Source organism: Panulirus ornatus, chromosome 29 (assembly GCF_036320965.1).
Source record: "Panulirus ornatus isolate Po-2019 chromosome 29, ASM3632096v1, whole genome shotgun sequence".
Lineage (NCBI taxonomy): Eukaryota > Metazoa > Arthropoda > Malacostraca > Decapoda > Palinuridae > Panulirus > Panulirus ornatus.
Genome location: NC_092252.1, coordinates 10,399,197 through 10,464,611, shown reverse-complemented (window position 1 = coordinate 10,464,611; position 65,415 = coordinate 10,399,197). Strand labels below are relative to the sequence as shown.

Genomic DNA, 65,415 nt, shown 5'->3' with positions numbered 1-65,415 from the left:
GAGAGATGGTATAAAGGGTATGCACCGAATTCGATTGGGTGGCACAGCTGAGAGTGGTATGAGTGAGAGTGGTCCAAGTGTGAGTGTGAATGGTATGAGTGAGAGCGGTCCAAGCGTGAGAGTGGTGCAAGTGTGAGTAGTGTGAGCGTAAGACCGAGTGCGTAAAGACAATGAGAGGGTAAGAGCGGCGTAAGTGAAAGCGGCTTAATGCAAGGGGGGCGTATGTGTGAAAATGGCATCTGAGTGGTGTGAGAGCGTAAGGAAAGGGGTGCAAGAGCGGTGCTGTGGGGTGCAAGGGTGGAACGCGGCTGATTGTGAGAGAGGTGTGAGAGTGGTGACAGCAGTAAGAGAACAGTGAGAGTGGCAAGAGCGTTCTGAGACAGTGAGAGAGGCCTGATTGTAGGAAGAGTAGTCTGAAAGCAGTTCAAGCAGTCTGTGGGTAGTATGAGTGTTCTGAGAGTGTTCTAAGAGTAGTGAGAGTGTTCTAAGAGTAGTGCGAGTGTTCCCAGAGCAGTGAGAGTGTCCTGAGAGTAGTGAGAGTGTTCTGAGAGTAGTGAGAGTGTTCTGAGAGTAGTGAGAGTGTTCTGAGAGTAGTGAGAGTGTTCTGAGAGTAGTGAGAGTGTTCTGAGAGTAGTGAGAGTGTTCCGAGAGTAGTGAGAGTGTTCTGAGAGTAGTGAGAGTGTTCTGAGAGTAGTGAGAGTGTTCCTGAGAGTAGTGAGAGTGTTCCGAGAGCAGTGAGAGTGTTCTGAGAGTAGTGAGAGTGTTCTGAGAGTAGTGAGAGTGTTCTGAGAGTAGTGAGAGTGTTCCGAGAGTAGTGAGAGTGTTCCGAGAGTAGTGAGAGTGTTCTGAGAGTAGTGAGAGTGTTCCGAGAGTAGTGAGAGTGTTCTGAGAGTAGTGAGAGTGTTCCGAGAGTAGTGAGATTGTTCTGAGAGTAGTGAGAGTGTTCCGAGAGCAGTGAGAGTGTTCTGGGAGTAGTGAGTGTTCCGAGAGGAGTGAGAGTGGTCTGAGAGTAGTGAAAGTGTTGTGAGAGTAGTGAGAGTGGTCCGAGAGTAGTGAGAGTGGTCCGAGAGTAGTGAGAGTGTTCTGAGAGTAGTGAAAGTGTTCTGAGAGTAGTGAAAGTGTTCTGAGAGTAGTGAGAGTGGTCCGAGAGTAGTGAGAGTGGTCTGAGAGTAGTGAGAGTGTTCTGAGAGTAGTGAGAGTGTTCTGAGAGCAGTGAGAGTGTTCTGAGAGTAGTGAGAGTAGTCTGAGAGTAGTGAGAGTGCTCTGAGAGTTGTGAGTGTTATCTGACAGTACTTGGAACAGTCTGGGAGTAGTGAGAGGGTAGTGAGAACAGTATGTGTGTACTGAAAGTGGTCTGGCACCACTGGGCGCGGTCTGAAAGAAATGAAAGCGAATGTGAAAGTGGTCCGAAAGTTGTGGAAGCGAATGTGAAACCGGCCTGAAAGTAGCGGAGGCGCTATGACACTAGCGAGAGTGGTCTGACAGGAGCGAGAACCCTGTCCGTAGTGGTCCGAAAGTAGTGATAGTTGTCTGAATAATAGCTTTTTAGTACGAACATCGAGCTCGGTGTGGAAGCACCACGAAGTATGCGAGGAGTGTGTGAATGGTCCGTGTATCAGAGTGGATGTGAATATGGCAAGAGCAGTAATCTGAAAAGTGTGAGAATAGTTTGAGAGAGCTTAGAGCAGAGGGAGAGAGGTTCGAACGGTCAGGGGAATATAGAGATGTTGGTGCGGTCAAAGAAGTGTGAGGGGGGGGGGGGGCTAGAGCATCAGAAGAGTGTGAGGAGTGTTGGTGAGGTCAGGCAAGTGTGAGGAGTGTTGGCGAGGTCATTGCGAAGAGTTTTGGTGAGGCCAGGGCAGTCTGAAGTGTTGGTGAGGTCAGAGCAGTATGAGAAGAGGTGGAGAGGTCAGAGCAGTATGAGAGGTGTCAGAGTGGTCAGAAAGACGAGTTGGAGAGGTCAGCGTTGTGTAAAAGATGTCAGAGTGGTCAGAATGAACTGTTGGAGAGATCGTAGCAGTATGACAGATATTAGAGTGGTCAGAAAGAATTGTTGGCGAGGTCACTGCTGTATGAGAGATGACAAGAGTAGTCAGCGTTGTGTAAGAGGTGTCAGGGTGGCCAGAAAGAATTATGGGAGATGGCAGAGTGGTCAGAAAGACGAGCTGGAGAGCTCAGTGCATTAGGAGAGGTGTTAGAGCGGTCAAAAGACATTGAGAAGTGCCAGAGCATTAATGATAGTGTTAAGAGGAGTTAAGAACGGGAAAGTAGCGTTAGATGGGTTGACAGCAGTCAAAAGCAGTGTAAGAGCGGATAGCGCAGTGAAGTTAGAGCGGCATGAAACATAATTATTAGAGGAGCTAGAAAGGTTACAACCGTTCTAGGGGGTAATTAGAACAAAAGCTAATCATAGCCCTTTAGAGCAGTGTGAGAGAGGGATTATATGGTTTAAAGCACCGTAAAAGGGATTAGATCTTTTAAAGCCAAGTGAGAGAGGCTAGTGTGATGGCCGTGTTTGAGAGGCTAGAGTAAGTAATCAAAGCAGTGAGGCAGGAGGTATCATTGCTACAGCAGTGTGAGAGGGTTAGCACATATTAGATCTGCACACAAGGAAGTGCACTTAGCGCTAGCGATGTGAAAAGTTAGATTTTTTTTGAAATAGTGTGAGAAGGGATTAGATGCCTAAAATTAATATTAACAATAATAATAATAATAATAATAATAATAATAATAAGAAGAAGAAGAAGAAGAAGAAGAAGAAGAAGAAGAAGAAGAAGAAGAAAAAGAAGAAGAAGAAGAAGATGATAATAATAATAATAATAATAATAAGAAGAAGAAGAAGAAGAAGAAGAAGAAGAAGAAGAAGAAGAAGAAGAAGAATTCCACTCGCAATTCTCCCGCCCTGTTGGTTCTCCTCTCGTCTACAGATATAGTACGTTGGTATCCCCTTCCGAGAGCTGGCTTGCTGTTGCATCCCCACCATTAGCTAAACTACGTCATACTGGGCAAGCCAAACTGCGTCACATAATGTGAGGCCGTTGGCAACTCAAGAGGTGGCGGGCCGTTGGGATATCTGTTTCCCCACCTGGTTAGGCTTTTGGAACTCTTTACCTTTATGACCTGACCCTTTTGAAAAAAGAAGGCTTTCCACTTCCAGCAAAACTCTTACATAATTTTTCTTTTCTTTCTTCGCCTGTTCCTGGTACTACCTCGCTAACACAGAAACGGCGATCAAGTATGAAAAATAAAATACTATAATTCACAGTTGTACGTATAAGGCTCCACGCAAGATCTTTGTAAATCATCTACGTCACACTCTTCATAAATATCACAAATTATGTATATGATAATCAGTCTTATAGCATGATCTGCATTCTCTTCCACCGAAGGTCCAAATATAATTTAGATCATGAACGTAAATCGTTCGTGAAGGTAATCTGGTGATGATAATTAACTAGTTCTCACAAGTTTTCATGGCAGTGAGAGTTTAAGTGACGTGATAACAATATGTGAGTTAGATAGGTACAGGTGACGGGAGCTGTGTGGAAAATTGAATGTAAGAATTGTGAGCACAGTGTGAGAGTGGTGGTGGTGAGTGTGTGTGTGTGTGTGTGTGTGTGTGTGAGAGAGAGAGAGAGAGAGAGAGAGAGAGAGAGAGAGAGAGAGAGAGAGAGAGAGAGAGAGAGAGAGAGAGAGAGAGAGAGAGAGAGTAAAGGGGAGAACGATACGATAGTGACTGGATAAGTGTGTATGATTGTTGTGAGAGATATAGAATGGCGATGAGTGTGAGATCATTGTGAGAGCTGTGTGAGGGTGGTGAGGGGTGTGTGTGACAGCTGTGTGAGAGTGGTAGGGCGTATTGTGACAGAAGTGTGATACATGTGTAAGAGTGGGAGAGGTGAGTGAGAAGAGCGAGACAGCTGTGTGAGAGTGGTAAGGGATGTGTGAGCAGTGTATAAACTGTGTGAGAGTAGTGAGTGTGAGAGAAAGCAGCGAGATAGCTGTGTGAGAGTGGTAAGTGGTGTGTGAGAGCAAGATGACAGCCGTGAGAATGTTAAGAATGTGTGAGGGCAGAGAGAGCGTAATTAAATATACATAGGTGTTTCATGAGAGCAATGTGATATGTATGTCGTAATGTGCATGAGTGTGTGTGAGAGTAGTGAGGAATGTGTGAGTGCTGAGGAAAGTGAGTGTGATGGAGTGTGTCGAAACGTAATAAAGTACGTGAGAGTGTGTGAGGGCTGGTGGATATATGAGGGATGTGCGTGTATGAGCATATGTGTGAGCGCATCAAAGCGTGAGTGTGTCAGTGTGTCAAAGTGCCTGGGAATGTGAGAGTGTGTGGGAGAGTGTGACAGTGCGTCAGAGTGCGTCAATGTGTGGGAGTGGTCATGAAGAGCTGGGAATGGAGTGAGTGTTGAGGGAGTTGTGGGCCAAGGGTAGCCCCTTGCTGATGGAGTGTGTGGTAGTGTGGGAGTGGCCACAGAGAGGTGAGAGTGGAGTGAGAGTGTTGAGGAAGGTGTGGGCCAAGGGTGGCCCCTGCTGATGGAGTGCCGTCACGGAAATACCTTGTTTAACGCCCTGTTTACAACGTCCTCTGGTGCCCGCCTCAATCACCGCCGCCCTCCACACACCCTGCCACCATGCCTGTAAATACCCCCCTTTGTAAACCTCTTCGTTTTACCAGTAAATCGCCCTAAAAAATCCCCATGACTGAAGTTTAAGTGATGCCAAAGGTTATCTTTATACCATCTGAGAGTTGCATCGGGCCTATCAGCTGATCACCATAATTGTGATAGTTAACTGTAAAAATAACCGGATGGCAGCTGTAAATCATCGTAGCTAGGCTGTAAATGGCATTTGAACAGCAGTAAATCACATGAAATCATGGCACACCTGAAAGGTATTCCAAATCAGATCAGCGCTGTAAAAAAACTACGTCATCATAACTAGGGTGTAAATCGCTACAAGAAACACCTGCATTAGCGCCGTAAAACACCATGTAAACAAGAGCAACGTAAACTCAGATAAGATTGCTTAAACTCTCAACCTCTTAAAGACGACCCTCTGTGATAGCCTGGCCTGACCTGATCCTTCACCGTCAGGTCAAAGGTCACACCATCATACACAGTCATGCAGTATGTTCAACACTTCTGTCTGTCGTAATATGTCGTAATCGCATGCCACTAAAGACAAAAAGAATAAGAATAATAAAGATGATGGAACATTTCGTCTTCCAGCCAACTGTAATAACCATTCCTCATATGTGCTTTCTGCACAGTAAGTTTACAATCTTAGTTAAAATACAAAGAAACATCTTAATAGTCCGTCGTGACACCTCGTCCCATTCAGCCTCCCATCCTGGAGACTGCGTCGTTTGTGGGTGAAACCAACAGAATGATACCATTCATCTATTCTCCAGTTATCCGTTGAGCTGTGATCCCACAGATATTCTGGGACTTTATTTTCCGTTCCCCCAGCGAATATATTCAGAGTATCATCTATAAACTTTTAGATTTTATAGACACTGAATAATTCAATTTATTTACCCCATGAACTGAAAAACTACATAGCTTATTTCTGGTTTTATACTTTTAAGTCAAGTGAGCAGTAGGTTCTAAATTATTATATCTTGTGGTTACTAGCATCTCTTTTACCACCGAAGTCATCTTGATGCTATCTGTATTTGCGTCATAACCTCGCCTACCTCACAATTCGCTTTGTCGTGCCATCAGCTCAACCCAAAAACCAACCAACTGTTGACATCACCTATCCTAACCCAAACTTGCTGGAAATCTATGTCATATCTTCACCTCAGCCAACTATCACCTGCATGTTACCTCTCTAAGTCATGTCAATACTCCAACTTACAAATATCTACTTAGTATCATGTTCTCATGTCCTTACGTTATACCTTCAGTGTCTCTCATTCTGCCGTGCCGTGTCACCCCCAACCCAATCATCATGTGTTATCTTGCTGTGATACTGTAACCTTAAATCCATCTATATCATCCTGTATTTTGATATGATCTCCATGACCCAGTAAACGGCTGCTCGCTGGAACATTCCAGTGGAGCTGGTGGGATTAGTGGCAGAAGGTTGGTCAACAAATGGTGGTGAGAACGGTGGCTGAAGGTTGGTTTACAAATGGTGGTGGGAGCGGTGGCTGGAGGTTGTTCATCAAATGACAGTGATTGGTAGCAGAAGGTAGATAAACAAATGGCGTCGGTGGTAGTGGAAGAATCAACAAATGGTATTCAGTGGTAGTGGTGTCAGAGGGTTTGTTAACAAATATTGGTAGCACAAGTCTGTGGGTTAACAAACAGTGTTTGTTGTGACGACGTTAACAAGTGATGTAAATGGTGGTGGTGGTGGTGGTAGGAGGTTCTGGGTCAGCAGTTGGTGATAATGGTGGTGGAAGGAAGACACAGTACAAGTGGTGTTAGTGATGGTGGCAGAAGGTTATGGGTCAAGTGGCTTTAGTGACGGTGGCAGAAGGATGGTCAGCAGCTGGTGTTAGTGTAATGGCAGGAGGGTGTTGTGGGTCAATAAGTGGTATTAGTAGTAATGGCAGAAGGCTGATAGTCAACAACAGACGCCCCAATGACTGTGTCGAGAAGTGTCAATTAAATGATCAGGTTCATGGTAAATCTTATCACGTCAGATTACCGGGATAAGCAACAGGAAAAATTAATGATCAAGGTTTCGACATAAGTACGTTCAAGATCAATCTAATTGAACTTTCTGAACGATCAAAGGAATAGCAACCAAAACCTAAAACTCCAGAATGTAAAGAGTAAAGAATAACCCTGGGACAGCGAGACAAGGACGAGTATCTTTGCATAAGAAGAAACAAAGTAGTGGAGAAACATTTCTCAGGGAAATCAGGTTAAGCCAAGGATCTTGTGAAGAAGGCCAAAGTCAGATCGAAATACTCTTTTCGTATACTCAAGTTCGACAATGAAAGCATGTTGTGGAGATCAGTCAGACGAAACTTCCACATTTTAGACAAAATGTTTCTAATCTTGTACGTCATGTGCTGGACTACTATGAGCGAGCCTGGTCTCTATCCTTTATTGACAACATGAATCACCTAAAAACAAGTTCAGAGGAGATGCCTTTATCAGAAAAACGAAGTCCGGGAAGCTTCTTGATTACCATACAGTCCATCAGCCGAAGCTGTAACAGACTTTATCGAGTTCACTATTCAGAATCAGGCTTCATCCAAGATATGTAGAATCCATAAAATTCACGAATGAAACAATCAGGCCGAGGAGGTCACAATCATATCTCAGTAATACAATAGCAAAACCACTAAAATGTACTCAAAACAAAATAAAACAAGAGTTAAAATCCCTTAAAACTGCAGATTAGGCTATGGACAATATGGAAAGATGATCGAACAATAAATCATAGAAATAAAGTAATGAATTAGATTATGAAATATTACATAGAGTTCATGTACTAATGTGACATACAGTTGCAACTCGAAAATAGTGGAGCATATCTCTTTCTAAAGAACTTGTATTTCATGACAGTAATACAACCCTATGGTAAAAGTAAGAAAGATTGTAATAAGTACCACTTATACATAAACTTCATTAAAAGGCGCAAACCTCATACACAAACAAAATATAAAACAGAAAAAAGAGACTCATTTGAAGAAAGAACCAACATGAGGATAGTAAACAAACCAAGACAAGTTCCGCACAACAACAAGCATCGTACGAGTGGAGCAGAGAAGCTCCACGTAAACTGCTCTCGTAAAAAAGTAAAAAGAAGAAAAGTCATACATACCCTAATAGGGATTTTTAGAAGACAGGAGATCATATAAAAATGGCGGGCTCTTCACAGGTAATGTATAATGTACAGGAATTATTACAAGGAATAATTTAAAGTAAAATTGTGAACACTCCAAGAGCATGTACAGTAGTAGGGTATGTGGACTAAAGGGTATTATGTGAATTTTACTGGAATAGGAGTGAGAAAGAAAAGCTAGGCATAATCAATTAGTAATAATTTCATACTAACAAAGTAATTTATGTTAATAGAGGAAGACTTGACATATTGTAGAAATTACTTGGGTGAAGTACCCGATTAAAGGACCCTCCAGAAATAACTTGTGGACTCGAAGAAATGTATATCAATCGACTCCTTCCTTATACAAGGAAGATGTGGTTTAGATCGAGGGAATGTGATTAGGAGTATTGTGTTTTAAGGAAGTGGCTAAGGGTACGACATTGCACTCTAAATACTGTTTTGCCATCTGTACACTGAGGGTACCCAACCCGTAGGCAGTGCATACTGAATAAATCGATATGGTTTAAGCGTATCAGGGAAAATATGGTATTAATCAGTTTGGAGGAGAGGCAATTGTAAAACATTAACAGAACCTATGAAAACCTCAACTAACCTCATCAAGCAGCAGAAATGAGTCAAAATATAAACCACCATAATGTACGTTTCCTGCTGGGGATTACATGACCACTTGTGTTATCTGTTTACTGATCTTTGGCACCAAGTTTATAGTGCATTTTCCCGAGTGTTTTTAGTATATTAAGACTAGAATACTATATTAAACATGTAGAAAATCTTTATTAGGGAAGTCTGGTGAGATTTACAAGGCTTCTGTTGATTTTTTTTTTTTACAATTGTATTACCTACTTTTGCATTAATAAATCCCTACAATTTCTTTTGTAAACCATCCACTTATTTTATAATTAATATTGAAAATAAGATAGAATGGTTCCTCACAGTATTTCTGTAATCACAATGCCAACATATCTGATATCCTGTTATAATCTTACTATGATTGTGATTCTCTCCTTTTATTTCTACAATTTTCTTCATTTCCATTACTATGTGTCACGTTAGAATATTAGATTAAGCATTCATGAAAGGATATTAGATAAATACTATCATGTTAATGCTCTTTAGAAATGCACTTTGTGTTTGTACGATAGCTTTGGGAAATAACAGCAAAACAATTTCTCAACAGAACCAGTGGAAATTTGACTCAGATTCCTCTTGAAACCTAAATTTCATGTTATACAGAAAACATCAGTGTTATGTGCATTCCATTGCTGGATTGCATGTTCACTTGTGCCTATAGTAGTCTTAGCAACTCAAGGCTATGTTAACCTTGCTATGCAACCCAGTTTCTTATAACAACTTGAATCACTGGTTAGCAAATGCATAAAGCTTTACACAATGCTACTAGTGCCATCTGCCATTGTAAAGGTGAGATTTGTTCAACATGTACAATGGTGGGGAATACAGGTATGCTAATTTGCTTTTGTCTGACTGATACTTTAAAATATGTGTATCCAATACATAAAGTTATCCCCTTCTCTTAAAAGTAGAGTTTTCATAACACTGCAGTCATCTTCATTTGCAACAGGCTTCAGAACTCTATGCACTAATATTGTAGGTTAATCTTATTAATCTTATATTACTTTTTTCCAGGGTTCTGTGACAGAGTATGTTGTACGAGTCCCAAAGTGAGTATGAAAATTTGGTTACATTACTCTGTTTATTCTCACCTCCTGCTAAAATTTGAAATGGGACTGTACATACATCCTTACATCTTGACATTAGTGTCTGATGATTATCACTGCTATATCAAGATGGATTTTCCTTATTTCCATTAAACTTGCCAATGTTACAAATTGAATTAATCATCAGCTAAGTTGAAAGCTGGAAATGAATTGTGCAGCCATAAGTATGTCCATCTGTAAGTCCAGAAGATTAGTTTTCATCACCTGCAGTGCCTAAATATATTTGACCTTGACCAGCATTTTGAGATAATTAAGTGATCAACTCAGATTTGAAAATGGAGCTAAGTGGTGCAGCTGCCTAAACTTCATGTCCATTTGTACATTCCAAGCTGTAGTTTGTGTCATTATCATTGTTATATCCAGTTGGACTTTAATCTAATTTTCTGAGCCTATTCTTTGGTTATAAAACCAGATTGTTGGAGTACAATATTTACGTCTCTTAGGCACAGCTCTAGTTTTTTGCTGTAATTAAAACATTGGTCTCACCCTTCTCCTGTCACTTCTTGCAAATAATTCCTATTAATGTATCTCTTAGCAAGCATTCAATCTCTTTGCTTATTTTAGACTTATGTACACATGGTACGAAAACAATCTTTACGCTTTCTGAGTGACATAATGTAACATAAGGATGAAAATAATCTGAGAGAATATCAGTTTTTTTTATTAGGTGATCACTTTGAGACCTTACATTCACTGGTGTAAAAATCGTTTTTATCATCCACTATCACTTCTATATTACTCAGTCTCATTTCACCATATAATTTGCTTATTCTGTGTGCATATATTAATTCTAGCTACTTTTTCTGAAATAGTTAGCTCAGTTAATCTGTACTCAGTAAATTCTAAAAGTCTTCATCATGGTCAGGCCTTGTACGCAAAACAAGAAAAAGAGACAAAGTGTATAAACAGAAGAGGATAAAAAAAGATGTATGTATAATGTATATAAGGAGAAGTTAAATACCTGTATAACTCAGCTACGACTATTATCCTTTCCTATAATATATCAAACTTTATCCCTGTTTTAAAACCTCATGTCATTACATTGTATGTATTTCTTACACATTGCTCATTTTCATATAAATACTTAGTAACACTGTACAACTTTCTTTAGTCTACATGAAAAACTATTGTTAGAGTATTTAATATAAAGATTTATTTCTTATTGTATCAAACTACCCCCAATTAGCCATTTCATAGTGGTTATATATAAAATATTGATGCATTCTCACATGAATTTAAGTAAGCAGGATCACCTTATATATTCAGATTTGCTTAATATATAAAACAAAATAGGTTTTATTGAAAAACAAATTTTTGCTTAGTTGATAAGATCATCTTGAACAGTAAGTTTGTATTTAAGAAAATAATACATTAAAGCCTTAGAAATCAAAGGAATTTCCCTTTAAAGAATAGAAGTCATTGCTAATGTACGTTAGTGGAAGTAAATGGCATTACCTTTTCCAGTTATATTGGTTACATGACTGAACATGTAGCTAAGATTATTTTAAATTGTTTTGCAGGTCAAAAAAAAAGTTCAACATGATGCGGTTCCATGCAGCACTTGGTGTCGACTTCAAGAACTGGACCCATACCAAAATGGAGCGAGAGAACAACATGAAGGAGTTCAAGAGCTTAGATGAAGAATTGCCAAAGTTAGTGCTGTAGATCATATATAAACGATAAGTGGATGGTTCAAAATGCAAACAAATGACAGATTTTTTAGCAGGTTGCAGAAAAGTCCCAGTTTGTGGACAATCATATCAATCTGTTTGTCTGTCTGCCTATCAAAATGTTTGTTACTAGGCATTTTGTAAACCATACATGTTACACAAGGGACTCGTTAATTAATGTCTTACTTTGGAGTGTGGCCACAATTCCCCATGCATAACTAGTCTGAAATACTGAAGAGTCAAGAGTGCAGATACAGTACAAAATAGTGACTCTAGATTCAAGATATAAAGTGCTGCAAAGAGAGTAGTTGTTTAAGTAGCTGGATATTTAGATTGGTATATAAATATGGAAAAAAAATTTTTGGTAAGAACGTCAATTTGTGAGTAGGTGGAGACAAATTTCATAAATAGAGGGTTTGGGGGAAAGTAGGGATTATATGAGTGATAAGAGTGTGAAGAATATATGGAAACCTGCAAAGACCATGTGTTCAAATGAAGTTCTACTAGAATCACCTTGCTCTAGGGAGGAAAACTTTACAGGTCAGGATTCAGAGATATAGATAAGATATTTTTTCTATTTTCTTTTTTTACTATACTTTGTTGCTGTCTCCCACGTTAGCGAGGAAGCACAAGGAAACAGACGAAAGAATGGCCCAACCCACCCACATACACATGTATATACATAATCGTCCACACATGCACTTATACATACCTATACATTTCAACGTATACTTAGCTGTCATGTATAATGCACCGAAACCACAGCTCCCTTTCCACATCCGTGACCCACAAAACTTTCCATGGTTTACCCCAGACGCTTCACATGCCCTGGTTCAGTCCATTGATGGCACATCGACCACGGTATACAACATCGTTCCAATTCACTCTATTCCTTGCGCGCCTTTCTACCTCCTGCATGTTCAGGCCCCGATCACTCAAAATCTTTTTCACTCCATCCTTCCACCTTCAATTTGGTCTCCCACTTTTCCTCATTCCCTCCACCTCTGACACATATATCCTCTTCATCAATCTTTCCTCACTCATTCTCTCCATGTGACCAGACCATTTCAGTACACCCTCGTCTGCTCTCTCAACCACACTCTTTTTATTACAACATATCTCTCTTACCCTTTCATTACTTACTCAATCAAACTACCTCACACCACATATTGTCCTCAAAAATATTTATAAATATTTTACTGGTGGTGCTGTTTGAGCATGTTATTTTACCAAGTTAAATCAGTTTTATTTGCATACAGATATGGAGCTGGTTCAGAGTTTGGGCGTGAGCAGAGAGAAGAAGCCAGAAGAAAGAAGTATGGAATCAGTGTAAAGAAGTACAGACCAGAGGACCAACCATGGCTTCTTAATGTTGGTGGCAAGAATGGCAAAAAGTGAGGACTGATAAAAAGTACAGTATGATCTTTAGCTGTTTTATTTGATATTCATATTGGGTAATGTCTCTAATGAATCTCTGACAGTATATCTGAAAGCAATCATGCCTGCTACTGCCATTCAGTTTCATACTATGGTATTTTTCCAACATCACAAATAGATGTGGCTGCAGCAGTGCATAAAAATAGCAAAATAATTGCTCTGTATATACCTTTCATGCTGTTACATTGGGAAAACTTCATCAAAGCATTTTCAGTATGAGTTAGGATTTTCTTTATTTTAAGCTTAAAGAGAGATTAACTTTTCACTCAGTGAAAAACCCAGCAAGGGGTTATACAAAGTCTTACAATGAGAAAGTAATATAATTTTCTAATCTGATTTTTTATGTCCCAGTAAAACTGTCTGGTAGGTAGGAGAAAATAGTATTATTGAATCAGAAGTATTTGTACTAATTACATTTTATCATTTAGAAAAAGCTCTAAATGTTGTCTGAAAAGATTGTGACAAAGAAAAGCAACCCACATAACCATTAAAAATTTTCAACCCTTAAACTTTTTCCATCATCATCTGACAATCCTGGAGGGGTTTCCTGTGGTAACATAATTCATATTTTCCTCCCTCTTTAAATGTCCATCTGATTTTTCATACCATTAGCAGCCTAGAGAGTTCTCTTCTGTCCTAAGAAAGTTGTGGAGAAAAGTTCTGCTCTCCTCAGTACCCCTTCACAACCACATTATAGGTACACAACCATCATCCTGCAGGTTGTGCATTCATAGTGACCCTGCTGAAATGATATACACAGATTTTTGAATGACATAAATCAGTGTTTCCAAAAGTAGGCTGTACTATTTCTTGGTGGGCATTTATGAAACTGGGATGGTAAACACTAGGGTGGCAGCTAGGTTGAGAAAGATTGGGAACCACTAACCTAAGTGATGAGGAAGAACACCTGTACTTTGTATCAGTTGGTGAGGAACAGAAACAAGAATAGCATGAAGATTATGAGGAAATAGGTGATTCAGAAAGAAATATTACAAGGATTACTTGGAGAAGAGGGAGGCCATCCCCACCACCCACAATTTGGCTTTTCTGCACCTAAGTTTCTCTTTACATAATCTGAGATTTAAGAAGGGCTTTGGTAACAGAAAATAAGCAAACTGATAAAGTATTTACAAAGAAAATGCACCTCCAGTATCATCTCGAAATGTATCAACCACTCATCCTCATTCTTGATTTTAGTGTGAGTCATGTAATATTTCTAAATATGTTCATGTTATTAACCAGTATGAACAAAGACTCGAACTAGCAACAAGTTCAGAAAAAAAACAAATTCTGCAACATCTGCACCACATATGCCAGCAACTCTACCTCATTACATATATTTTTAGTGTGTGCAGTGTAATATTTCTAAGTATATTCATGTTTTTCTACTTGTGTCTGAAATAAGAGTAGAGTGTGAAACTAAATTAAACATAAAGAATGAAACATCATCATTTTATCTTATCAGGAGTTGTCAGATGTGTTAAATACAGCCCTCCCCTGTCCCTCACTCAGCAGTGGAGTAGGCCAAGGCAAAGGTATTTATGATTTTCAGAATTTTTTTTCACTTTTGAATGTCACTACAGTATATTAGTCAAAATACCTGGCTTTGCCTGGACAGAAATCAATTTTCTAATGATTCTTATGACCCAACCCTCACTTTATGCAGGGGTTATGTTCTGTGAAAACCTCTTACAAAGAAAAACTGCATATACTGAACGAATATAAACACAGAAAAATGAGAGGTGTGCATAATTGTGAGATATAATGTCCCAAATGTATTTCAAACAGATTTTCATCAAATTAATACATAAGGAATTAACACGTATATTAACAGAAATGTCATTTATAAATTTGAGACATCATTTCTGAAAAAAAAAAAAACGTTAGATGTTCTCTTCCGTTTAACTGCTGGTTCTGCATTAGAAGATTTTACGAGGTGTTTGGATGCCATATTAACAAATACAAACACAGTGGGATGCAGGAAAATCACAACAGGCGGTATATGCAAATCACACAAGAAGCACAGATCTACACACAACATTGGTAACTGCAAGATTAACCTGTTGGCAGGAACTTTACACACCCCAACCAGGGCCCATGCTTACTCCATCCGCTAACCTTCTGGGAAATTTTGGCACACTTTTATCACACAAATTTTGACTGCATAATAAGAAGGACTGGTAGAAGTAAGTCCCTCACTGAATAGTGAAATATAGCACTCCCGCATAGGGATGGATTTATCTATCATTTACATTTCTACATTTTTCTTTTTACAAAGGTTCAAAGATATTTCAAAGGGTAGAGCTTCAGCAGATTCTTTTAGATACTTTTTTTTTTTTTTTTTTTTTTTTTATACTTTGTCGCTGTCTCCCGCATTTGCGAGGTAGCGCAAGGAAACAGACGAAAGAAATGGCCCAACCCCCCCCCCATACACATGTACATACACACGTCCACACACGCAAAATATACATACCTACACAGCTTTCCATGGTTTACCCCAGACGCTTCACATGCCCTGATTCAATCCACTGACAGCACGTCAACCCCGGTACACCACATCGATCCAATTCACTCTATTCCTTGCCCTCCTTTCACCCTCCTGCATGTTCAGGCCCCGATCACACAAAATCTTTTTCACTCCATCTTTCCACCTCCAATTTGGTCTCCCACTTCTCCTCGTTCCCTCCACCTCCGACGCATATATCCTCTTAGTCAATCTTTCCTCACTCATTCTCTCCATGTGCCCAAACCATTTCAAAACACTCTCTTCTGCTCTCTCAACCACGCTCTTTTTATTTCCACACATCTCTCTTACCCTTACGTTACTTACTCGATCAAACCACCTCACACCACACATTGTCCTCAAACATCTCATTTCCAGCACATCCAACCTCCTCTGCACAACTCTATCCATAGCCCACGCCTCGCAACCATACAACATTGTTGGAACCTTTATTCCTTCAAACATACCCATTTTTGCTTTCCGGGATAATGTTCTCGACTTCCACACATTCTTCAAGGCTCCCAGGATTTTCACCCCCTCCCCCACCCTATGAACCACTTCCGCTTCCATGGTTCCATCCGCTGCCACATCCACTTCCAGATATCTCAAACACTTTACTTCCTCCAGTTTTTCTCCATTCAAACTTACCTCCCAATTGACTTGACCCTCAACCCTACTGTACCTAATAACCTTGCTCTTATTCACATTTACTCTTAACTTTCTTCTTCCACACACTTTACCAAACTCAGTCACCAGCTTCTGCAGTTTCTCACATGAATCAGCCACCAGCGCTGTATCATCAGCGAACAACAACTGACTCACTTCCCAAGCTCTCTCATCCCCAACAGACTTCATACTTGCCCCTCTTTCCAAAACTCTTGCATTTACCTCCCTAACAACCCCATCCATAAACAAATTAAACAACCATGGAGACATCACACACCCCTGTATACACAAAATAAATACAATATTAACTTGACTTTTCCACAGATTCAAAGGTATTCGTGAGGGAGGAGTGTCGGAAAATTCCTCCTGGTACGTGTACATGCAAGGTAAAGATGGTGCTTTTGAGGCATATCCAGTAGAAGAGTGGTACAACTTTAAGCTTATACAGCGTTACAAGGCACTTAGTGCAGAGGAAGCAGAAAAGGAATTTGAAAGGTTTTTATATTTTTGTTGTTTTATTCAAGTTTATTTTACGTTTTATATCTTGTTCCCAAAGTGAAAATATAAGTCATTGCTAAGAAAAATACTGGACTTACTTTTTTTATAGCCCTAATCCCTTGGAACTATATGGCACACATACTTCACTGACACATGTAATGATTGATTCCCAAATACCTTCTACTCCTCTCCCACTCCCTTTTTTTGCTTATTTTTATCCCCTTCTTTCACACACCTTTTTCCAAAAACCACTACAAACTCGCTCACACCTCCACAAAGAAATGGTCAGACATCATACCTACCATGTTGGCATTCAACAACCTCTCCTTTGCAACCCTTTTGAGTATTACATATTTCAGAATTCCTCATTCACCCCCATACTGTTTTTCTCTCAGCTGTATGAATTCGCAGTTGCAGGCACATGCTTTTATCAAACCAGGGCACCTTTTGTGGCAATTAATTTGGCAGACCCCAGTCCCGACCTTACAGTTTGTTTCCCTACTGCCAGCAAAACAGTTAATTTTTGTATCCTCAGACGTGATAAGATTATGAACTACTTCTCTGTGATGTACCAAAAGAAGCTCAAGAAAGATGGGGAGGAGGTACAAGATGGCGAGGAAGAGATTACGAAGAAGAAGGGTGGATCCAATAAGTGTAAGTTGTATTTAGGTGAAATTCACATAATTATATGCAGGTTGTGTAAGCATGATGTATGTGCAGGCAGATTCTAGATATATCAGGAAGCTTACATGCTGTGCTTGAATTATGCAAGTTATCATATATAGGTTAATCCCTGGGGATAGGGGATTAAGAATACTTCCCACGTTTTCCCTGCGTGTCGTAGAAGGCGACTAAAAGGGGAGGGAGCGGGGGGCTGGAAATCCTCCCCTCTCGTTTTTTTTTAATTTTCCAAAAGAAGGAACAGAGGGGGCCAGGTGAGGATATTCCAAAAAAGGCCCAGTCCTCTGTTCTTAGCGCTACCTCGCTGATGCGGGAAATGGCGAATAGTTTAAAAGAAAAAAAAAAATCATATATAGGTAGTTCAGACATTAAAGACTATTTTGAGGTTTACCCTGACTGCCCCATATGTCTGGGATCAGCCTGCTAATGGCATGTTGCCCCCATTCTGACCCATGCACACCTTTCACCCTCCTGATTATTTATGCCCCAATACCCTGAAGCCTCCTTCAATCCATCTTCCCATCTCTCTCTCTCTCTCTCTCTCTCTCTCTCTCTCTCTCTCTCTCTCTCTCTCTCTCTCTCTCTCTCTCTCTCTCTCTCTCTCTCTCATTGGGAAAAGCACCCCATCATGTAAGTTTCTTTACCCTCTACACATCAATTCTTCCCATATGCAAGTAGTCAGTTCACCTCTACACTGTTTCCCTTGCATGACTCAGCTTCATGTTTCCTACAACCATTCTTTATGACCATTCTCAAATGCCTAGCACAGTTACTATTTATTTTCTTCTTTTTTCCATCATATTCTGCCATGAATTGATTTTGACTAATAAAAAAATCATCCTGAAAGAATATGCATTTCCTTCAAATATTAATCCCCCCACCCACACACACACATGTAACAATGATGACAAAAATTTTCTGTTTTCAGATATGATGCTTTCTGAATTAGATGACTGGATGTCAGATGAAGAATCTGAGGGTGGTGAGGAAGGTGATGATTCTGACAGTTCTTTGAAGAAGAAAAAGAAAAAAGTTCAGGCAAAAGGGAGACATCAGCATGGTAAGTTTGCATTTGCAAAGTTCAGGCAAAAGGGAGACATCAGCATGGTAAGTTTGCATTTGCAATCATATGGTAAAGGATTCATCTTGAAAGGTACTTATATCACAGATATACAATCTGACAACTGCGATTTAGAATTTACAACTTTCCCATTCTGAATTTGGGACTTGTTCTTGGAAAAATGTGTGTACAGTTAGTGCATGCATAGCAAACCTAATAGTTCATGGGAAAAATAGTGGAGAGAGAATACTTCCCAGGTATTCCCTACATGTCATAGAAGGTGACTAAAAGGGTGGGAGTGGGGGGCGGGAAATCTTCCCCTCCAGTTTTCACTTTTCCAAAAAGAAGGAACTGAGAAGGGGGCCAGGGGAGGATTTTCCCTGTAAGGCTCAGTCCTCTTTTCTTGATGCTAACTCACTAATGCAGGAAGTGGCAAATATGTCTGAAAAAAATAATAGAAGGAACTGCAACCAAAAACTGAAAATATACTGAGAAGAAATCTAATGATAAAAGAGGGGGCTTTGTGAAGGGAAGTATAGTCAATATACAAATAAACTGACGGAGGATAACATTCAGTATTCTGATTATTGATGAAGTTCATAGCAGTTGGGATGTGGCTACTTTTGCTGTGATCTGTGCAAGCTTTTAAGACAGTGTGATTGTGGTACTGAAGTGCAGCTTGGAGAAAAAAGATCTTGAAAAGCAGGAAGTGGTAGAGATTAGGATGGTGTGGTCACTTCACTTTAAACTGTTAAATGAGAATCAGATGAAGGTTGGACATTCAAATAGTTCCTCTAAGAGTTTGCACATTATCCTTTTTTGGAATCAGTAATCTTGAAGCTGTGCAGAATATATTCAAATATACTACTAGTCTTAATGCTTTTTTCTTTGAACTTTTTGCAGGTGGAAAGAAGCAGAAAAGATTGGATGGAGATAGTGATGATGACTGCTTGGAGGAGAGTGATGAATTTGATGATGGTGCTGAACATGATTACATATCCAGTGATTCCTCAGAGTAAGTGAGATAACTAAGGAATTCAGAATTTATGCCTGGAAATTGCAAATGTCTGTCAGTATATCTGTATGGTACATTAGTTTTCTCTTTAGAATGATGGGTTATGCAAATTCTTCTGGCACCACATTTACTTGATATTTTTATTCACTGTTGTACTCTAATACTCCTCTTAAACATGTATTCCTTATCATTCTGTCCTATGTCTTCCTTTGTACCCGATCCCCACCTCTCACACAAACATTTTTAAGTCTTTTTTACTTCGCTGCTAGAAGCAGCGAAAAGCTCTTATCGAGGTTGTAAGGTGTGTGTAAGAATAAGAAAAGAGGAAAGTGAGAGGTCTTAAGTGAAGGTTGTTCTGCAGCAGGGACGTGTGATGTCTCCATGGTTGTTTAATTTGTTTATGGATGGCATGGTGAGGGAGGTAAATGCTAGAGTCTTGGAGAGAGGGGTTAGTTTGTAGTCTGTAGGGGATGAAGGGGCCTGGGAAGTGACTCCATTGTTGTTTGCTGGTAACACAGCCCTGGTGTAGATTCAAGTGAAAAACTAAAAAGTTGGTGACTGTGTTTGGGAGAGTGTGTGAGAAGAGAAAGTTGAGAGTAAATTTGAATAAAAGCAGGGTTAGTAGGTTTAGCAGGTAAGAGGATCATGTTTGTTGGGATGTGAATTTTATTGGAGAAAATTTGGAGGAAGTGAAGTATTTTAGATTCCTGGGTGTGGACATACCAGCAAATGGAACTAAGGAAGCAGAAGTGGTTCATAGGGTTGGTAAAGGGCCAAAGGTTCTAGGAACTCTGAAGAATATGTGGAAGGACAGGTCATTATGTGGGAGGATGAAAATGGGTATGTTTGAAGGTATAGTAGTCCCAACAATGCTGTATGGATGCAAGGCGTGGGCTATAGATGAGGATGTGCAGAGGGAGGGAGGGAGGGGGGTTGGAAGTGAAAGAGTGAAATGCTTGAGGACAATTAGTGGTGTGAGGTGGTTTGATTAAGTAACAAAATGGTAAAAGAGAGATGTGGTTATAAAAAGAATGTGGATGATAGAGCTTAAGAGGGTGTGCTGAAATGGTTTGAACATATGGAGAGAATGGGTATGGAGAGCTTGAGAAAGAGGATATATGTGTCAGAAGTGGAGGGTACAAGGGAAAGGGGGAGAGTAAATTAGAGATGGAAGGATGAAGTGAAAAAGAATTTGGATGATTGAGGCCTAAATATCCCACAGGGTGAAAGTCATGCATGGGATAATGAAATGGGACAGCGTGGTATACAGGGGTTGACGTGCTGTCATTTATGCTGAACCAGGGCATTTAAAGCAGCCAGGGGAAACTATGGAAAGGTACGTGAGGCCTAGTTGTGGATAGGGGGATGTTGTTTCAGTGCATTGCATATGACAGCTAGATAAATGTATTAAAGTGATCACAGCCTTTATCTGTTCATGGCACTACCTTGCTAACATGGGAAACAATAATCAAGTATGAAAATGAAGAAGATTCCTTACCTATTCTTTCCACATTTTGGCATCACATCCCCAATTCATTTATCCATCTTTATATTCATTGACCACTCAGTTACCCTTAAACATCAGGAGACTTCGTTCGAGTGCTTTTCATGGGCTTTGTTTAAATCCCCCATCAGTATTTTGACATTTGATGGCTGCTGAATGTTGCCTTGGTCACTATAATTGCTTTTTTCTAAGACTACCACTCCATGATAGCAATTTTGAAATGTAAGTACATATGTAAATGTAACTATGTGTAAATATGTGTAACTGTTTGAATATATATGTAAATATTAACCAGAAATAATGTCATTTAGTGAATTTGCTTCACAAGGCCTACCCCCCTTACTGCCCCCTCTCCTTCCTTCTACCACCTTTGCCAGGGGTACTTATTCTACTAGCAAATGAGTTATGCTGGATTATTATATATATATTTTTTTTTTACATAGCCCTTATTTTACATATATCTTTCCATAAAAAGTGATGTGCCATAATAGAAAATGCATGACCATATAAAATCATCCCCTTAACCTGTCTTTTTAATATGCATTCCATAATGGATGAATTTTGGGTACAAAAATTTTGCTCTTTATCTGTAGTTCAGAAGCAGAGAATGATGAAGTAGTTCGAAAGGAGTTGGCAGGAGTTGATCAGGCAGATGCGCTTAGAAAGCTGCTGGATTCTGATGAAGAAGATGAAGAGGAAAAAGAAAAAGAAAAAGTAGAGGAGGATGAAGAGAAAAAAGAAACTGAAGAAAAAGAAGAGAAGGATAAAAAGAAGAAGAAGAAAAAGAAGAAGAAAGAAAAGAAAGCAGATGCCAATAAAGATGGTGAGATTCTTTTATTTCTTATTCTGAAATGACTTTCTGGTACAAGTGACTATTTTCAGGGTTTTTTTTCTCTCTTTCAGCTGTAGAATAGCTGTAGTATAGTATGTATAAAACATTTAAAGAGAAAATTGAAAATTTTTCAAAAAAAGAAACTCGTCAAATAGGAAGTTTGTGTGGAGATGTCTCACCCTCCCGTCTTCCCTCCAACACTCACCATTACTGTGTTGAATTTCTAGTATGATTAAATAAATACTTTGTACTGCTACTGTCCTATTTCATCTCTACTGTAGCTGTAATTTGATACTGAGAAATTAAAAAAGAAAGATTAAAATTTGTCAGAATGAAAAAGAAATTCATATCAATCAAGGAGTTTTAGACCAAACTTTAGCGTATGTGCCAGCCAAGAAAATAAAAACATGTATGTGTGTGTGTATTTACCTGTGTGTGCAGTGTGAGGCCAAAGTTCTAGGCTTGTGTCGCCTCATCTCTTGAAGTTTCGTTAACTATTACTAGACTAAGACATTAGGTAGCACCCTCTGCTGGAAAATTTAAACTGAAAATAGCCATGAAAGTTACATGTTAAGTGTTATAAGTAAGCTTGAGGAAGTGCTTATTGTTTATGTATTTGAGGAAAAAAGAAAAGATAACAGCCTTGGCCATGGAGGGGAACTAGACAGCCACTTTAGTGCTGGCTCACTACACAGCTGTCATTAACCTTTCTGATACCCATTTGGTAGAATATCTATGGCTGGTCTTTGCCATGCTACCGAATCTGTGTATGTGTGTCATTACCTGTTTGTACAATAAGGGGCAGTACCCTTCAGCAATGTTGTATCATTATTGGATAAAAAGGAATACAGTCTTGCTGAGGAGCCATTAACTCCCAAGGAATCCATCTTTTCTTTGATACTGATTTTAGGGCAGCCTTAAAGCTTCAAGAGTGCCATCAAAGGTCCCTAGGCTTTATAATTCAATTCAATTTCAGTACTTTATTCCTTGACAGAGGAATGAGATCCTAGTACTGTCATTAGGTACCCATTTTATAATTACAGAAATGTTTACATATATGTTGAACGGATGGAGGGAATAAGATTTTGAGTGCTCAGGACCTGAACATGCATGAGGTTGAAAGGTGTGCATGTGACTGAGAGAACTGAATTGATGTATACAGGAAGCTGTCAATGGACAGAACCAGGGAATGTGAAGCAGCTATGCATTTGGCAGTGGCCAGCAGTTACCTTGAGGTCTAGCTTTTTGTCCATGCACCAGAAATTTAAATTGGAAGGCATGCTTTAGTGGTATGAAAAGATGTCACAGGCAACTATAATGTGCAGAGGGGGGGATCCTGGTGTCAGTTACCCTTTAACAGAGGAAGATACAACACTGGGAACCTTGCTCATATGCCATACTTTAATCAGTGGTTAATAATTGGTGAAAGTCTTTGAGGCACTAAACGTAGTGATAATTATTCAGAGGATGTTGAACTGTGATAGCAAAAATAAGGTTATCCGATTTTTTGTAGTTGATATTCCATATTAACTGATGTGTAAAATATATTCCAGAAATAATTTTGAATACCTCAGAATACCATGATCTGGGGAGTCCTGCTATCTTCTATCAGTTTTTAGTTAAACATATTCTCTTTTACATGGTACCAGTAGGGTATGCATTAAGGGGAAGAAATATGGATGTGTGTATATATTAGGGGTGACCTAGGTTTGGAGATTTTCCATGAGCCACTTTGCAGAATTACAGAATTTAAAGTTTGGATTTAGGTTTAGACTTTATCTTGCAACTCATTGCATAACAACAGGTAAGTGAAGACAAAGTCTCTTAGGTGTAGAGGAATAGATTACATCTACATGTGTCTGTCCCTACACAGCAAAGCCTTGGAACTCCATATGGTATGAAAGTAGGTATGTTATCATGGAAATATATAATAGCTGTCAAAATACAGTTCATTTAGTCTGATTAAAAGGATTCATAAGATCAGGGTTGACAAAGAAAGGAACAAGTTAATAAAAAAGAGGATTCAGGATTGAAAGAGTTGGTTTTATACCATCAAGGATGGAGTTTTGACTTGTAAGAATGTAGGGGCAAAGTGATGGGTATTAGGTACAGTGAGTACTTTAAGAGGAAATTATGCTGTACGGAGCCACTAACCATAAAGAAATTTATGATAGAGATATCTAGCTGTCTTATGCAAAAAACTGTGTTGTGACTATATAACTCTCTACAAACATTTAGACATCTTACACACATAGTAACTATATTAGCTGTGACATTTCACCAATTCCCTATGTCAGATTTCGCAAGACCTCTTTGCTTGAGGTGCAAATTATATACCTCTTGTAAACAGAAGGAAAGTCTGCATTTAGAATATTGCCATTATATACATATCTGTTTGTATGAGTACTATCACCTGAGGAATTCTCTCTTAAAAATAAATTTTAATATAACTACAGACTCAGATGCCAAAACTTCAGACACAAGTGATGATGAGGGCATCAGTAAGAAAAAGAAGAAGGACAAGGACTCAGAATTGTAAGTTACATGCAAAAGTATTGCAGTAAATGCTTTAAAACAAATCTAAACTAGTTTTGAAGTTTTTGAACATTTTCTATATGTTGATAAAGGGTATGATTTAGAGGCCAACCATTATCTGCAAGGTCAGCCCAAGGTGCAGTGGCTGTTGGTGACCAACCTTTAAATGTCGAAACACAATTTTGAGTTAAAATATTTTTCATTAATATATATAATCTGAAACAGCAGAGAATTTTTTTTACATAGATATATTTATCTTGTAATACTTTTTATAACATTAGCATGACTTAATGGGTAGATGTAAATGTAATGATTTTTCGCCCAGTCCTCTGTTCTTAACGATACCTCACTAACGCAGGAAATGGCGAATAGTTTAAAAGAAAGAAAAGAAAAATGAACATTTGGTGAATTTTAAAGTGGCTGATGCTATTTGATTCACTGGAACGTTAAAATGTTACAGAAAGTAATGAATAAAAGATATCAGCAAGCTACAGTAAGAAAAGGGGAAAAGTATTGATATTTCATCTTTAGTTCATTTTTTCTAAGCCATATAACTAACTAAACTTATGAAATTTCCAGAGCCAATAAAGAAGGTGCAGAGAAATCTAATGGACCAAGTGAAAAGCGCAAACTAAAAGCCAGTCTTAATGAAAGTATGGCCAAGAAACAGCGCAACGAGGGTGCAGCAGGACCTGCACCTCTTATAGTTGCCCCTGGAAGGTGTGTAATGTCTTTATAATATTTTCTACTACAGTCATTCATCACTTGTGATTCCATAGCCTTAAAACTATTCACTGATAGTAGACTTTTAACCTGTAAGCTTACTCAAACCAAATACTGTCCTCAGGTCTGTCCACTAGTTTTTTTTTCTTTTTCTTTTTCTTTTTCTTTTTTTAGCAGGAACAAGAAAGTAGTTCCAACTTAGATTGTGTTTTGAGTAAGTCCCTCACTCACCCTTCCATTCACGCACACTAAAACTAACTTATCTCTCCCCCTACTAAGCCCCATAATCTTACTTTTATTCATGTTAACTTTCATCTTTTCATACATATTTCCAGACTTGGACACTAGCTTCTGCAGATTCTTACTTTTGTAAGCCACCAGAGCCATCTTCCACAAACAGCAACTAATTCGCCTCCAGGCACCCTTACCCCAGCATATGTATACCTACAACATTTTCCAAGACCTTCTTATTTACCTCCCTCACCACCCTATCCAAAAACAGATTAAACAGCATCACATATCCCTGAAACAGACCCATCTTCCTGTGGAATCACTTACCCTCCTCCCTTCCTGCATGCACACATGCCTTACTCTAGATAAAAACTCATTGTTTCTAGTAGCTTTCCTCCCATTGCATATATTTGTAGAAACTTTCACAGAGCATCTCTTATCAACCTTTTCATACATTTTCTCCTAATCAGTAAATGCCACATACAGATCCCCTTTTTTCCTAGAGTATTTCTCACTCAAAAATTCCTCAAAGTAAACATCTACCTCTCCTAAAGCCACATTGCTCCTCCCTGGTCTGAATTCCTTGCTAATAGATGTATTGCAGCCTTGAAGTTGCAAGATATCTGTAAAAGGGGCCCAGGGGCTATATTATTCGTATTATCTCCGAGATGTATGTGTATTACAGACTAAGATTTACAATGGTTGGATTTCACCTTCTGATACAGTTCTGAAACTATAAAGGCAGCACCAGAATGACAAGGAATGTAAACGATGTGTGGAGAATAGAGTTTCAACATTCAGGGTACAAGTACTACTCAATAAATCATAATTGGAATGTGAAGAAAACTTGGCAGTTTCAGTCCAGCATTAATGTTCTGAATTCAAAAATGAATTACTTTATCTAGAAGAAAAACAGATTTTTCAGCATACTTAATGCATTTTGCTTTTCGTAGGTTATATCATCAGGATTAGGTATGCATATTCTTACATTATATTTTAAATTGCAGTGACAGTGGTGTGACAGAAGAGGCCATCCGGAGATATTTGATGCGTAAGCCTATGACAACTACAGAGCTTCTCCACAAGTTTAAATGCAAGAAGACAGGTCTCAACTCAGATCAACTTGTGCATGCTATTGCGCAAATTCTAAAGCGTATCAACCCAACCAAGCAAATGGTCAAAGGCAAAATGTATCTTTCCATAAAACAGTAATGTAATAGTTTATTTAGGCAGACTTATTTTCAGTGGGTTATTATATTGGAGAAGGAAATTACAAAGTGAGCCATCTGATGTAGAAATAATGTAACATTCCAAATATTGGTAAAAAATGCAAGGTATAATTATATGGAAAGGTTGTTCTGTTTGTTTCCAAATGACATGATGAAGTTAACTACCCCCTTACCCCAACCTTGGCAATGTCTCTTGGCTAAGCCTTGAAAGAAAAATCTTCACTTTGGCTCCTATTCCTACCGTAAAAGTGATAATACAGGAGGAAGGATATCAAGCCCTATTTCTACCCCTCATAGTTGCCTTATATTGCATACAGGAGATAGGTAGTATTCTTCCTTCCTAATTCCAAGAGAATATATGTACATAAAAGGCAGTTTATTGGTGAAACAGAGCAATGAAACTGCTCTTAAATACTTCAAGCATGCATGACAAAGAACTTTGGATTTGATGTACCTGAATGGTTTTGTAGTGCCTCAGGACTGAATGTATTGCTGGCTCTTAAGTACTTCACATTGGCAGTTGAGCAAGAATGTGGAAATGAACAATTCAAGCCTGATAACATGAACTTCACTGTGTTGGGCATATGAAGAGATTATAAGTTTTCAATCAAATACTCCAACCCTGACATCACAGTTGGATCATGTTTCAGTCTTCTTTATAACCTTGCACAGATGCAGGCTTCATTTATTGGCATGGGGCAGTCCTGCCACACTTGCATAGAGCTGCTGAAGAGTGTAGCAGAACGAAGACATGGAAGCTGCGGATAGACACCCCTGCTGCTTAGTGGGTCCCTTGCCACACACAGGTGTTAGTTACCTTCATGCTGCTTGCAAGACTAAACTATGAACTGGTTCTGATTAATGTTGTTTTATTCTCAATTAACATGTAATAGAACTCTCTAAATGAGGAGAATGTTTTACCAGTGCACTTAAGTACTGAAGTTGTGTTACCTCACAGGGTTATGCTGCAGCACAAGTAAAGCTGAGAGACTAGTACGGCTATAGACCTTTAGTGGATTGAGACATCTAAGATGGCATTAGAAGAACAGCATTAGCATAAAGCACAAGCCATGTTTAACTTGGGATATGTGCTTTAACAAGGTTTAGGGCTCAAACAAGGTATACACCTTGTCAAACACTTATGCCTGTGGAAGCTAGTGTTTATGCCCAAGTGCTAGTAGCACTGTCCCTTGCTGAGTTGGCCTTTCTTTTCTAATTAAAATTATCTGGAAGATCTGCAGTGTCTGCATTTATATCACAGCAGTATAAAGAAAATGCTTGCCCCAGATCGGGATATCTTCCTCAATGCAGTCATTTCTGTCCTTACTGCTGCCCTCATCCCCTTTATACAACCTTCAACTCCCATGGCTATGTTAGAATTACTTTCATGTTTCTTTGAGTGTGTGACATATATGTTTTATGTTGGTATAGACATGAACTGTACACTGCAGCCATATTTTATGACCATTTTTTGTATCCTAAAAATGGAAAGTTTTTGAAGATTTTAAAGTTTCATATCTGTGAATGACACAATTTTCAGCCATGTTTTATATATTTTTCTGTTATATTCTTGCAGCATTTGCTGTTTGATTGAAGTATAAGCAATAATAATAAATGGTGAAGTTCTACTTTTCAGATCACTCAGTATTTTTTCCTCTTAAGTTTCACTGTGTAGTACAGGCAAGATCTGACAGAACTTAATTTAGGTAATGTATGTTTTTAAGTTCACAGACAACTATCCCATAGGTGAAGAGCCAATTCAGAAGTGCGTGTGTGTCAGTGTCTGTGTATTTGTTTGTTGGCTAATTACCTATGATTCTTTTTCTGATATAAACCTCATCGTACCAAATTATGGACTGAAACTACATCCACAATTAGCTCAAGAGACAGATAGTGGGTGCCTTTTCTCCAGTAAATAAGCACTATTTGCAGTTAAAGCACGATCATGAAAAATTAAATTTGGGGGGAGAAAAACGTATCTGCAATATGGTGAAACCCATGCATGACTGTTATGGATAAACTGAGAGCTTATCATGAGAAAAGTGATAAATTTTGTAAAACATGTTTCCTTACAGAATGGAAAAAGGTGAGAACAATGGAAGTAAGGGGAGTGGGGGAGGAATGGGATGTATTTAAGGAATCAGTGATGGATTGCGCAAAAGATGCTTGTGGCATGAGAAGAGTGGGAGGTGGGCTGTTTAGAAAGGGTAGTGAGTGGTGGGATGAAGAAGTAAGAGTATTAGTGAAAGAGAAGAGAGAGGCATTTGGACGATTTTTGCAGGGAAAAAATGCAATTGAGTGGGAGAAGTATAAAAGAAAGAGACAGGAGGTCAAGAGAAAGGTGCAAGAGGTGAAAAAAAGGGCAAATGAGAGTTGGGGTGAGAGACTATCAGTAAATTTTAGGGAGAATAAAAAGATGTTCTGGAAGGAGGTAAATAGGGTGCGTAAGACAAGGGAGCAAATGGGAACTTCAGTGAAGGGCGTAAATGGGGAGGTGATAACAAGTAGTGGTGATGTGAGAAGGAGATGGAATGAGTATTTTGAAGGTTTGTTGAATGTGTCTGATGACAGAGTGGCAGATATAGGGTGTTTGGGTCGAGGTGGTGTGCAAAGTGAGAGGGTTAGGGAAAATGATTTGGTAAACAGAGAAGAGGTAGTAAAAGCTTTGCGGAAGATGAAAGCCGGCAAGGCAGCAGGTTTGGATGGTATTGCAGTGGAATTTATTAAAAAAGGGGGTGACTGTATTGTTGACTGGTTGGTAAGGTTATTTAATGTATGTATGACTCATGGTGAGGTGCCTGAGGATTGGCGGAATGCTTGCATAGTGCCATTGTACAAAGGCAAAGGGGATAAGAGTGAGTGCTCAAATTACAGAGGTATAAGTTTGTTGAGTATTCCTGGTAAATTATATGGGAGGGTATTGATTGAGAGGGTGAAGGCATGTACAGAGCATCAGATTGGGGAAGAGCAGTGTGGTTTCAGAAGTGGTAGAGGATGTGTGGATCAGGTGTTTGCTTTGAAGAATGTATGTGAGAAATACTTAGAAAAGCAAATGGATTTGTATGTAGCATTTATGGATCTGGAGAAGGCATATGATAGAGTTGATAGAGATGCTCTGTGGAAGGTATTAAGAATATATGGTGTGGGAGGAAAGTTGTTAGAAGCAGTGAAAAGTTTTTATCGAGGATGTAAGGCATGTGTACGTGTAGGAAGAGAGGAAAGTGATTGGTTCTCAGTGAATGTAGGTTTGCGGCAGGGGTGTGTGATGTCTCCATGGTTGTTTAATTTGTTTATGGATGGGGTTGTTAGGGAGGTAAATGCAAGAGTTTTGGAAAGAGGGGCAAGTATGAAGTCTGTTGGGGATGAGAGAGCTTGGGAAGTGAGTCAGTTGTTGTTCGCTGATGATACAGCGCTGGTGGCGGATTCATGTGAGAAACTGCAGAAGCTGGTGACGGAGTTTGGTAAAGTGTGTGGAAGAAGAAAGTTAAGAGTAAATGTGAATAAGAGCAAGGTTATTAGGTACAGTAGGGTTGAGGGTCAAGTCAATTGGGAGGTGAGTTTGAATGGTGAGAGGCTGGAGGAAGTGAAGTGTTTTAGATATCTGGGAGTGGATCTGTCAGCGGATGGAACCATGGAAGCGGAAGTGGATCATAGGGTGGGGGAGGGGGCGAAAATTTTGGGAGCCTTGAAAAATGTGTGGAAGTCGAGAACATTATCCCGGAAAGCAAAAATGGGTATGTTTGAAGGAATAGTAGTTCCAACAATGTTGTATGGTTGCGAGGCGTGGGCTATGGATAGAGTTGTGCGTAGGAGGATGGATGTGCTGGAAATGAGATGTTTGAGGACAATGTGTGGTGTGAGGTGGTTTGATCGAGTAAGTAACGTAAGGGTAAGAGAGATGTGTGGAAATAAAAAGAGCGTGGTTGAGAGAGCAGAAGAGGGTGTTTTGAAGTGGTTTGGGCACATGGAGAGAATGAGTGAGGAAAGATTGACCAAGAGGATATATGTGTCGGAGGTGGAGGGAACGAGGAGAAGAGGGAGACCAAATTGGAGGTGGAAAGATGGAGTGAAAAGGATTTTGTGTGATCGGGGCCTGAACATGCAGGAGGGTGAAAGGAGGGCAAGGAATAGAGTGAATTGGAGCGATGTGGTATACAGGGGTTGACGTGCTGTCAGTGGATTGAATCAAGGCATGTGAAGCGTCTGGGGTAAACCATGGAAAGCTGTGTAGGTATGTATATTTGCGTGTGTGGACGTGTGTATGTACATGTGTATGGGGGGGGTTGGGCCATTTCTTTCGTCTGTTTCCTTGCGCTACCTCGCAAACGCGGGAGACAGCGACAAAGTATAAAAAAAAAAAAAAAAAAAAAAAAAAAATGTTTCCTTATGTTTGCCTTAATATTAATTGTACACTATATCAGTTTTAAAAAACTAAGAATACCACTGTTATTGTTTGAATCCTTTCACTTTTTTCATCGTTTCCTCATGAATTTCTGCAGCATGTTAAGAGCTTTCCAAAGTTCTGCAGTAGTAGTTCAGTGTGTAAATAAGATTAAACTAAGTGCATCATGCTCTTTTTGCAAAGTCCTGAAGAATGTCCTTAAGGAAAGCTTTTGAATTATGGCTTAGGATGGTGCACTCTGATAATTACATTGAGATCTTTTTTGTGTATCTCTGTATTTACACAAGACTGAAGCTTGGAGAAAAATTGATTGAACCAGCAAAAGAAAAAAAATATGTGAAATGATCATTTTGCATTACAGCAGTTCTTTGGGCAAACTTAATTTAATCATCTTTTACATAGACCTCATCACATGCATCCTGGACTTTGACATACCCTACAGTTAGGGAAAGCAAAAGAAAAAACACCAGTTTGTCTTGTTTCCTCCTGCAGTTTCATTCTATGAAGCTTGGATGTTACTACAACACTCATACCATCAGCTTTGATTTATGTTATCACTCTTCTACATCATAGAAAATAGTAATCCCTAGTAGGTGAATGAATCAATTTTATTTTTCTTCTGCACGAACTTTCTATACCTGACTGCTAGTCACTTACAAAAGTATGAGCCGTGTTAATGGGTTCTGTCTGCTAGTGAAAATAACATGAGCAAGAGGTCACCTTCGAACTAGATAAAAAAAAGAGTACAACACAGTTGACATCCTATGCAAGAGTTTTGGAAAGAGGGGTAAGTATGCAGTCTGCAGTGGATGAGAGAGCTTGAGAAGTGAGTCAGTTGTTGTTCGCTGATGATACAGCGCTGGTGGCTGATTCGTGTGAGAAACTGTAGAAGCTGGTGACTGAGTTTGGTAAAGTGTGTGAGAGAAGAAAGCTGAGAGTAAATGTGAATAAGAGCAAGGGTATTAGGTACAGTAGGTTTGAGGGACAAGTCAATTGTGAGGTAAGTTTGAATGGAAAAAAAACTGGAGGAAGTGAAGTGTTCTAGATATCTGGGAGTGGATTTGGCAGCAAATGGAACCATGGAAGCGGAAGTGAATCACAGGGTGGGGGAGGGGCAAAAGTTTTGGGAGCGTTGAAGAATGTGTGGTCAAGAACATTATCTCTGAAAGCAAAAATGGGTATGTTTGAGGGAATAGTGGTTCCAACAATGTTATATGGTTGTGAGGCATGGGCTATAGATAGAGTTGTACGGAGGAGGGTGGATGTGCTGGAAATGAGATGTTTGAGGACAATATGTGGTGTGAGGTGGTTTGATCGAGTAAGTAATAAAAAGCGTGGTAATAAAATGAGTGTGGTTGAGAGAGCAGAGGAGGGTGTTTTGAAATGGTTTGGTCACATAGAGAGAATGAGAGAGGAAAGACTGACCAAGAGGATATATGTGTCAGAGGTGGAGGGAACGAGGATAAGTGGGAGACCAAATTGGAGGTGGAAAGATGGAGTGAAAAAGATTTTGAGTGATTGGGGCCTGAACATGCAGGAGGGTGAAAGGCATGCAAGGAATAGAGTGAATTGGAACGATGTGGTATACCGGGGTCAATGTGCTGTCAATGGATTGAACCAGGGCATGTGAAGTGTCTGGGGTAAACCATGGAAAGTTTTGTGGGGCCTGGATGTGGAAAGGGAGTTGTGGTTTCGGTGCATTATACATGACAGCTAGAGAATGAGTGTGAACGAATGTGGGCCTTTGTTGTCTTTTCCTAACGCTATCTCGCGCACGTGCCGGGGGAGGGGGTTGTTATTTCATGTGTGGCGGGGTGGCGATGGGAATGAATAAAGGCAGATAGTATGAATTATGTACATCTGTATATATGTGTATGTCTGTGTGTGTGTGCGTATATATATATATATATATATATATATATATATATATATATATATATATATATATATATATATATATATATATGTGTGTGTGTTAAGATGTATAGGTATGTATATTTGCGTGTGTGGACGTGTATGTATATACATGTGTATGTGGGTGGGTTGAGCTATTCTTTCATCTGTTTCCTTGCGCTACCTCGCTAACGCGGGAGACAGCGACAAAGTGCATACAAATATGAAATCGTACACAATATTACTTTTCTTAACAGAGACATTTTAATACAGGAACGAGTGTGGAGGATCACATCTTTCCCAGGTTTACGTTTATTCATTAGCTCATTAATCAAAATTTGATTACATAATTGGCAGAATAAAACCTGACGTTTAAATCTTGAGTACTTTTTCTTAACTGCGGTATGTCTGTTTACGTTTAAGAATGTAGCACCCTAGCCTTTCTCCTCCCGGCGACGCTACATAATTCACGTGGCCTCCCTTCAAGGACCTCGGTGTTTTGCGAAACCTAACACTCCCACGAGCCTGTAGCCATAATTCACCAGGTGGGTTGAACGACCGATGCTTTACCCAAATTGGCTTGAAACCCCATTTAACCCCAGATGGTGACGGAGTGTTCGTCACTGAGGCCCTTCTTGCACTGAATAACAATTCACTGCTCGGTTCGCACTACCCACGTGTGATGCTTCGGGACCTTAGGAGTCACGGGCCTCCTGCAATGAAGCCTTTAAGTGCGTCTTCCGCAACTGACGTAAGTTCGTACACCTGCGCTTGAAAACGTCCTTACCCTTGTGAACTAAACTAGTCCTCGTTCCTTCTGAGTATGAACCGCGGCAACGACACTTCCCCTGTTGCAACATCACGGTACTCCTTCCTCATTCCCTGCTCCTGCGCCAGCATCAGCAGTTCGTCTGAGCTGCATTAGCCTGTTCATTTCATAATAGCACTCCTGTGTTGCTTTTATTTCTCTTCCATTCTCACATGACAGAATTACACAGAAAGACCCAAAAGAATTCTGTTAAAGAAAAAGGCAACACAACCTAACCAAGACACCCATGGGCTGTATTACGTGAGTGCGTACATGCTGAGAATCTTGAACACCAGCAGGTTTTCATGTTTTTTTTTTCAGATGTTGGTCATCACTTAAAGTTGAAGGCTTTGACCTCGGCAGTCGACATGCCTACATGCCATATAACCTAACCTCGGTAAAGGTAATGCATTTCCATATACGCTTCAGAATTTATTTTGCCAAGTGAAAAGCTAGCTTGTGTTGGTTTTCGATGATTCAGCAAACAAACGGGTCGTAAGACTACTTATGCCAAAAAAAAAAAATCATATCCCATATTTGATCCTCAACTTTTTAGGGAAGGGATTTAAGCAAATGTATGGCTGGTGTTCGTGAGGGATAAGGTCGTAGAATTTAAGCTTTATCTTCTGTTAGTGATCACGTAAAAACTGATGCACTTCATGTCTTCCAGTCATCTGTACAGCATGTAAAAACCAGGACAACTGGAACTTCTTTTTGTAGCAAAACTTGGTGTGGCAACACCAAGCAGAAGTTAACACGCGGACCAACGAGAAGGCAGGCTAGCACAGGCGGACCAATCAGAGCACAGAAAAATCAAATCATCTACAATATCGTATAAAATGGTGTCCCTACAGACTATTCCTTTTGGACCTCACTACTTTATATCACGAAGCGACAGCAGCCAAGCAGTTTCCCATAGGACGACAGTTCAGCTTCCAGCACCTTTTCACACCGTTCAGCCATGTGTTTTAGCAGAATCATAAATATACTGATATGATTTACCGGTGTCTTCTGTCACCATGGACTAGCATTATGATAAGATTCGCTGCCTCTAGTTCCCTATTTTGAGAGGTTGAGGCTGAATTGGGGTTTTCAACCTTCTTCGTCGTAAGTTTAACTTCCAAGTAAAGCAACAGGCTGTAATGCCAGTATCTACATGTCACGGCTCAGAGCCTACCTACTTCTTTTTATATCATAATATAAACCCTTACCATGGGAACAATTTGAACAGGAACTTCATTCTCTTCCTGTCCAGTGTTAAAATACAAGGACTGCGGTCATCAAAACATGCGTTTACACCATAATACATGCCGTTGTGCAATATAACGTTACACGCTACTAGCAAGTGATGTTTTCTTAAATGCAGTACAGCGGAACCACATCAACAAAATGTACATTATCAGTATCAACAAGGACATTCTTTTTTTTCATCATAATTAAATAAACTTGGTAATCACATGTGGGCAAATCCAACTTATTTTGTCCAGTCTGTATATGTGTGGGTAACAGTTAGAATCGTTATAAGCATCAGTGATCCCTGCATGCTCATGCTAGTATGGGCGCAACTCACTTTCAAATTGTTTTAGGTTATCCTAGCCTTGTGCGAATCATATTTCTAAAAATCTAATCTATGTAACCACAGCTAGTGAAATGGCATTTAAGGTCACATGTGTGCCGAACTGCACAAAATGTTTATAACCCTTTAGGAACTGCAGTATACCACTGAGTTCAAATGCTGTTTATTCCATTAGCAAATTTGAAATTTATAGCGGCATTATCAAAATTGGTTATTTTGGGTATACAATAAAGTTCTTAGACAAAAAATATGCATTGAAATATGCTTTTGGAGTCTTAGATGATTTTGGAAAATATTGTAATTTACCCCATCATTCAAATAATTCACACTTGGCGGAGTGTTAATATTAGACAGCTGACCAGTATTGCGTACAGACAAGCCAGATTGGTTGGTGCCCTTGAGTACTACCGGAGTACACCCAGCAACTCGACCTTCACCAGAGCACCAATATTAACATCACGTTACCGCACTGCAATCTCCCCACTTTCCTACACACCAGATATCCTGAACCCTGTGGTTCCACCAGGCCTCAAACCTTCTTCACTTTTCGTAATCACCGAAGGAGTCGAGTGTAAGCGTGTGGTGGTCCCTCTTGGGAGTTGCAGTGTGGGGCTTCCGTCAGCACTGGCCACACTCACACAAGGGTCTGAGAACCATGACAAAACCACACTCCGACTCCCACTCACAACAGCCAAAGTCTGCCTAGTCGTCACAAAATAAGATGAAATGTATGAAATGTATACGTGGTTTGCTTCTGTCGCTTTAACTGGAAATAATCAAACCGACTCTACCTAAAATCACAACAGAAATGGAGAGAAAAAAAATACTAAGGCAGAAATGCATCATAATCCTTCTTGGTAAGGACATATCGAGAGAGAGAGAGAGAGAGAGAATAAACTTTGGAAACCTGAATCGGTATTGTGTTCTGCATTAAGGAATAATATTCCTTGAATCGTACAGGATCTCATCGCCTGCGCTCAAGTGTTACACAGGCATGAACGCTGTTGGGAATTGTTAATTAAACATTGGCTCTGAGAACGAATTTCATATTGTACATCATTTCATAATACCTCTGTACAGACTCGTACTGTGTTGTAAGCGCACATATAAATAAAGATTTCTAAAATTTCATTCATTCAAAAAAAATCATTTTTCCCACAAGGTCGCAGGCTTACGTCATGACCAATGAGCGGGGAGTGTGAGGGAGGGCGGTGAGTGGCGTCCTTCGCCCGTCCCGTTGGCTAGCAGGTGTCAGGCCGGTTTGGAATGCTGTAACCCACCGTGACTGTACCGTTCTGTAACATATTCACTGCATGTAAGCCTCCGTCCCGTCACCCTCTTGTCATAGCGCCACCGTCATCGTACCACAGTCACTGCCATGACGCCACCGTCAAGTTACAACCGTCATGACTCCAACGTCACGTCACCTCACGTCACGTCGTGACCGCCATAACATCACCGTCACCACACCTGAGCCTCTTCGCCACCATCAGCCCACTACATACAGTCCCCCTATGCCAAGACCAACATGGCTATCCTGTCTCTCAAACAGACCGTCTGTGCATTATGCTCAAACACCTCAATTTCCCCACCTAATTACGGCACCATCACCCACTCTAATCACCGCATCGCCGCCCCCTAATCACTGCATCGTCACCACATAATAATGTCCACGTTACTCTGTGCTTAAGTCGCCGTCAGTTTGTTACTCGCTGAATCAGTGTCACTCCACTACCCTCGCCACACACCGTCATCACTAAGGCATTGTTCACCACACCACCTTCAACTGCAGTCCTGACAGCAATCATCTCACCACAAGCGCGCCAACATCCATGTGTACTCCACACCCTCGCTTACAAAACTCGGGCACCACTGGTAAGCTTACAGGTCTTGGTCGACTCTTGAACTCCTATCGTAAAATTCTGTTCATTGACGTATACTTTAATGAAAAAAAAATTACTTTCTCTTTATTCTCTCTCCGTTTTCTGCCTCCCATGAGCGTTCGACCTATTCAAATCCACGCGTTTCGAGGGATTTGCTGTCCCTAGTATTTGTCTTTCTCAGGCTTCTCGTAAAAAGAAACAAATTCTGCTGGTACCCACGCTGTCCTAAAAACAAAAATAGAAACAGGACATCGACACTGCTCAACCTCACATGACCTCTCTCTTTTACTCTGTACACATAAACACAAGGAAGATATCTATCATATATATATATATATATATATATATATATATATATATATATATATATATATATATATATATATATATATATATATGTCTGTGTGTGTGTGTTTCATTTTTCCTCGTGGTTTTAGCAAATACTAGATCACTCGCATCATTGCGACCATATATATAATATATATATATATATATATATATATATATATATATATATATATATATATATATATATATATATATATATATATATATATATAATTTGCATTATAAATATGGCGTTCACCAAATAAGACTTGCGACCAAGTCTACATTCCAAGTATAAATCAAATCAAATACGATCAAAACGGCGCCTGTGCTGTGCGTCAGGAGGGTGTCAGATGTGGTCATGGCCAGCACACGTAAACTGCTTCTGAAGAGTGTGTGAAAGGTGTTGTGTAAGAGTACCTGTGCCGTGCATATGGGTCGGTGTTGGAGGTACCCTATAAAGACGCCTGTGTGTGTGTGTGTGTGTGTGTGTGTGTGTGCGGTGTCTAACCACGGTGACATTAATCTTGTAACAGTACTTGTACTGAGCTCATTTAAGATGTCGAAAGTGGTTTGTGTCAGCGCCAGTACCGTGTACGTGAAGAGCGTCAAATGTTGCTTTAAACAGTACCCGTGCTGTGCATATGGAAGGTGCAACACGTGCCAAATGGCATCAGAAGCACTGCGCACGTGAGGTGTCCAATGATGTGACGTAGGACAGAGCCCACGGCTTATATCTAGGTCCGCATATGCGTATATGGAGAACAGGTGTCCATCAAAAATGAAAATGCTTTCTCCGCTGCCCATATATACTCAGCAACGCTTCAGTAAAAGTATGAATGGACTAACCCGTTCGCATCTTTACAAAGGGACATACGAGTGCAGGAACTACGAGTCTTCAGATATGAGCAGATTTGTCAGCGACCACCAGCTTCTGCGGCGCGAAAATACACATATACATACATAATCCACATTTCCACACAAACATATGGAGGGACCCACACACACACACACACACACACACACACACACACAGCCTCACGAGCACGGACAGACACAAGGATGTATGTCTTCACCAGTTGGTGTCTGGCACTGAGACGCACCCTGTGTGTGAGGACAGTTGGTACCAACATGCGTGATCATTTCTTCCCGTGACAGCAATCATCAGCATCGTCCTCCTCCCGACTCGCAGATGATCCTGATCGACCTGTGCAGGAGGCCGCGTGATCTACTGAACGTAAGATGATCCAGAGAAGCAGCAACGCATAGCCTAAGCTGGAGTCAAGGCAAGGGCCTGGACATGAGCAGAGAAAGTGGTGTGTGGCAGGAGTGGTGTGGGAGGCGGTGTCCAGTTCTCCCCGAGCCCTGGCCACGAGTGCGGTGAGGGAGCACCACGACAATTCCTGCCTTTAACAGCACACACCACCCCTAAACCCCCTCCTCCTCCTCCGTCGGCTGTGCTCACTCTCCTCGTTATCGGACTCTGGTGCTGGGGACGTGAGTGACACATGTGACGGATGATTAAGGGACCAGATCTACTACAGGTGAGTCATTAAGGACAAAGTTGGCAGTGTTCCCGGCCAGACTTGGGGACACATTATTTTTTTTTTGAAGGACCACGAGGAATATTTCATTCATAAGAAACAAAGTGAGGGGAAAAAAAGAGGAAACAATTTTTTTTTTCTTTTTTTGCGAAAGGATTCGAGTTGTTAGTGTTTGGAGGGAGGGAGCGGCCTTCACTGGCGGAGTCAGGCACGCCCCTCGGAGCCCCTCTACCCCTCTCCAGGCAGGTACGAGCACTGCTCAAAGTGGGATGCTCACACCCACTAGATATCAGAGTTAGCCACGAATACAAATAACAAAATTGGGGAAACTTAAACGATGATGATGATGTTATATTCAATGCGGCGAGGGGGGGGGGGGGGGGTGTTTGACGGCAAGTGGCGCTTGTAATGTAAACACCGACCCCACCTCAAACGATACACTCCTCCAAGGACTTCGAAGCCTCGTAACCTATGGCCCTACAAAAGTCATGGCCGAACTTGGAAAAGAAAATAAATCTATACATTGACCAGATACGTGCTTGATCGTGGTGATCGTCATCCTGGATTCCAAATATTTCATAACTCTAAAATGACATCTCGTCATGTACGATTTACCTCGCTGCTACGACCAAACTGAAAATAAAACGCCTATAAATGATTTATAATTAACGACAGACGAAGGAGAGGAAGTGCACTGATGATGTGGCTGAGAATACCTCCGTTGAGATAGGCGTCACTGTGACGAGAGAGAGAGAGAGAGAGAGAGAGAGAGAGAGAGAGAGAGAGAGAGAGAGAGAGAGAGAGAGAGAGAGAGAAACCTCTGTGACTCCAGGATATCCCCAGGCGGCAATGAAAGTTGCCAGCCAACCTGACTTGCTCTCAAGCTTAAGAACGTCCCTATCCGAAAATTATGAAAAAAAAAAAACACACACAACTTGCGTTCTTGATGCACGGCTTTGCTAGGGCAACATGTTGTGTATTGCGGCTGTGAACTACTAGTTAGCGTATTGGGAGAAGAATGGAAGGTGTAGGCAATCAATAACTTGTTAAAACATATACGTAAGGATGAAAGAAAACGGTTATTTTTTAAAACTATATTCAAACATTTTTTGCAAGTGCAGTGATATATATATATATATATATAATGTGTGTGTGTGCGTTACCGTATTCGATCTGTCTGTGGTTAGCTAACAAGTCACCTCGGCGAGAAACTCCTTGCTCCAAAGGGGTTCATCAGTTCCCTGCTCCTTATTGGAGTGCAGTGTTAAAAGCTGCAAAAGCCCCATAATATGGGTCCAGGTGTGTGTGTGTGTGTGTGTGTGTATATATATATACGAACTAAGTGCATATGAACGCACACTTCCATAGAACATACGTACAGGGGTCCCGGGTTCGATCCTGGCTGTGGGAGGTTTGTATGTTTATATATATATATATATATATATATATATATATATATATATATATATATATACAAAAAAAAACGCGATTCAGGAAAAGGCTGGAGGTCTCATGGAAAATCAAACACGATCTGAGCGCTTACGTGAGTGCTTTCACTTCATGAAGAAGACAGATTAAGCAAATCCAGCTAAAAAAAAAGCTCGGATATTTGTTTTATTTTCAAAGTGAATACCAGCATATATATATATATATATATATATATATATATATATATATATATATATATATATATATATATATATATATATATATTGACAGATAATCACATAAAGCCCTCCAACAGCAAGGACTCGAACCAGGGACATTAGTGTGGTAGCTGGAAACTCGAACCGCTCGGCAATGATCACCCCTAACAGGAAATGACTACTCGATTACAAGTAATCGAATAGCCTTCGTCTCACATCCATGAAAATGCGCGTTCACATGCACTATATCCGTGTTTATATATAAATACACATATGAACAAAGTGCATATGAACGCGCACCTTCAAAGAACATACATACAGGGGTCCCGGGTTCGATCCTAGCCGTTGGAGGATTGTATGTTATATAGATAGATAGATAGATAGATAGATAGATAGATAGATAGATAGATAGATGCTGAAAACCACGAGGAAAATGAAACACTATAAGTTCCCATGTAATTCAGTTATTAACTGTAACTGCTTTACCTTGAAAAATATCACTGAATCCTCTTTTCTTGAATACACAATGATTTGTAACATCAATATCAGCGAAGGTCTAGACAAACTTGATAGCTTTGTCGCAAGCAAAAAATTTCAACAGTTCACTTTCCTGTCCACATAGTAACCTTTTTATGACAAGCATGGTGCCCGACACGAGCACCACCGTCCGGTAACGCTTGTCTACCAATGGCGTCTTAGCTACGTCTCTTCCTTGTATACCAACTGACTGTTCTACGTCTTTTATGTCATTCTTGTATGTTCTCTGACGATGTGATCATTACACGAAAGTGCACTTGGGAACTAATCATGTTTCATATACCCCGTGGTTATCAGCATATACTAGATTAACACGCACCACTGTGACCTCTTAATATATAATATATATATATATATATATATATATATATATATATATATATATATATATGACGGATATAATCTTATTCTTGCTCGCCGTTTTCCGCATTAGCGAGGTAGCGCAGGAACAGACGAAGAAAAGCCTTTTTCGCTCACATCCATCTCGTTCGTTCATGTAATATACTGGCGCTTCCGGACTTTCGCTTGTTTGAGGTTAAACCGCCAGAGAACACCCACCTTTGGCATGTCTGCATCATCGTCAGTACACAAAACAGAGAAGTCTCGTCTGAGAATTTCTCGTTTCAATGGAGTTCATCTTCACCCTGTTGTTGAGTACAGCCCAGGAGGGGAATATTATGACACCAGAATCTAGAGGGCCGTGTTACAGGGAGAGGCTAAGAGAGGCTTTTCAAATTCGCATTGTGGATGGTTCCACACATACAGGAGGTTATGGGCGGCTCCCTGATGCTACACAACGTTCAGGATGGTTCCAAGCACATATCAGGTTAAGGAGGAGTGAAGGAAGCGATGCTGGTTCTCTGATACATTTCTGTTCTACAAATACTATTAGTAAGGCTAGCACAGGCAGGAGCAACATAGTACTTGTAACGCTTTTGGACGACGGAAGCGCAACTCCCGCCGACGGAAGCTCTGTGCCGTATGAGAGATTTTTCCCTCACATCTCATCGCTAATTTCCTCACGACCTTGTGCCGGTGACCGCGTCCCTCACTGGCGGACGGAAGTGATGCCTCTCTCGTGAAGAGGAAATAAGGTCAAGCTTTGATTCACCGAGACTCGGTGCACATCTACGACTGCAGATGGGTCATCAAATCGGTGGACATGTTGGCAAAACCGTGGCACGGGGAAGCTCAGTTGAGACAAAGAGCAAACAGCCGTCACATCCAGCAAGGTTAGGGAAGGTGTGTGTCTGTGTGTGTGTTGCCAGGAGGTCCAGACTGATGGCGTGCCAAGACCGCCTTGTTTTTGCTATACAAAAGCTAATTTCGTGCTGAAAAAATTATATACAGAGAGATCTCCATTTCCTTATAACGAGGAAATGTTAGACACCGGTCTAAGGGCTTTATATATATATATATAAATACATATTTTTAGCAATCAACAGCCCAATATATCATTGACGTGTGCATTGCTTAACATGTCCTTGTTCGTTCACCAGCATACAGCCTGACACTTGAACTTTCGACGTAGCGTCCTCGAATGCACAGACTAGTGGGGAGACAGAGAGAGTGAAAGAATCAGACCGATCTACGCTGGCGGCCACACAAGAGCCATAGCGCTGGCAAGAGGATTCATACACCGCGTGAGAAAGTAAATGTACGGGATTCGAATAACAGGGTCGAGACTGGTTGCCTGAACCGACCCTGAACGCTTGTGGGGCAGACCCAAACGTGGGCAGACTTCGTAAGGCGTGGTGATGATTTTCGTCGAGGCGCGGACAGTGACTGTGACAAAGCGAACTTGCGAGAGAAAAAAAAAAAAAACACCGGCTCGCTTAAGTTCGGTATGCCCACCAAGTGATGAGAGGACATGAGATAAGGGACAAATCACGAGAGATGAAGGGAAAGAAAAGGAAAGGTAGATGGGAGAGAAGGAACTATAGACGTGTATGAACGGATGTGAAGTGATAAGATATGGGAATGTGAAGGAAGGGCATGCAAGGAAAAGGAATGAAACTTGGACATGAAAATGAAACAAAGATGGAAGAACGAAAGGGGTAAAGGGGAGAAAATGAAGTGAAGAGAAATAAACAAGGAAAAGAGACTGTGCAGTGAAGGTTAGATAACAATGAAGTGAGGATTAAAAAAAAAAGATGTAAGGATAAATGAAGAAAAAAAAGGAACGTAAAAAAAGGTAAAAAGGTACGAGAGATCAGTGATCAATCTTCGGGAAGGACATGAGAGTCACGCCTGAAGACGTGGGAAGGGGCGATATTACTGGGCTGTAAGAGGAGGTCACGTGGGGAGGGCCAACGCTGTTGAGTTGTGAGAGGAAGTCACGTTGGGAGACGTGTGCGGAAGGCCGATGCTGTTGGGTTGTGGGAGGAGGTCACGCCTGGAGACGTCGGGAGGAGCATAGAGAGGTTGTGAAAATCCTGCCAGATGACGTGGGAAGGGGCAAAATGTTTCGGTTGTGGAAGACGACTGAAGCCTTGGGAGGAGACGGTATCCAGTGCATGCCAGAGATCGCCTCGCCCAGGGGCGTGGGAAGCTACCAAAGCCGCACAACTCACACGTTAAGCACGAGGCAGCCGTTGCTAACGGCAAAAATCAAGTGAAACCGAACAACACCACAGGGTCGGTGAGAACGGCCCGGCTATCCTGACTCTTCCCCGAGAAAGAACACAGATACGAGACTCATCATCATGGAGCAAAGCGTCCCTGGAACCCGTGTATCTCATCCAAAACCCGCCTCAGTCCCGCTCCTCCTCATCCAACAGCTAAGAGGTCATTTCTACTTCATACATGTATTTTTTCCGTCGTGGTTCTTCATAAGTTACTACTGTCGGTGTAATTATGAATGAAACTAATAACAATGAATGAGGAAGGAGTGCCAGTCAAGTCATGGCAATGGTATACCAGTCACAACGCTCGTGGAACTTGTGTTCACTGTGACGGTAGGAAGCGGTACCACTCACAACTGTCATGGTAGTGGTGTCCGTCACATAGCCATGGTAATGCTATGTCACACACACCCATGGCAGTGGCGTTTACCACACAATCATGGCAGCGGTACAAGTCACAACATGAGTGCTGTGATGACTGTCACACGCATCACTCACACCAGACGGCATGTCCAACACCCATCTTACGACGGGTACATAAGATGGCAATGGTCATTTCCCCTACGGGGGTCCAACTCTCCTCTCTACCAACACCTCATGAAACACACTGGCGTGTCATGCGCTCATCATCTCACCACTCATCAGTAGCCATGTCATCGCCACTAACATGTTTTTCTCCTCTCTCTTTCTTCCAGACAACAACAGCATGTTCTCGAGAGCGAGCGTCGCCTTGGGGAACGCCTTGTGCCTAGTCATCCTTGTCCTCTTCACCGTCCCCACCGCAGCCCAATTCAGGTACGACGCGTCCCCGCTAGCACTAGTACGATCCCCCGACACAAACGAACACTGTACATTTCTACATGTAGGTAATGAGTAGTGGAAACACCTACAGTCCTCTGGAGATGGGAAAAAAGAGGAGAGAGAGAGAGAGAGAGAGAGAGAGAGAGAGAGAGAGAGAGAGAGAGAGCACCACACGGCGTCCGTGCGTGTCGGCGCACGCGAGGAAGCACCACCAACACGTCCCCTCAGGTATGACCGACCCCGGGCTGCACGTGACCTTGGCCAGATTGTTCCTAGCCAAGGCCACAGGTCATGCCATCATACCTATGGGTCACCTCCGTGCTTAAAGTAGCCAAAAGAAGCCTGTGCTGGTGGTGAGATCATGACTTACACAGCAACTAGCCATGAACCAACAGGGCACACGACATATTCTACCAAAGTCTACCAGACGCGCACACACACGCCAGCGGAGAATGAATATAGAAATCTCAGTGAAGAGCACTCAGCTTTACAGTACTTTCGGATTCGTTTGACAAACATGTTTGGCGACCACGAGTCGTCTGGCGTGATACTGTGACCTTTACACAATTTCTTTTCCCTTTCTGAGATTTCTTTTATTCTCGTTCTTCACATAAATGACTCGCAAACCAAGTGAAAGTTGTAAAAGAAGTGATACCTTCTGATGCACTGGACAGTCTCACCAGCAGCATTCACTGTGCGGTGCAGGATGTATCTGTAATGGTATTTTGTGGAATACAGCTGTGTACAGTTGTTGTGTGGTGTACAGGTGTTGTCTGGTATACATTTGTTGTGTGGTGTACATATGTTGTGCGGAGCACATTTGCTGTGTGGTGTACATATGTTGTGCGGTGCACATATGCTGTGTGGTGTACATATGTTGTGCGGTGCACATTTGGTGTCTGGTGTACATATGTTGTGCGGAGCACATTTGCTGTCTGGTGTACATACGTTGTGCGGGGCACATTTGCTGTGCGGTGTACAACTGTTGTGTGCTGTACAAAAGTTGCGTGTTGTACTGGTATTGTCTAGTGTAAATCTGTTTTGTGGGTCACAATAGTTTTGTGGCGTACAGGTGTTGGACGGTGAACAGGTGTTGAGTGGTGCCAATCTGATGCATTGCGTGCAAGTATTGGGTCATTCGAAGCGTGTGGTGTACAGATAATGTGTCGTGTACAGGTGATGTGAGGTGTGCTGGTACATGGTAAAATATGTGGGGTATGCAGGTGTTGCATGATGCTAGGGTGTGATGTGCAGGTGTTGTATGGGAATGGATAGTGATATGAAGGTATTATATCATGGAGTGAGGTGTGTGCAGGCAGGTACCTGGAGCATGGTTAAGAAAATGTGGTGTACAGGTGTTGTATGATGCTATAGTGTGGTCTGTAGGTGTTGTAAGGTGAAGGACTTGCGGTATGCAGGTGTTGTGTGGGACTAGACGTGTGGTTTGCAGGCTTATTGTGGTAATACGCGTGTGGTATGTAGGTAATGTTTGGCATTAGACAGAAGATGCGCAGGTGTTATATAAGGTACAGGACGTGTCGTGTGCAGATGTTCTGTATTACGTGAGGTGTGCAGGTGCTATGTTTTTTAAGGTGTTTGGGGTATAGGAGCAGGGTAGGACAGCAGGTGTAGGACGCAAGTGTTGCGTGTTACGGTCGTATAGGAGCGGTGTGGGAGAGAAAGTGTGGTGTACAGCTGTTCTTATGTGGCTCAAGATACGTAGCGTGCAGGTGTTGTTGTGTGGTGCGCGACGTGTGGTGGGCAAGTGTTGTGTGGTGAACGACGAGTGTTGAGTAGCTGCTGTGGTGTGTGGGTGTCCTGCAGTGCACGGGGCGGTGTGCAAGTCTTCTGTGGTAAGGAACGTGTTGGGTGCACGAGCCGTGTGGTACAGGACATGTGGTGATCATGTGTTATACCATCACCTCACCTGAGAGGCTATCGTTTGTCCATCCGTTCCGTTAACTAGGCACTGTTGACTCTATCTCCCCCTGATAACCTTATCACTTATAAAGCCACTTCCCCAGCGACAGGGCACCGTTTGGCCCTTTCACAACACTGACTTATCTCTATCCCTCGCAGGAAACAGAGTCCATGGGGCTGGAGCTGCGTCAACCAGACATGCATCAAACAGGATAACAACGCTCTCCAGAAACCGCTCGACCTGTACACGTGCAAGCTCACGTGCGGAAGAGACGGCGTGCTATGGCCTCGACCTACCGGGCTCGTCCATATTGGAGACCAAGTGAGTTCTCGGCGCCAGGAGGAGGAGGGGAGGGGGTGTCTTCATGGCGCAGTTTTCTTGGGGTAGTTTTCATTTCGGGATGTACTGGTGTCGAGGCTCTCCCAGTAGGGGTTCTTGTTGCTGTGTAACTACACGCCAGGCTACCTGGCACTGACATTCTTGCCTGCTGTTGCGTGCACTATAATCAACTGCTCCTTGCAACGATTCACATCTCTCGCATCCTCTGTCAAGAGTATGTCACCCTCTGTGGGTGTGTGCAGGAGAGCACAGCCACCCTTCATTCACTATACCAGATGACAACTGTTATATCTATTATGTACAGCGTGAAGTCATCCAAGTGTCTCTGACCACAATTTCCTCCTCCTCTTCTACCCCCCAACCCAGACGGTCCACTTCCTGTCGGAGTCACTGGCACTGCGCAATGTGACCGCCCTCACCGACGAAGTAAAGGATCTGATCAAGAAAGCTTTCGACATCTTCAAGAGCAATGTTGACCAGATCGTACCCGACGGAGCTGGCAGACCTATCACCATGGGACCATTTAGAAAGAAGGTAATGAGATCTGATTCCTTTTACAGTGTAAAATCTTACTAATGACAAACGTTATGGACTTTTGATTATGGATATTCGGGCTTTTGGATATTCAGGATCCTACGATAAAACTGAAGTTTTTACATAGGAAACAACTCAAGAAATAATGATGCTTTTAAGTTTTATTTTTTGTTTATCACTGTTGGTAGTGTATTACTCAGTTCAACTGGGCCTCTATTATCCTAAGATTTAAGATCATGAAATGAATTAGTTCCCGGATCTTGTCTTGACTGCCGTTCGCCCAGCACTATCACTCTCACTTTAACCCTTGCACCGGTGTATGATTATGACATATCCGTTGATTAATCAGCAATCGCTGAATCGCCGAGGAAATTTCTTTAATGAGAATATTCAGCTCTTATATGTCTTGAGCCCAACCTGATTAAATATATATATATATATATATATATATATATATATATATATATATATATATATATATATATATATATATATATATATATATATGTTATCCCTGGGGATAGGGGAGAAAGAATACTTCCCACGTATTCCCTGCGCTTCGTAGAAGGCGACTAAAAGGGAAGGGAGCGGGGGGCTGGAAATCCTCCCCCCTCGTTTTCAGTTTTCCAAAAGAAGGAATAGAGGAGGACGCCAAGTGAGGATATTCCCTCAAAGGCACAGTCCTCTGCTCTTAACGCTACCTGTGTGTGTGTGTGTGTGTGTGTGTGTGTTCCAAAACAGAAAAATCAAAAACCCTACTACATTTACATTTAGCTTTTCTATATCAGTTACTTTTTCGTGTGCTGTGGCAAATTGTACCTTACTTCAGAGTGCTGAAGCAGGGATAGGGGTGTTCACTGTGGTCCATACAGTACTCGGTCATATAGAGCACAGCTGCCATGTTCACGGTGATTTAATCAATCCATCCAACCATTTTAGGTGACAGATCACCGAGTGGTGGTGGACGTCTGGGTGAGCGGGACGGCTACCAGTCTGACGCTGGAGACTCCAGAGGACTACACCCTGAGCATCAACACCCGCGGCACCCTCACCGTCGCCAAGATCCTCGCCACCAACTTCTTCGGCGCGCGCCACGCCCTCGAGACGCTCTCGCAGCTGATCGAGTACGACGAGGTGACCTCAGTGCTCCAGGTGGGAACCGAAGGACCTCCTTCCCTCGTCTACTCTGGACTTATGTTTACCGCCGCCATGTGGGTGTTTATCACGGGCTGATGTAAAATGCTTATTTTGCAGATGGTGTCCACGGCGGCAATCACCGACTCTCCGGTCTTCAGGTACCGCGGCATACTCCTGGACACGTCGCGCAACTTCTTCAGCGTGAGGGCCATCGAACGAACCTTGGATGCCATGGCGGCCAATAAGCTCAACACCTTCCACTGGCACATCACGGACTCGCAGTCCTTCCCTATGTATCTGGACAGTTTGCCCAAGATGGCCTTCTACGGCGCCTACTCTTCTCGTCAGGTCTACCGTCCCGCAGACATTCGACACCTGGTGGAGTACGGCCGACTTCGGGGAATCCGTGTCCTGCCGGAATTGGACACCCCAGCTCACGTCGGCAATGGATGGCAGTGGACCGAGAAGCATGGACTAGGCAAAGTGGCCGTCTGCTTTAACCAGGTTTTTATCACCGATAAAAAGTTAATAATTACACACACACACAGGGTGTCCATCCTCCCCTCAGTGTTGGTCGACAAATGGGTAACTTGCTTAGGCCGGGGTGAGTCTGTGTGTATGTGCATACGCACGTAGAAGTAAAGAAATGATAAACGTACACAAGGTTAAGTGACAGGGTTGTACGAGTGTAAAACTCTCTCCCCTTAGAACACAACCAATAATCGCACACGCACACACACACACACACACACACACAACTCTGGCTGTATAAGCCTTGTGCATGACGTGCTACCAGCGACAGGGCTTCACGTCTGGGTATCTGTATAGTTATCATGTTGAGTCTGCTGACGGTTAAAGGTCATCTTGGTGAAAGTTATCAATACCACACGTGATTTCAACTTCTTGCACACATGTCCTAATACAACTTTATCTTTCGATCGAACACGAAAAATCGCGAAAACCAAAACGTTTGTACGAATTTCAAAAACATAACTTCGAAAGACAAGTGTGAATGTAAAACGATATAGAATTTCTTATGAGGAATTAATTTCTGACTGATGGTCATAATTTCCTCTTTAAATATTTTTCGAAGATTTTCATTCAACAAAAGACATCCAGGCCCAGCCATAGGTAACGACAACAAGGGCGTTGGACACAAACATCTTAAAACCAATTACAAAAAGAATTTACGTGTGTGTGTGTGTGTGTGTGTGTGTGTGTGTGTGTGTTTACACAAACACACCACATAAATCTTGAGTGTAATGTATTATTTTCTTCATTATGTTGAGTATACATCAGAGCTCATCGTTAGAGATGAACGGACTTGCTTCTTCGTACGTCTAAAAAATTTCCGTAAAAAAATCAAAATCTTGTTTTTTCTTAACACGAGAGAATATATGTGTAATGATTCCAGAAATATCTCGACAAAACATCTGAAGAAAAAAAAAAAACATATTTTTGTTGGTGTTAAATCCAGGTTGAGGTGGTAGGGCAGGTCGTCGTTCACCGGTGAGAGTGTTCCTAAGGTTACATTATGGTGATGCCTCCGCTCTTTGTCTCTCCCCTCCACCCAACAGGAACCCTGGCAGTCTTACTGCGAGGAGCCGCCCTGTGGACAGCTCAACGTCGCCAACAACAACAGCTACACCATCCTGGCCCAGATCTACAAAGAGATGGTCGACCTCTTCGGTCCTCTTGACCTCTTCCATTTCGGAGGAGACCAGGTAAGGCAGCTCAACGCTTTCCTTTTCCACCCACCCACCCTTAGCCCTTCCATCCATTTCCCCCGGTCTTTTCCACTCTCTTCCTCTCCCCTTTTCTTACCCCCAACAATCCCCTTCAAGTCTCCCCCAATCTCGTAAAGTCCTCTCCCTCTCCACCTCATCTCCCCACACTCTCACTCCTCCTGCTCCTGAAATTCGACTATGCCTTCCCTCGTCTAATGAAGCTGGGGAGGCTAGAGGGTAGGTTCTGGGACCTAGGCCTCAGCATCTGGGACCTACACCAGCTGCAGGTTGACGAGAAGAAACAGAAGAACAGCCTCTTAGCCTTAGCATCATATTCATGTAGAAAGATGCATATTAAATAACTATGGCAACGGTACTCGCATTGTTTCAAAACAACAATTCAAAGATTTATTCTTGTGGTATGGCATTCCACTATACATGGGACCTACCGCATCCGTCATTATGTCTGTCTTCAACAATAACTTTTTTAAAAATACGTCATGAGCGAAATTCTGTTCAGGTCCCATGCTCCCACGTAATCAGCAAATGAGAACCTACTTAACCTTCACGGTGGAATTATTACTCGTTCAGGTTCTTTATGAATTAAGTGATTTAAGTCACTCTCAAAACCTAGGTCTTGCTGGCCTACTAGCCCACGACTGGTCTGACGTCCCAAGGATGAACGTGGGTGACACAAGTGGACCAATCCACGATCGGTCTGACGCAGTGTCCAAATCCACAAGAAACATTAGTTGAAAGGACACAATTCTTTGACGGACGGATACAAAGTTGCCTTTGAGGTCACCGTCTATGTTATCCACTTGATAATCGTTTCTCAGTACAAATATGTATGAAGACTAAAAACGTTTACTCTCGCGTGTTTCCTAAGAGCAAACATAAAATGCGATACATATAATAACTTGTGTTCTGTAACTTTACGGTCTTGTGGGGTTAGCAGGAAAACCACTGATGGTTTAATTATTACATTTACCAAACTTTCGTATCACTATCCGGATACACTACGTAGTTTACAACAAGACAGTACGACCCTTGGCTACGACAACAGAGGTGACCACATCATCATCATCATACCCAAGGGTCATACCGTCGACCTTTCTACCTGTCCACCACCCTTCTCCTCCTCCTCTCTATCCCAGCCATCCTCCCGTCCACTCAGTCACCTGCTCGACCACACTGCCAGACAGCGTCATAATCTCACTATGCCATACTAACACCTTACGACTTGATCCACAAGCCACCTTCATAATCTAGGTCTCCTCACGGTACGTCTGATCTGGGGGCAGTGAGCCTCCCGTCTGTGAACTAAATATTCGCACACTCTCCTGTTTTTCTTTTGACGAAAAACATCAATTTTTATATCCCCGCCTTCGCCCTAACTCAAAGCTGAACTGATGCCATCAGATTACCTTAAACCTTGTGCAAATTTTCATTGTTTTCCTGTGGATTAAATGAAACAGGAAAGAAAACGTATTACCGGCGTCCCTTATGATTAATGTGTGTCCTTTTTCATCCACTAATCTCAGGTGAACCTAAACTGCTGGAACGAGACGGAGGATATCCAGGCTCACCTGGAGAAGAAAGGCGTCGGTTTGGGCGCTGATTCCTTCTACCAACTGTGGGGCGACTTCCACGCGTCGGCGTACAGCCTCCTGTCTGAGGCCAACGCGGGCAGACAGGTCCCGGGCGTTGTGTGGACCTCTGACCTCACGCAAGAGGAGAGAGTTGATCGACACTTGAACCCGGAGAACTACATCATCCAGGTCTGGACTAGTGGCCGGGACCAGACCATAGGCCACCTCCTGAGGAAGGGCTATCGCCTCATCCTCAGCAACCACGACGCCTGGTACCTGGACTGCGGATTTGGACACCCGTTTTCTCACGAAGAAAGCTGGTGTGGATCGTACAAAGGCTGGCAGGCCGTTTACGACAACAGTCCAGTCAACATCGCAGTTAACCTTACTGGATCTGCGCACAGTGAACTTCTGCTGGGTGGCGAAGCCGCCCTTTGGAGTGAGCAGGCAGACGAAGCAAATATAGATTCAAAGGTGAAAAACTAAGTAGCTAGGATAATCATTTTTTTCCCCCGTTTTCAGTACACTGTAGAATATTACTAGTGAATGAATTACACCTGACATATCAATTCCACTCGGTGCAACCTTCGACATTATCATTCATTTTCACATCTCCCGCAGCTGTGGCCTCGTGGGTCGGCGCTAGCGGAACGCCTCTGGACCAACCCTCGCACCAACTGGGAGCGCGCCACCACCCGCCTCATCCACCACCGCCAACGGATGGTCAGGAGAGGTGTCATGGCCGAGCGGATCCAGCCTCAGTGGTGCCACCAAAACGAGGGCCTCTGCTACCTGTAGATGCGCCAGCAGGAGACAAGGCAACGGCTGTACATTCACAACTCTTTAGAGAACCGGTAGGTGCTACCGTCGCTGGACGTCACCTTCGTGTCCAGAGGGTGCCCGCGAGTCTCTACCAGAACGACGGCACGACACAAGTGCCACAGGCCCGCGGAACATAGTAACTCTCGTTTAAGGTATAACATATCATAGGACGCCACCTGGCCCGACCTTACTACTTAAGCCATACCATAACATAACCCCCTCGGGCAGGACGGTACGATCCTTCAGCACACTGGCACTACCCTAGGGTAGGGTTGGCATGGCCTTGGACCTGACCCTTTACAATCAAGGTTAATAGGCAGATAATCGCACCCTAGGGGCGTCCCATCAGGCTCAAATGGTTAACACACGAGGATTCCACAGAGCAAGGAGAGAGAGGGGTGGCCGGGATAACAAGTTTCAATGCGCGATCCTGCAAGGCAGGAATTGCGACTCTGCTTTGGCATGCTCATGAAAACGTCGCAATGAATTCTCGCGCAGGTCAACCATTCCAAAACTGACAACTCCGTCAGGCAAGTAGGAAAAGATTCGATTCATTAATTAACACTGAATGTTTACAAGGGGGTTTAATTATGATATGGTTTTAAAGAGACAGTAAAAATATGTTGCTAACACACATCAAAATACCTGCATCATCTCCAGACAGATATAAGTGAGAGTTAATCGTCGGGTATGGGCCTACCAACATCTGTAGACAGAACAGCACAATGCAAACTCAGTATCACACTCAGTATCACCATCAGGAACACATACGCCGGCAACCATTTCGACGAAAACACTTTCAAGGGTCGAAAAAAGATGTCAAGAAGAGTTCTTTTAAGGCCTACCGTCACTTACACACCGTAACAAGACCTGTTCATATAGATACTATCGAACAATTGGCAAGACGCACCTTTAACATCACACAACAATTACATTCCTGAATTCTTAAAACAAAAAGAAAAAAAAAGAAAAAAAAACACGATTTGGTATTTAAATGAAAGGTGGTCTGATGGTGACGCCTGCCAAGCCCTCACTGGAAGGAAAGGTCTCAGTGAGAGAGATCTATTAAAACTATTACAAGCATCTCTTGGGTTGTATAAATTATTTGGTGTAGATCATCATTCATTAGAGATAGTGTTATTAGTATATATATATATATATATATATATATATATATATATATATATATATATATATATATATATATATATATATATATATATATATAATTCTAAATGTTACTTATTTTACTATTTTTAATCCTACTACGACTACTACTAAAAATTATCATGAATATTATTATGAGTGATCATTATTATTATTATTATTATCATTATTATTATTATTATCATTATTATTATCATTATCATTATCATTATAGTTTTGGTAAATTCTATCATCATATAACTGACCACCATCATCATCATCATCATCATCATCACAGTGATCAGAAAAATTCATCATTCAAGTTTATGTGGTAGATCCGTTGGTGTGTACAGCAGCTCCCACCCGCTCTGCCTCAAACTTCACTGCACAGCACTAGCCGCTTGAGCACGACGTGTTGAGGGGTCGTACCGTCGTGCTCATGGGTCGTACCGTCGTGCTCATGGGTCGTACCGTCGTGCTCATGGGTCGTGCCGTCGTGCTCAAAGTAGTAAAAAAAAAAAAGGCCAAGAAATCGAGCAACTTAAATACTATGATCAATGTTACCTTGATGTGTCCTTTATTATTTCATCAACATAATTAACATTCATACAATAAAATGTATTGCTTTCATACATATTTTTTGTGATATTGTATTCCTATGCGAAATACAGACACTGTGAATTATTTTCAGCATGACGTCTTCTCTTTTGAGAATTAGCCTTAATTATAATTATGATATATATATATATATATATATATATATATATATATATATATATATATATATATATATATATATATATATATACATATATATATATATATATATATATATATATATATATATATATATATATATATATATATATATATATATATACACACGATCATACAATAACTGTACTTCCAACATAATATTATGTTGAAATCCCCAGACATCGCGGTAAGATTACTGACCTGTATAGATAGAACTATTTATGTAAATAACCTTCTCAAGTCAATACATGTGCCATGACCCTCACTGGTTTTCTTAAGACCCCCCAAACCGCGTCCTGTTACGTCATGGATAAAGCATACACCAACACCAAAACACGTGTCACCAACAGACACACGTCGCTACCAGACACACGTCACAACCTGACACAGAATCACCACCAAACACACGTCACAACCACACGAAGGTGTGACCACCAGACGTGTTGGTCACACGTCACCAAGACACAAGTGACTTCCAGACAGGCGTCACCACTAGACAACACGTCATCAAAAAAAAAGAGACACGTCGCCAACAGACAAGTGAACTTCTGACACACGTCAACACCAGACGCACGTCACCAACAGACACTTGCTGCTACATCATCAGACACCACGCCGCGCAAGCCGCACTCGACAGACGTTAGCAAAAACACACCAATTTTCCCCAACCTAAATACAAGGGTGAGTGCCGCTATGGTTATCCTACACTTCAGCCCCCAAGTAAAGGTAGATCCGTCATTCTACCAGAAGGTAAGCCGGTGCCTGGCTTAATCTAACGACACCACCACTCCAAGTCTCACGTGGTAAAGATGGCAACTTCTGTGTCCCCGTTAGAGTCACATGACGTCCAAGGTCAAGGAGAGTACAGATGACATCTGCCCAGGCGAAGGGCCGGACATTGCGAAGTACTCTAGTCTTACCGTCATGGGAGCAGCACATGTATGGAACGCACTATTCCCCAGGAGCCTTAAGGACCACCTGAAGAAAAAAGTCGCTCATCCACTACCATACATACTGAACAGCTCTTAACCTACCTCCTGACATGTTTTCTCTATACCAATACGCAGCTTCTCTATACACATACCCCTAAAATGCCCTAGATATGTCACTGAAAATGTTAAAACAGCAAAGCAGTCAAATTTCAACAATCCTACACCAAACATCGTTACGCTTTGCAAATACCTTTTGTTTCCTACCTTTGTCCACACCTCTTCTTCCCTTCCAAAACATCCAATAAAAGAAGGACTTAAGCAGGCAAATGGGAGACATTATAACGCAAAAGTAGAGAATGTTAAAATATAACCCTACTGTAACAGAGGTGGATTCTATCGGTACATCTTACAAGTATCAGACCCTTGTAGGTTCGTTAGGCCTGCCAGTGAGAGTTACATCCTGGCTATGGATACCCTGTGTGACCCCTGTAATCCTTTTGCGCTAACACTCACAGGATGAGCAAGGGGTGCACAATAAATTTGCGGGGAACACCGGCACAAATCAAATCAATATAGACACTACTGAAGAACCGTAAGCCCATCCACAAACTGTCGGTCGACTTGCTTATTCTCGTTACACTTGTGACGCTTCGCCAGTCTGTCTACCAACTAAAGGAAGGACCACGGGAGAAAAGTCTAGACTCCTTCCTCTGTACGCCATTCTAGATAATCACACACATACAACATTAAAACCCTCTCGTAGGAGCACAATTATCGTTGAGTCCTCTAATTTGCACCACCCGTACCACTTGACCACATCATCCGAACGGACAGAAAATACACAGCAACATATGGCACACCACCCATCACCAACGTCACTCCTGATAACCCAAGTGACAGCAACCTAGGAGCCAAGTGCACGTATACCCGACCAGGCCAGAACGCCCGCTCCGCACCCAGGAGCGTTTCCGAGCATCTGAGGTGCAGTCTTGTGTTTATTTTCGGTGTAGGGAGACGTATCAAGTGAAATAAGGTTTGAATATTAAATGGATACAATTAATACATTAACATTAAATGGATACAATTAATATATTAATAATACAGTACCAGAAAAACCTATAATGTCGGCGCACGCTCAAAAAATCACTAGATACCGTTTCAACAGGTAACACCGGCATGTGCCAAAACAGGAATCCCCAAGGAACCAACCAATCAGACAGCTTGCTGCACCTACGATGAAATACAAGTTATCGTTGCCACACTTCGGGAACACAGCGGTAGGCGGACATTAGGTACCTATTGGCTAATTGTTACAGTACTGCTGCCCGGGTAAGTTATCCCAACCCTCATACTTACTCTCATATGCCATGATAGTTCGCCCTAACCCCTCACTTTCCATGACAGGACATCCCGACCTTCACTTGTCATGACCGGTCACCCTCAAATCCCATGACAGGTTATAGATGCCAGCCGCTGTGAGAGCCCCACCCCGACACCATACCGAGCCACAAAAGGTCAAACTGACCGTTACCTTACTACGGTCCCTGGCAGGTCAACGGCCCCTCAGAAGACAAGAAGCGTCACCGTTAACAGTAAGCCTAGCCTAGCTTCCGCATGGCGCCAGGTTTTCAGGAAACAGCTAACTTCACCTGGCCTCAACTGCCACTGTGTGATAAACTTATCACCTGACTTTTTTTTTTATCAAATCAATTCGATGATGTATCATCTGGTTGGTGACCTGGCTGGTGACTGTACCAGGTGAAAGGCTGGTGACTGCCACACAGCCTAGTCAAATGCTCGCTGCTCTACCTCCCTTTCTCTCTATCTAGGTCTTAACTCATTAAGCAAGACTTTTTTTTTTTTCATGTGCAGGAAATTTCCTGAAGGTGGAGTTCTGAATTTGTGCTGCTGGTTCACTGACTGCCTGGATGAGTACACTGAACAGTGACAAAGTCAAGTCGCTCTTTCAGGCTACTCAAAGCACTTTCATTGGTAAAATGTCTCTATATTTTTTTTTTTCCAAATTCTATGGATGATACGTGATTAGCTTCATTTTTGTCCTTTCTTTTATTTATCATTGGTTCTCAAATCTGACTCGGCTTATTCATGAATTTCTACATTACATATACAATTTGGACCTACATTCTTGCTGGCAAAGGCCGGCACAGTGGGCAGGTCTCGAACCAAGGTACTGCGTCACAGAGGAGCAAGTACACACTAGTGACCGTTGCTACAGTGTCTCCTCAACCCTCACAGAGGTATATTAAACTGCTGCACGACGAGTAAGAGCAGTTTTACTGCAGCAGAGCAACCATTGACGACACCAATATTAGCGTGAGGAGAACTCACCCCATATCGAGAGAAAAGGTTACGATGAATGTCACGTACATCCGGGAAATATTCATAAAGTAACAACAGAAAGTTACAATTACCCACTACGAAAACTCCGTCAGGCAGTAGTGTAATGAAGAGCGTAGTTATGTGCTATTGGAATAAGTATAATTTCAGAGGAACATCAAGTCAATCCACACGAAACAATGTGGACATCAACATACAGACATTGACCTGGCCCTCTGGACGTACAGGGTCCTTTGAAATTCTACATAGATCATAAAACGTTTGAGGAAAAATCGGTACATTACATTACACACACACACGCACACACACACACACACACACACACACACACACACACACACACACACACACACATATATATATATATATATATATATATATATATATATATATATATATATATATATATATATATATATATATATATATATACTATCAAGTGACGCTGACACGTCTCTTTCTACTCAACCCTGGATATGTTATAGGAGTAACTGACAGTCGAAGTTGCTCCTGGAGGACAAAGCTTTCAGCGGAGAATTATGAAAAATAAGTGAGAGGTATAAGACGCTATATGCAACATGGCAACCATCACCTCCTGGAGGCTGAACACATTTGAGCGAACTCTTGGGAGAGCTCCTTACACTCTATGTAGAGGTCGTTCTCCTTAAGCGGACCTTGTATAACTACGGAGATGGATCTCCAGGCGCAACGGTGAGCGTTTGGGCAGCCGAGGAGGTGCATCTCGTTGCACTGCGAGTTTACATAACCAAAAAAGGTTCCTTTCCCCTGGCAGGGCAGTGAGAAGTTATGTAACAGAGGAGGTAGACTCTCCCGCGTATGGGGTGTGAGAGTTGGTGCAGCTGCCGAACTGACATAAAACGCAAGTACACTAGACTCGTGTTATGAACGCAAAGCAGGTAACATACGTTTTCATATGAAGTATCACCTGTGTGGGTCCACTGTGTCATAACCTAAGACCTCATATAAGTCATGCCTTGGACAGGCCTGCTGTGTCGTAACCTGACACGAATGGAGGGCTAGAAAGAGAAGTAACACTGGCCTTCCGGTGACCTGACTCCTGCTCAGAGAGATGATGTCCGAGCGAAAGTTGAAGTGTGTGTGTGTGTGTGTGTGTGTGTGTGTTGTCGGGGGGAGGCTGTCTGTGACTGGAACTTTCACGAAAAATGTCTTCCCATAGTGAAAACGCACAGGATGCTAATAAATCTGCATTGGTCAGTGCTAACAAAAAAAAAAAGAAAAGCAACATTATCTTCATGTCAATTCTTAGACTATTGAAACCGTCTAAAACTGAGTTAATACTTCTCACAATACCAAGTAAAGTTACCGGAAAGATTAGTTCCTAGTGCGGTACAGTCCATCAAAATCACTACCCCATGTTGTAAGGGACTATGGTTGGCCCCATCCGCATCTCGACAGGCCCACACCAGTGAACAGCTATGGCCGGAAGTGGTAGTAAATATAATCACTGTTTCGAGTGCCTGCCTGAAGAAGCGTCACAAGAATGGTGGCCGTGAGTTTACTCGCTCCTGACGCAAGCATGAACTTTGAACACACAAAGATGCTGCACCTGAGGGTTCAGAGATAGACACGGGTACCGACTTCGTACAATAACCTATCTTTTGGAAGATGTAGAGAATAACACCTTGAGTGCCACGACAGGTGGAAAAGAAAGGAAGTAACACTAGGAAGCAGAGGGAACGACAATAAACCCTAAGAAGCAGAGGGAACGACACAACCCTAGGAAGCAGAGGGAACGACAATAAACCCTAGGAAGCAGAGGGAACGACAATAAACCCTAGGAAGCAGAGGAAATGACAATAAACCCTAGGAAGCAGAGGGAACGACAATAAACCCTAGGAAGCAGAGGGAACGACAATAAACCCTAGGAAGCAGAGGGGACGACAATAAACCCTAGGAAGCAGAGGGAATGACTCATAAAGCCATCCTAACTCTTCCAGACTGATTGCAACTACTTTTCGCTCAAAGCCTGCAAGCTTCCGCGGACCCTGGACTAAGTGTATAAAACACCGGTTACTTTAATTCAATGAATATCTGGGGAGCTTTTGTTACTGTAAGTATCTGTAAGAAATTCCCACCTCAACGTATGCAGGTATGTATTCAACGAAACCTTAAATGCAGCAAGAATGTTTTGTAAATCTTGCCGGCATGCCAAGAGTGAAGTATCTGAAACATATCAACAAACACGAAACAATGTGGACATCAGCATACAGGACAATGACCTGGCCCTCCGGACGTACAGGGTCCTTTGAAATTCTACATAGATCATAAAACGTTTGAGGAAAAATTCGGTATAATACATTACACACACACACACACACACACACACACACACACACACACACACACATCTCTTTCTACTCAACCCTGGATATGTTACAGGAATCACTGACAAAAAAGAGTGTTTGCTCCTGGAGGTCAGAGCTTTCAGCGGAGAATTATGAAAAATAAGTGAGAGGTACAAGACGCTTTGAGCAACATGGCAACCATCAACTCCTGGAGACAACACATTTGAGCGAACTCTTGGGAGAGATCCTTACACTCTATGTAGAGGTCATTGTCCTTAAGCGGACCTTGTATAACTACGGAGATGGCTCTCCAGGCGCAACGGTGAGCGTTTGGGCAGCTGAGGTGAATCTCGTTGCATTGACAGTTTACATAACCATAAAAGGTTCCTTTCCCCTGGCAGAGCAGTGAGAAGTTGTGTAGCAGGAGGTAGACTCCCCCGCGGTATGGGGTGTGAGAGTTAGTGCAGCTGCCGAACTATGACATAAAACGCATGTACACTAGACTCGTGTTATAAACGCAAAGCAGGTAACATATGTTTTCATATGAAGTATCACCTGTGTGGCTCCACTGTGTCATAACCTAAGACCTCATATAAGTCATGCCTTGGACAGGCCTGCTGTGTCGTAACCTGACACGAATGGAGGGCTAGAAAGAGAAGTAACACAGGCCTTCCGGGCGAAAGATGCTGTCCGGGCGAAAGATGAAGTGTGTGTGTGTGTGTGTGTTGTGGGCGGGGGGCTGTCTGTGACTAGAACTCTCACGAAAAATGTCGTCCCGTAGTGAAAGCGCACAGGATGCTAATAAATCTGCATTAGTCAGTGCTGACAAAAAAAGCAGCATCATCTTCGTCATATCAACTTCTCAAACTATTGATACCGTCTAAAACTGAAACTTCTCACAACACCAAGTAAAGTTACCAGAAAATTTAGTTCCTAGTGCGGTAGAGTCCATCACAATCACTATCCCATGTTGTAAGGACTATGGTTAGCCACACCCGCATCTCGAAAGGCCTACACCAGTGAACAGCTACGTTACAGAACACACGCTATGGCCGGAAGTGGTAGCAAATATAATAACTGTTTCCGAGTGCCTGCCTGAAGAAGCATTACAAGACAGGAGACCGTGAGTTTACTCGCTGCTGACGCAAGCATGAACTTTGCAAACACTAACTCAAAGTGAACACACAGAGGATTCACAGGTAGACACGGGTACCGACTGCGTACAATAACCTGTCTTTTGAAAGATGTAGAGAAACACACCCTGAGTAAGTGCCACGACCGGTGGAAAAGAAAGGAAGTAACGCTAAGAAGCAGAGGGAACGACACTAAACCTAGGAAGCAGAGGGAATGACTCATAAAGCCATCATATTTCTTCCAGACTGATTGCAACTACTTTTCGCTCAAAGCCTGCATGCTCCCATGGATTAAGAGTATAAAACAGCGATTACTTTAATTCAATGATTATTTGGGGATCTTTTGTTACTGTGATATCTTTTAAGAAATTCCCACCTCTACATCTGCAGGTATGTATTCAACAAAACCTTGAACGCAGCAAGAATGTTGTAAATTTTGCCGGCATGCCAAGAGTGAAGTATCTGAAACATCTATCTATTTCATCAAAGTTGTTCTACTTAACCTTTATTGTATCCTCGGCACTTATAAGGTGCTCTGACATTCTGATATACAGTGAGCCCTTTTGGCAGTACTTGCATCCACGCTCACTTTCTCCTGGTTTCTTCTAGCATTTTTTTTTTTTTCACTCAACCTGACATGCAAAGTGAATTTTTTTTTTCACTCAACCTGACATGCAAAGTGAATTCATTATGTATTCTCCAAGCATCGCTTTGGAGTACTCAAGTCTAAATACGTTAGTACTGTGACTTAAACTATCACGATCGACCAAAGGAATGTTTCCTATGTAGGTTCCTAAGCGACCAATAGATAAGCACTTCTACCTCCAAAGCCATAATCTGGCGAAGAAGGGTCATGGGGTCTTTGTGGCTTTAAGCGGGGGAAACAATAATACTAATAACCATTTCAGAAGAGTTGACAATCACCTGGATGCTTATATATTCGTAAAATAAAAAAAAAAAAATACTACTGCCGTAGGTCGACCGTGTCGGAGCTGGCCTTGCCATCCACACCCTACTTTCACTGCCGTCACTTTTTGAGTAAGACTCAGACATCCAGTTCGGCCTGACATTGACAGGAGATGCCAGCTTTACTGAGGTATTCAATGAAGACGTTCTTTAAAGACAACGCTTTATATAACATAAACAATGAGATTCTTCTCAGGACAACGATACCACAATCAGAAGCGTTGTAGCAGAAGGAAGAGCTTTGAAGAGTTCATATGCAACGTCAATCTTACTAAAATGATATATACATGAATAGATACTATATATGGCAATGTGCTTTCTAAACTGCAGACGTACTGCAAGTGTCACTATGACCCAGACACAAGAAGCTGAGCAGACAGGCTTCAAGTTCTCTAGAATATCATGTACGCACGCATCAAACTCCAGATTTCGTTGGAGGCATTAGCAGCGACACCTGCTGAGCTGCTGCGGACTAACAGATGATAGGAAAACATACCGAAAAAATATAAAGCAACCAACGTTTTCCCTACCAAGAATAAAATGGTAAATCTTCTGCACCATTAATGATACCAGATATAAGTAGTAGGCTATCTTGGTAAATCCCAATCGAAAACTCAAACTTTTATGAGGGAAAACAATATCCGAGACATAGAGGAGGTTTGCTAGGCTACAAATCCCTTTAGAGTGAGAAAAAAAAGGTTTGTGTTGGTATCTTCTGTCGACCAGTCTGGAATTTTAAAATTATTCACACCATACAATGCTTTCTTCATTTCCACAGAACTTGTACTGGGGGTTAAGTAGTTTAGCAGAATAATTTACACAGTTTAGTATAAGTTAAGGTAAATGTCGTAAGAGATGTTCTCATGTACAAACAATTCCCATAATCACCACGAACAAACATGGGGACAGGATGGTCCTGTCCATATACAACCCACATGGAACATTGGATGTGTGTGAGAATGTCAAGAAGCGGGAGAAGTAAACAAGCTTAGCTTCTTCAGTAACCGTCAGACCTTTAACAAAGCAAATTTCAACACATTCAAATTAGCCACCTATTCTCTATTTTTTTTTCTCTCACCGAAACAGTAGAAAATAACCAAAGCCGACACCTCATCTGTCCTCCTTAAGAGCTGTAATATACATCTAACCTTTATATATGAAAAGTACCTTGATTTATACCCTACGTGCGAGACCTGGAAATGGCCGACACGTATACTTACAAACGAGACAGGCGAAGAATGGAAACCAAAGTGCACCAACCTGCGCACTTCAGAATGAGACAGGCTTCTTGCCGCGCATTCCAACTTTTTACCTGCTCAACTTTTTCTGTCAGCAAAGTTCATTAAACTCGAGCCCCGGATGACTTCGAGCAATGACACTGAGACCTGGGTCCATCACGATCACGGTCATCGCATCACCTATAACATTCATTATTACTCAGCAAACTGTTCGTGCCACGCAGCAACGATACGATCTTCATCCATTGCTGAGAAAATACAAAACTCTGGGGTACTGCTTAGGGGAAGGGTGCAGGCATAGAACTATTTCGCCTCTGACCAGAGTCAGTCAGCTTGAGTGTCCTCTAACAGATGCCTTAACTGATGACAAACACATCAGAACTACGAACAGCCACCTAAAGTCAACATAGGCAAAACACAATTCCAATACCTTTTGAATATCCACAACGTCATGCCCCCCACCCCAGACATACACACACACACACACACATCGTCTGACTCATCAGATGGAAACAGCAGCAGCAGGCCGAGTCAGCATCTATAAAACCAGGCGCAACAGCAAAAAGTAAAAATTAGAGAAATCAACATGTGCATAAGTGATCAAACAACTAGCTGATGAAATTGCATCCTGATAAATTAAAAATCACTTGAATGGCGAGGGAATTAGACCAGCCAGAACAATAGCATTTTGCTTAAGCAAAACAGAATCTTTTATTAAACTTCGGCAGGCTGCAAGGTGATTTTGCATCTGTTCACCTGTGTTTTCAGCGCAGGAGAGTTGTTTCTGAAGATGTGCCAGAAACAGTCATGCGTTGGGCTAAAGATATGGACCAGATGGGAATATATCCTTCACAAACATGTGGGTCTTGTGATGAATGATTTTTTGTTTGGGCACGTAAGGGGTTGAAGCTGAGGACTTATTCTCTCTCTCTCTCTCTCTCTCTCTCTCTCTCTCTCTCTCTCTCTCTCTCTCTCTCTCTCTCTCTCTCTCTCTCTCTCTCTCTCTATCCGAACTGTTTTATCTTCGGAGGAGTCAGGTGCTTTTGCTGGAAGAGTTCAAAACTCAAGCAGCACTCCTTCAATGAACAAAGGTTTCAGAAGGGTACCGCCATCGATTTCATTGGGTTTAAATGGGCAACATTCCCACGTCATATGGATAGAGGTTTGAACTCCTATGCCAACTGGGTTCGCATGCCGTTCATTTTTTTATATCGAGTGAGCTCGGGGACAAACAACATTCCCACGTCATGTGGATAGAGGTTTGAACTCCTATGCCAGCTGGGTTCGCATGCCGTTCATTTTCTTATATCAAGTGAGCTCGGGGACAAACAACATTCCTACAGAGTGGGTTCTGGGAGAAATACCATTCCCACGTCGAACGGATTCATTGGGTCCAACAAAAAATGCCGTGGTTTCTGGAATGGAGCCATTTCCATGCTATCAGGGAACAGAGACATTATTCCAACGCCGAGAACTACGTCCATGCTGAATTAGTTTCTAGGGGCAACACATCCACACCAAATGGGCGAGGAGATAGCACTCCAATGCTGAGTGGATTTGGGGAGCAACAATACAGAGCAATTCTTGGATGCAAGACTCACACCTTAAAAGGGTTTTAAGGAGCAACAGTTACACAGCAAGAGGCTGTGGAGGCAAAATTAACAAACAAAAGAAGTTGTGTGGGAAGATTCCCTCTTCAAGGGAGCTTTACGACAACACCGCGCGTCAAATGGGCTTAAAAGATAAAATTGACGGGGATAGCACCCCTAGGAGTTTGTCAGGCAAGAAACACATCCACGTCCAATGGGCTGAAGGCGAAACTCTTACATTGGTTTTAAATGGGTTAACAAATGTCTACCTGAGCCAGTAACTTCCTCTAGTGGCAGGAAATTATTTGGACATTGCTTCTGAGCCAATCCAAATGTGTCGACAAGGAAGGGTTCAACTGTACCTAAGCGTACGGTAACTTATCAGCCAATGCCATGGCTTTACTAGTAAGCAAACAGTGTGTGTTCTTACTTGCCAGCATGTCCCAACCACACCTTATATATGGGCACTGCCTGAGAACTGTCATTTACTTGCCCTAATATCCCACCCGTAATCATAAGCTAATCTATTGACATTACAAGTTGTGTCAACCTTGTGAACAATGTTTGTGTATTGTCAGTACGTCTGGTAAATTATTCCAAAGTAACCAAAGGTGATGGATCGAACTTACCTGAGGCAATGAAGAGTCACCTGTCCCATGGCGAGCTGTAAAATTGGTACTTACCTGTATAAAAAAAAAGGTAAAACGGAAGAAAAT

At 41.8% G+C, this 65,415-nt stretch overlaps 3 protein-coding genes across 3 annotated transcripts in view; all 3 read left to right on the top strand.

Annotated features, from left to right (window-relative positions):
* The first annotated feature begins 7,702 nt into the window (after nucleotides 1-7,702).
* On the top strand, nucleotides 7,703-27,769 carry LOC139758082 (general transcription factor IIF subunit 1-like). Its single transcript, XM_071679165.1, has 12 exons — nucleotides 7,703-7,854; nucleotides 9,466-9,500; nucleotides 11,078-11,209; nucleotides 12,487-12,621; nucleotides 16,158-16,328; nucleotides 16,867-16,985; nucleotides 17,941-18,072; nucleotides 18,976-19,087; nucleotides 21,185-21,414; nucleotides 23,880-23,958; nucleotides 24,538-24,678; nucleotides 25,920-27,769. Exons 1-12 carry the CDS (start codon nucleotides 7,837-7,839, stop codon nucleotides 26,122-26,124), a joined length of 1,509 nt encoding a protein of 502 aa, XP_071535266.1. The 5' UTR covers nucleotides 7,703-7,836; the 3' UTR covers nucleotides 26,125-27,769.
* Nucleotides 27,770-38,380: 10,611 nt separating this feature from the next.
* Nucleotides 38,381-53,231, top strand: LOC139758081 (chitooligosaccharidolytic beta-N-acetylglucosaminidase-like). Its single transcript, XM_071679164.1, has 9 exons — nucleotides 38,381-38,574; nucleotides 44,077-44,176; nucleotides 46,262-46,424; nucleotides 46,809-46,976; nucleotides 47,916-48,128; nucleotides 48,231-48,617; nucleotides 49,691-49,837; nucleotides 51,385-51,906; nucleotides 52,054-53,231. Exons 2-9 carry the CDS (start codon nucleotides 44,088-44,090, stop codon nucleotides 52,228-52,230), a joined length of 1,866 nt encoding a protein of 621 aa, XP_071535265.1. The 5' UTR covers nucleotides 38,381-38,574; nucleotides 44,077-44,087; the 3' UTR covers nucleotides 52,231-53,231.
* A 3,077-nt stretch (nucleotides 53,232-56,308) lies between these two features.
* The window catches only part of LOC139758076 (chitooligosaccharidolytic beta-N-acetylglucosaminidase-like), a 35,674-nt gene continuing 26,567 nt past the window's right edge, over nucleotides 56,309-65,415 (top strand). The window contains exon 1 of the mRNA XM_071679156.1: nucleotides 56,309-56,365. Within this exon, the coding sequence (XP_071535257.1) occupies nucleotides 56,324-56,365 (42 nt within the window). The 5' untranslated portion in view covers nucleotides 56,309-56,323. The remainder of the gene's footprint in view (nucleotides 56,366-65,415) is intronic.

Bases quoted from the DNA above. Each gene is read 5' to 3' on its own strand.
- LOC139758082 (XM_071679165.1), top strand. The intron at 16,329-16,866 runs GTTTTTATATTT...TTGTATCCTCAG, and splicing joins GCAGAAAAGGAATTTGAAAG to ACGTGATAAGATTATGAACT. The intron at 16,986-17,940 runs GTAAGTTGTATT...TTCTGTTTTCAG, and splicing joins GAAGGGTGGATCCAATAAGT to ATATGATGCTTTCTGAATTA.
- LOC139758081 (XM_071679164.1), top strand. From the start codon at position 44,088: ATGTTCTCGAGAGCGAGCGTCGCCTTGGGGAACGCCTTGTGCCTAGTC. The intron at 46,977-47,915 runs GTAATGAGATCT...CAACCATTTTAG, and splicing joins TGGGACCATTTAGAAAGAAG to GTGACAGATCACCGAGTGGT. The intron at 49,838-51,384 runs GTAAGGCAGCTC...CACTAATCTCAG, and splicing joins TCCATTTCGGAGGAGACCAG to GTGAACCTAAACTGCTGGAA.